Below are 71135 nucleotides of genomic sequence, written 5' to 3'. Positions count from 1 at the left end.
CTTGTGTCGCACCACTGTACCGTCACTCACTGCCATTGCTTAACAAGCTTCTCACTGGAGCTGGGCTGGGCGAGTTTTCACTGTGGCTCCAAGACGACATCACAGGCACGGCTTCTTTCAAACGGGCGCTTTATTGTGGCTTAGCAACGCCGTGAAAACTACAAAGCATAAAAAACAATAGTTTCAGGCACCTTAAACAATCACCAATGATTCAAAAGTGTTAGCAAGAATGCTACCTCGTGGCCGCCTGCCATCTTGGAGGTCCCAAACAGTTAAATCTGCGGCTTCGTGCAGTCTAAACAATCACAATATCACATCAGAACAACATATTTACAACATTGATCATGTCTTCTATTACAATCATAATAAATACCTTATGTCGCTGGCGACTTGGCCCAGCTGCTACAAACGCGGCTCAGTCAGATCTCCACGCATCTCTGAACACATGCAGCTCTCGCAGTCTCTCACTCTGAGCCAAGCCTCACGAGGACATCACAATGAAACATTAAAGAAAGAAACAAAAAATAACACACAATAACAAATAAACTCATCTTTACATAAGCAATAATAAACTTTAAAAGAATACTCCGAAGATTTTGGACCCACGCCCTACCCCTATCATTTACAAAGTGAGATAAGCTCATAAATACCATTTGTGTGTCTGTTCTTCTAGTGCCTGGCTAACAGCTGTTAGCATCGTAGTTAGCTTAGCTCAACTACAGCAGGTGAGGAGGAGACAAGAGCCAGACTGAGAAAGTGGACAAAATACTCCTTCCAGTGGTCCAGGGGATGGCGTATTAGCACGCTAAGTAAATCCGGTTATAAAACATTTTAAAAGACGTGTTTTCTTTTCAATCCCTTAAAATAGCGTTTTGATACAAGCAGACCTGCACAAGCATAGTGTGCTGCGTAACGATATACCGGCACACAGCGCCTGAGTCTATGCTTGTACTGCTGTGCTCTGGTATATCCTTCCGGAGCACTGTGCATGCACAGGTCTGTGTGGATCAAAACATTATTTTAACGGATTGAAAAGATAACACGTCTTTTAAAATGCTTTATAACCATTCGGATTTACTTTGCGTGCTAATACGCCGTCCCTTGGACCACTGGAAGGAGTATTTTGTCCACTTTCTCAGTCTGGCTCTGTCTCCTCTTCACCTGCAGTAGTTGAGTTAAGCTAACTACGATGCTAACAGCTGGGAGTCCGCGGCTGGACAAACGGACACGAGAAAGGTAATTATGAGCTTATCTAACTCTGTAAATGATCGGGTTAGGGCGTGGGTCCAAAATCTTCGGAGTATTCCTTTAAACAAAAGACATTTCTTCATTTGTAGAAAAATATGAATTTCATTTAACTTGCAAATTTTAACTTCTTCATGTTTAAATCATTTAGATGACACAGTGTGTGACATGATTCCTGTAGATAAAGTGCTGTGTGAGGTTTTGCCAACAGAAAGAGGTTGATGATCTTCCTGCTGTGAAGGATTCAGGTTCTTCAGGTATCTTCACTCAGAGAGAGCAGGCAGACAGAAACAGACTGAAATGGATCATATTTATAAGTTCACCTCCTCTGATGGAGGATTTTCTTCTCTCTTTCTCATGAAGAAAGTTCTTTGCTCCACTTTGACCTGCAGAAGTTTCCAGGCTGATGGAGCTTTTCTGGATCTGATTCAGTTCTGGTTAGGCTGCAGCTAATGTTCCTTCTGATGGGTGAATGTGTTTTTATTCCACAGTGATAATCTCTGCTGCTGCTGATCCACTGAAGACCCTGAGAGCCTCTGTAGGAGGAAACATCACTCTGCCCGACACTGTGGAGGAGGAAGGATTTCTGTTATATGGAGGAAAGAATTTAGCTCAGGTGGACGAGAAGAAACTGTTTAAGATTTATGGAGAAAATTACAAGGAGAGACTTCACTGGAACCAGAACACAGGACGTTTTACTCTCACCAGGCTGCAGGAAAGTGACTCAGGGATCTATACAGTTGACTCGAAGGAAGGAAGAGGTGCTTCAGTAAAATATAAACTGATCGTATACGGTATGTTTGATTTATTCTTCTTAACTTTGATCAGTGTGTTCAGTTTTTGCACATGTCTGTATTATAGTGTTAGAATTATCATTCACTGAGCTGTCAGCACTGTGGGTCAGTCTGAGAACTGATTCACTCAGTAAGTTTGGAAAAAAACACATTTATGAACTAATGACAAGAAGAAGCAAGAAAACTGCTGAGAGAAACATGTGGATGTAACCATTTAATACAATATAATAACAAGGCACAGGTGGTTATCTATGAATGATATTAAATGGACAAATATCAGAAGGCACTAGATTAAGATCCGGTATTCTTGAATATCAATATTGACATGGAACACAAGCGCTTTGACACACAGGTCTGAATCACTCAAATCAGTTTGGGGCCTTTTATTAATCAGTCCCAGTGTGCCAGTGTTCATTTGTGCCGCCACACAGCTGGTGAGGCAGAAGAATCAGTGAAACCTGCTCCTCCAGTGGATCACTCTGGGAATCTCTGGATGTGAAGCTCCAGTCAGGCTCAGCAGAGAATCCTCCAGCTCCTGGCAGAATGTGGCTCCAGTCTTCATCTGTGGCTTCATCAGTCAAACGAGCAGAACGGTTTGATCAGAGTTCAGTCTGGTGATGTGAGTCTCTCTGGGTTTTTCCTGTGAGCAGCGATCAACTTTCTCACCAGGAGACCCTCAGCTGGGTGAACTGGTGTCGATGATTGATCAGTGTAATAATCATTCTGTCACCATATCAGCTCAATAGTTTTCTGCTTGAATAGAAAACAGTGCATCAATAAAGCATGTTGACCATATATCAATCTGACTGGGAAAAAAACTTCCACATGTAAAACACCATGTACATTCAGCGAGTTTTGTTGTCGTCTTCTCATTAACCTCTGTCATTATTCTCACTGTATCATTGTTCTCATTGTTTCCTGACTGCGATGTGATTCTGTGTCGTTGCTCTACAGACTCTGTAGCGACTCCTACAGTCAGCGTGTTGAGCAGAAGCTCTGAGAGCTGCTCTCTGAGCTGCTCTGTGGACTCAGCTCAGGAGGACACCACACTCCTGTGGTCCAAAGACCAGGAGATCCTGAAGAAGAACCGCTCTGCTGCTTCTCTGTCTCTGACTTTATTCTACTGGCAGGACCTGAACTCTCCTCTTCAATGTGTGGCTGAAAACCCTGCAGAGACTAAAGCAGTGTCAGTTGATATGAGGAGGTTCTGTCCACTGAACCATAGAGGGGACCCCAGCAGCTCCACAGACTCCAGGCATCGTGAGTGACCTCTGACCCTGACCTGGAACACTGGCAGCTCGATTCCTCGTGAATTAGTAGTTTGTCAACATCCAGGCAATAATTCACAGTAAAGTCCAGGTCCTGCAGGGGGCGCCATTAATCTGCTACAGACTTGTTGATCAAACGTGACAGGTCGCAGTGACCAATGTATTGATTACATCTCCACACACTGTCTGAAATATTCCCTGTTTGCCTTTGAGAGACTATGTTGGTAGACATGCACACATCTCTCTGAACCAGAAAGAAACATCTGGTTTCCCTGTTCTCTCCAAGGCTACAGCAGTTGTCCTCTTTGCTCTGTGCTTATAGATAAAAGCTAATATTGATGAGTATTTAATCAGTATTATTTACAATATGACCTTCCAGTTTGAGGCCAGTCAAAATAAACTTAAGGTCCAGTCTAATTAAAAGAATCTCTTGTCAAGTTGTTTTAACCTCTTCCCAGAATCCCTCTGTTCTTGGACACAGTTGAACTGAACCTCTATCCTCTCCACATGTATTGCACGTGTTTGGTGTGTAAGAACTGAATTTCTTCAGTTTTTCAGGTGTCACGTTTGCCCTTATTTTACAGGCACTCTTTGATTGTTCCTGTCATTTCCTCCTTCAGGGCCTTTTTCCTGTGCTTTTCTTTAGACTCAGTCCAGTCAGAGGAGGAGGCTGTCTTCAAATTGTTGGGATCATCAGTGATGTTATTGTCTGTTCGGCAGTCAGGAACTTCAAATTGTTGTCAATATTTTCTGAAAGTATTTCAGTAGAGGGGAAATATGTGTCCATCCAGTGTGTTGCTATAACAGAAGTCCAAGATATTTTAACTGTTGAGGTTTATAATCTAATGTTTTATTGGAAGCAGTTTCTCCATTTGCTTTTTCACTTGTTTTTATTGTATTCAAACTTTGATCAAATGTGTGTGACATGATTCCTGTAGATAAAGTGCTGTGTGAGGTTTTGCCAACAGAAAGAGGTTGATGATCTTCCTGCTGTGAAGGATTCAGGTTCTTCAGGTATCTTCACTCAGAGAGAGCAGGCAGACAGAAACAGACTGAAATGGATCATATTTATAAGTTCACCTCCTCTGATGGAGGATTTTCTTCTCTCAGACATGAAGAAAGTTCTTTGCTTCACTTTGACCTGCAGAAGTTTCCAGGCTGATGGAGCTTTTCTGGATCTGATTCAGTTCTGGTTAGCTTGCAGCTAATGTTCCTTCTGATGGGTGAATGTGTTTTTATTCCACAGTGATAATCTCTGCTGCTGCTGATCCACTGAAGACCCTGAGAGCCTCTGTAGGAGGAAACATCACTCTGCCCCATGCTGTGAAGGAGAAAGGATTTCTGTCATATGGAGGAAAGATTTTAGCTCTGGTGGATGAGAAGAAACTGTTTAAGATTTATGGAGAAAATTACAAGGAGAGACTTCACTGGAACCAGAACACAGGACGTTTTACTCTCACCAGGCTGCAGGAAAGTGACTCAGGGATCTATACAGTTGACTCGAAGGAAGGAAGAGGTGCTTCAGTAGAATATAAACTGATCGTATACGGTATGTTTGATTTATTCTTCTTAACTTTGATCTGTGTGTTCAGTTTTTGCACATGTCTGTATTATTGTAGTGTTAGAATTATCATTCACTGAGCTGTCAGCACTGTGGGTCAGTCTGAGAACTGATTCACTCAAGAAGTTTGGAAAAACACATTTATGAACAACACAAAGTAAGAAAACAACTGAAAGAAACATGTGGATGTAACCATTTAATACAGTATCATCACAAGGCACAGGTGGGTATCTATGAATGATATTAAATGGACAAATATCAGAAGACACTAGATTAAGATCCAGTGTTCTTGAATATCAATATTGACATGGAACACAAGCGCTTGGACACACAGGTCTGAATCACACAAATCAGTTTGGGGCCTTTTATTAATCAGTCCCAGTGCTCCAGTGTTCATTTGTGCCGCCACACAGCTGGTGAGGCAGAAGAATCAGTGAAACCTGCTCCTCCAGTGGATCACTCTGGGAATCTCTGGATGTGAAGCTCCAGTCAGGCTCAGCAGAGAATCCTCCAGCTCCTGGCAGAATGTGGCTCCAGTCTTCATCTGTGACTTCATCAGTCAAACGAGCAGAACAGATCAGAGTTCAGTCTGGTGATGTGAGTCTCTCTGGGTTTTTCCTGTGAGCAGCGATCAACTTTCTCACCAGGAGACCCTCAGCTGGGTGAACTGGTGTCGATGATTGATCAGTGTAATAATTATTCTGCCACCATATCAGCTCGATAGTTTTCTGCTTGAATAGAAAACAGTGTATCAATAAAGCATGTTGACCATATATCAATCTGACTGGGAAAAAACCATCCACATATAAAACACCATGTACATTCAGCGAGTTTTGTTGTTGTCTTCTCATTAAACTCTGTCATTATTCTCACTGTATCATTGTTCTCATTGTTTCCTGACTGTGATGTGATTCTGTGTCGTTGCTCTACAGACTCTGTAGCGACTCCTACAGTCAGCGTGTTGAACAGCAGCTCTGAGAGCTGCTCTCTGAGCTGCTCTGTGGACTCAGCTCAGGAGGACACCACGCTGCTGTGGTCCTACAACCAGGAGATCCTGAAGAAGAAGCGCTCTGCTGCTTCTCTGTCTCTGACTTTATTCTACTGGCAGGACCTGGACTCTCCTCTTCAATGTGTGGCTGAAAACCCTGCAGAGAATAAAACAGTGTCAGTTGATGTGAGGACAGTCTGTCCACTGAACCATAGAGGGAACCCCAGCAGCTCCACAATCTCCAGGCATCGTGAGTGACCTCTGACCCTGACCTGGAACAATGACTCATATCATCATGGTTGTTTATAAAATGTGGTCTTTGTGTCGTTTTAACAGATCTGATCCTCATCATCATCATCCCCATGGTGTGTAGTATCATCTTCATCCTCTGTGTTTCTGCCGTCTGGAGGTTTAGTCGTCAGCAGGATTCATCAGCAGGACAGACAGGCAGGCTCCTCTTCTGTTACTTTCTCCATCATAAAGCTCACTGCTCACATTCAGTCCACCTCTGAACAGGACTGTTAAATTCTGCTCCTGGTGGATTTCTGATCGCAGTGAGAAAGTTTGTCATCTAAAACTGAAGATCTTTGATTTGTGACAGTTTCACAGTGATACTGAGTCCAGCGGTAAATAAACTGAGTAAATGAATGAATCCCACTTGTTCAGCAGCTCGATGAGCAACAGTGACAGTCATGTGTTCTGAGTTGATTTTCTCAATAGTGAATGATTCAAACCTGCTTTCTGTCCTGAAGTCTAGTTGTGTGATGTGACATTAGATTCTGAGAACTCTCCCACATTCCCAGTTGGAAGTTCCTGTTTGAACATGAACGTGACAAAGTGAGCAATAAAAACAGAGACTAACAGTTTTTTATGAGCTTGTTTCCTTCTTCTGCTCCAGTCACAGCCCAGCAGCCTTTAAAGTTTGTCTCCTTCTGTCTCTGCAGGTAGAATACACCAAAATCAACATCTTCTCTCAGGTGAGCACTTCCTGTAACTCCTCCAGGTGAACTGAGGTGATTCACCTGAGTCACCATGAAGCTGAACCACCATCATTAACTGCTGTGTTTGACTGCTCCTCCTCCTCCTCCTCTTCCTCCAGAGAACATCTCACATCAGGAACCATCAGAATCTGGAAACCCCATCCTGACCTCCGTCTGCTACAAGCCGACGTTCAACACTCTGCAGAACTTCAACATGAACCTGCAGCTGAAGACAGAGAAGCACAGACAGAGCTGAGTTTTCTGATCAGCAGCAGGAAATCAGTCATGTTTAACGACGGTGGATCACAGCGGTCCAGTGGTTTCAGTCGTTCTGACTGCTGCCATTAATGTTTGTCAGAGCTGCAGTCAGTAAAACAACATTGAACTTGTGTTGTTAATCTTTGTGAGTCCAGTTTGATGTGGTTTCATTCAACTTTCTTCGGTTTACCAACAGCTTGAAAACACCTTTACTTCCTGTAGCCTCGGTGTCAGCATCCGGCCTCTCAAGAGGATCAACACTGACTGCTGTTGACATTATTGCTGCACCCTGCACAGACTTCCAGTCCACCATGAAACCCCACCTGTCATCATCTCTCCAATTCATTGTTCAAAATGTTTCATGTTTTCCATCCTTTGCTGTTATTGATCTTGTTGGTGATGGGAATAAGCCTCCCCTATTCATCTTAAGATGTAAATAATTCTTTGAAATTACATAAATAATAAAAAGTAAAGAAGAAAAAACCGTGTGTGTAAAGTTTGTGTTCAATGGCTCAAGCTGTGGGAAGCAGGAGAGGCTGAAGGTGCTGCAGCGCCTCCTGGTGGGTGTCAGAGGCACATCTACAACTTCAAACAAGAATAAAACTGAACATCAGAAGCAGCCCATGATTCTAGTAACGAAAAACAAGAATAATTATCAGTATCTATTGTGTAGATATGTTGGGAATATTTGGGACACGTGTGCTTCTTGTTTGACAGCTTTTCACATTAACTATGTGAATCTGATCTTGATAGACAGAGACACTGTATCAATTGATTATTTTTTTTTAACAAAAATTCCGACAAAAATCAGAAATAAACAGAAAATGACTGTAAACATATAAGTGAAATGTATAATCAAACCTATTTTTTATTGAAAAATTTCTTCTCTTAACATAATGTCATTTGCACAGATTATTCCAGATGTTTACAGTCAACATACAACTATTGTGTGACCACTCATCTACTGATACTGACTATACACAAAGCACATCAGCATTTACAAACTCTGTGTGTGTGTGTGTGTGTGTGTGTGTGTGTGTGTGTGTGTGTGTGTGTGTGTGTGTGTGTGTGTTTTAACACCCACGTTTTTTCTAGATGTTTTCCATTTGTCCATGTCCAAAAACCAGCTGTTAAATTCAAACCAACCCAGAACCTCAAATTGAGTTTATTCAGAGACACCTGAAACAGGAAGAACAAGACATTGTCACAATGATGCCATCTCTCTCTCTCTCACACACACACACACACACACACACACACACACACACACACACACACACACACAGTCTCGTATTTCTATCCTTGTGGGGACCGTCCATTGACTCCCATTCATGTCTGGCCCCTAACCCTGACCCTTACCCTAACCCTAACCCACACCACAACAAAGCCTAACCCTAAAGAAATGTTTTTGCACTTTTACTTTTTTCAGTAACAACAACATGGTCAAGAAAACACTGTTTCTCCTACTTAGGACCGGAAAAAGGTCCCCACAAGGCACGTCGTTCCACGTTTTGCTATCCTTGTGGGGACATTTGGCCCCAACAAGGATAGAAATACGAGAACACACACACACACACACACACACACACACACACACACACACACACGGATGACAAACATTGTGAACACAGAAAGGTTCTGTTGTTCAAGGTTGTTTTTATCCTGTTCATACGAACGCTCCCTCAGCTTGATGAGGAATAAATATTTGAGCAGATTAACGACAAATAATTTACCTTTCCTGACGGCTGCATCGGTTCAAGTCAAACTGAAAGAGGAAGCTTTTTAAACTGTAACCCTTCTTTTCATCCCAGTGGTCACTAAACGTGAACGCTCTCAAACTTTGAGAGCATGGTGAAACAATCTGCTGCAACCTTTGAGACTCAAAGGTTGTTTCTACATTTTCACTTCTGCTTCCATTTTCTGCCTCCCAAATAAAAAGGTATTTAACAGAAGCCCTGGTTTACCGAGTGTCATGTCTGCTGCTGCATTTCGTTTCCTGAATGAGTCCAGCAGGCCTGTGGCCTCTGGAGCTTTGAATAGGAAAAGTTTAACAAAACAGTTACGGAGTCAATAACACCACTGAAATTAGCTCAGCTGAAAATGAGTGAAACATTTGTACGTAACCCTCCAGTGTTGTTGATGGACACCGATGAGATTGAGGTGATGTGGAGGCTTGGACCAGCCCTGTACTACACTCTTGAATCCAGTGAATGAATGAATGAATGAACGAAGGTTTAATTTTAAAGAAATGTTTTTAAACGATAACAATTCATACAATCAAAGAAAGCTCAAAGTGCTCAGAAAGGAATAAATAAATCCCAAATATTAACAAACTAATTACTCCAAAATAATATTGGAAATATAATATAAAAGAAATAAAAACCTTAGAAGGAACAAAAACCAGCATTTATTTTACAGGCTGCACCAAACGCAGCAGGTTTGACTCCATGAATGAAGTCTGAGAGCTTTCAGTGTTCAGTTTACTCTTCTGTGTCTCGTGACTGCAGCTGAAATGAAAGATTGGTCATTCTAAATAAAAGACTTCCCCAGCCGAAGAGACAAAGCATCTGCCTCTACTCTTCCCTGTCCTTTAATACGCTGTTTATCTAAATAAGGATGCAGATATAAGGTTGTTGAATGCATCAGTCACTGATTAGGATTTTGGAGTGAATGCAAAAAAGTTAACAGGTTATGATCAGTGTGGTCAACCAAGAACCTGAGGCAACAGAAACATCAAGGTTTTGAACGGCTAAAATAAGCACAAGTGCGTCTGTCCCAATGATAGAAATCAAGAGAACAGGAAGAAACAAATCGCTGGTGGCAGAAAATGCAGTGGACAGCATGAAGCCACAGGTGCTGCAGCTTTGTTGCTCTGAAATTTATATTAGGGCTGTCAAAAATAACGTGTAACATATATATATATATATATATATATATATATATATATATATATATATATATATGTGTGTGTGTGTGTGTGTGTGTGTGTGTGTGTGTGTGTGTGTGTGTGTATATATATACATAGACAATATTTGGCAAATGAAAGACAAATGACATTTACTCAGAAAAAAATTCACTCCAAAACCAAACCACACAGAACCCAGAAAGATTGGAAAATGCAGGTGTCAGCCAAACTGGTCTCAGTTTGTCTGTCTGTCTGTCTGTCTGTCTGTCTGTCTGTCTGTCTGTCTGTCTGTCTGTCTGTCTGTCTGTCTGTCTGTCTGTCTGTCTGTCTGTCTGTCTGTCTGTCTGTCTGTCTGTCTGTCTCTCTCTCTCTCTCTCTCTCTCTCTCTCTCTCTCTCTCTCTCTCTCTCTCTCTCTCTCTCTCTCTCTCTCTCTCCAGTATTTAATAGTTTTTCTGACTGAGCTGTTTTCAAACTGCTCATTTTAATTTCTCCTCCTCTTAGCCTCCTTTCCTGCTCACAGCTCCTCCTCCACTGAGTTTTCACAAACAAGAAATAATCCTCATTCTAACAAATAAAATAAAACCCAGCCAGTCCTGGATTGTCTGGAGTTTCTAGTCAGAGATTTAAATGTTCACTGGAGAGGAGAATGGAGCACAATCCATCAATTGATTTTCTGTCTCTTAATGTGTTCTACTTCCTGTTTCCTCGCTCCTCCCTTCATGCTCCACGAGGCTCATATTTCCTCTGCATACAGTCAGCACGCTGCTCTCTGGGTAGTTTCGTTTTGTTTTGGGGAACTTGGGATTTACAGCCTTTCTGCGACCCTCAGTTCTTGCTGTGAACTCGTCATGTTGTTGAATCTTTAACTCGATGATGGATCGTCAGGAATCGATCTTCTTCCTCTCTTTAGGTGAGTTTTTGGTTCAAATGTTTTTAATCTGATAACAAAACAAAGAGCCTCCCGTTTTCCTCTTCTGAAAGACAGTGTGGAACACATGACTGTTTTTATAGAATAATCGAGTCAATAGAAGCTTCAGAAACTGAACAAAGTCAAACAAATATCAGTTAAAACAGGATTTTTTTTAACAACTATTTATTCTGCTCATTGAACTCATTTATTATATTAAAGGCATCAGACAGAATCAGGATCTCCTAATTAAGAGATAAGATGTGTAATTTAGTGAATCTTCCATATTTTACTTATCTTTTGGCAAGGAAGTAAATGTTTCTATTTTTTAACAGATTATTTTGCACTATTAAAACAATAACAATGGAATTAAAATACAATAAAACAACAGAAAATTAAATAGAATAAAGGTGAAATAACATTAATGAATTGATTTACAAAAAAAACTTATTGCAGATGAAGAAGTGGTCATGTAGTGATGCTCTGATGTTCACTATGGAGGCTAAAATAAAGCCATGCATCAAAGGAATGCCCTAAAAATATTTTGAACAGCTGTCCACTGCAGTGACCAGTATACATGAACAGTTTAGTGATCCTGTAGAATAATCATTTTAGTCCTCCTATGGAGGACTAAACATCCCAAAATGAAATAAATAATATCTCCTTTAATGTATTTCCAAAGGACATAAAACGTCGAAATTGTTAAAGGTGCATTAAGGAGTTTTACAACCTTAAAAATACATATTTTCCACCATAAATATGTTACACATTTTTAATGATGTGTACAATGTGCCCTGACATATTCATTACAAGTACCTCGAACAGTGCTAAATTGTCACTTGAAAGTTGCAGTGCCGGTTTGGCACCAGCATTTTTTGGGGGAGAATTTGAAAGGAATGACGTAATGCGCGCTCCGGCTGGTCAGGTTTCATTTTGTCCGCCATTACTCCGCCAGATGCTTAGTGAGCAACAACTGAGCAGGAGCTTCCAGAAAGTAAGAAAAGACTGGCTTCTAGCACTGCCACAGCTCCAGCACAGACTCCATCAGGTAAAAGACACTTAAATCTTACTTGAGCGCTTCTAAACGAGCGAAGACGGAGTCCCCGTCTTCAGTGTACGGGAGCCACAGGGACGAGTTTTTCACTAAGCTGCGTTACGCCCAAGGCCTGCAGGGGGCGCTGTTTTACATAAAACGTGCAAACTCCTTAAAGGGGCTGTATCATGCTTTTTTAGCTAGTCCAAACCCTAGAAATGACATTAACATGGTAATAGTTTATTTTTGGCGCTAAGGAAAAGTAATTTTGTTTGAAATAAAAGCTTTTCTGGGGCTGATTCTGAATCCCGGAAGAAAAAACACTCCGTTTCACTGAAAATCCCGCCTCTCCCCCTGTGGACTTTGACTGACAGCATACTTCAACCAATCAGTGCTTCAAAACAAATACGCTAGCTAGCTTTAGCTCTTTAGCTCTAGCTTCTCCACACGCAAAAACATCTTTTCCTGTTAGAAACTCACCAAGCGCAGACCCTTCAGACTCTTCAGACTCTTGCTCTTGCTTGACTGTTGCTTTCAGACGATGGTCAAAGTTTATCCTCGAAATCGCAGTTACAAAAAGCAGCAAAGCTGATTGCCGAGGGCCTGCGGGAGGGGGGCTCAGGGGAGCCATCTTCACCGTGTGACGTCAACGTGGGAAACAGAGTGTTTTCACGGGTACGGGAGGGGCTGCCTCTCTGAGCAGCACAAACACTGGGAAAGCTTAAACACGCAGGCACAAAGGAAAAAAACGCTTTGGGGGTGTTTTAGGTGAGTACATAACTATATAACAAGGTCAAAACATACAAAAAGTGAATTTTGCATGATACAGCCCCTTTAAGGCACCTTTAAAGCACTGTGAAACCAAAATCCTATGAGAGGCAAGTCTGTTTATGTTCGGTGTGGGAAACATTTCTTTGAGGGTAAATCATAAAATTGTTGAAAAAAAAACTTTTAAGTTGTCATTTCAACAGCTTATATAAACAGTGGTATTGCAGCCTAATATGCATTCACCAGATTGTCCACAGCAAACATCAGCATGTTTCTATTGCAAAAAAGTGTTTTGTAAGTTGTTTCATAATGTTGGTTAAAGAAGTCATAAGACGTCTAATTAGTAACCACACTTCAAGCCTCTTGTATTTTACTCAGATGAACAAGTAGAGATGACATCTGAAACAGAAGAAACGCCAATGATTCACTTCACAGCCTCCAATGTACAGCAGCCACCACGGGGCTCGTTTTCACTGAGTGCCTGAATAAAGTGAAGACACCACACTATCATGCTGCTGGCCTCTCTGTTGGTTTGGATACTTTATTGAGCAAAACTTTGTTTGAAGCTGCTTCAAACCAAGGGGGGGACTGGGTCCTGCTGGTTGAAGCTCATTGTTGGTACTCGTCTGAGCTGCAGGACAAATCTGAAAATCTTGCAGCGAATTTGATTGAGGAAGCTCTGAGCAGAGCTGGGGCTCCACAAACTAATGGATTGAATGAGACTGATGATGATAGTCCCACCTGCTGACCTTGATGGATGAGTTTGACAGATAAAATAAACAACACCAGAACATTAAATCATCAATTCAATAGTGAAATAATTTATGTATATTAGGTATTTTAATGAATAAATTAAACATTTATGTATCTAATTCTAATTTTATTTAATTCATGACACTTTTAAGCAATTATTTAATGGTGTGTTATTTATTTAATTTTGATGCGTTTTACCCTCCATATCTCTCTGGTGCTGTCTCTGTCTCGATGGCTTGTGCAGTTTAATTATGTGATGCTGCCTGAACTTATGAAAGGTGGAGATCACTAAGGTAATCAAACAGTGGTGATGGTTGTCGATACCATCTTGTGTCTCAGTGAAGTGATGATAAGGAACATCAGAGTCAGGTTGACAGGTTGAGGCGTGACGTTGAGCAGCGCCGAGAGGCAGAGCTGGTGTTGGAGGCATGTCTGGCACAGTTGTGAAATGTTGTTTCTTGGCATTTGGTCAATTGATTTCATAAGATGGAAAAACTGAACGCAGCAGAAAAGTCCAGCATCTTTCATGACTGACTGCAGTGAACTACTTTAGTGATACTCCTCTGCACCAAGACGACAGCGCTGTTGATGCAGGTCTATAAAGTGATGAGTACAAATCACAGTGAAAACTTTGTGAAAACTAAAAGTGCTGAGAGTGTGTAGATTACTTGTTTGTCACACAAACCATAAAGTCAAATGTTTTCAGTTTCAGAGTTGAAGAAGAACTCTGATGTTAGATTTTTTTTTTTTTTTTTTTACATTTGTGAAGTAAAAAGAAACCTGAAGAATAAACCAAAGCATTTAGTGAATTATTTCAGACTTCATGAATTCACCCATATGCTAAGAAAGACAGATCTATTTCTCTTTTAGATGCCTCTGGAGCTGCTGAGTTGATGCTGTTCATTTTCAGTGATGCTGTTGTCTTCAGGGAATCAGACCGGATGTCCAGATGAATCACATAGCAGACAGACCACTGGAGTCTGACCAGAGACATTAAACCACTCGGACTCTGACTCAACAGGAAGGAACATTCTCTCAGTAGCAGGAAGAGACTCAGGACACAAACATGCTGCAGTGGAGTCATGATGCACAGCTGGTGAACATCAGGTTTCCATCACTGAGAGGAAACACAGGGAGCACAACACCACACAGGACACTGATATGAAGGAAAACATCCAACACAACTCAGACATGAAGCCTGGACCCCATCTGGAAGAAGAAGCAAGGTTACGTTGACACCCCGCTGTTCCCTGTCCGTCTGTAACTTGGTTGGACCTGACACTGGCTCAGTTGTGTTGACCCATCTACCACTGATGTCGAGTGCACCGTGTTCGTTCAGCAAAGTGTCTTCTGAAGAGTTTTATGTTTTAGAGTTTCAAACAGGGAGACCCCCTTTAGTTACGATCAGAAAAACAGCAACCTATTCTTATTGGTTTTTCCAAAAATAGTGAAAATAAATATTAGTGAAAAAGCTAGAAATTTGGAAAAGGGCAAAAAATTAGCAAAAAAGTTTTTACACTTAAAGGTATAATGGATGATTTTCTCAAAAAAGTCGAACCCAAGCGTCTGTTACTCGCTTTTTGAAAACGCGCATGCACCAGACCATCCTACCTGCTCTGTTGCTCCTACGAGCGCGCTTGATGGCGTGACGCAAGCATTTCTCCAGCGTGATTGACATGTCAGAGGACCAATAGTTGACGCTCGCATCACGCCATTCATTTGCTAAAACATCATCCATTATACCTTTAAAGGAGGTGGACTTTTCTGTGTATAGATAAAAAGAAAGTTTGACTTTTTGCTATAGAAACAGATAAAATGACTGGACCGGATATCTCGTCACACATACACATTGCAGCCCCCCTCGCAAATAATCCTAAATATTGAATAATAATGAAGCGCCCCACCAGCCTGTCCAGTGGACACAAAAAAATGGCAGTGGATGGTAAAGTGAGACATTTTTGGGAGGACAAAGATCCAGAAATATATCTGGAATTAATAAATGAAGCAAACATTCATGTGTGTTGTTTGTTTTGTGGCAGAGAGACGCTCTCTGATGACATCATCTCTTGGCGCACTCTCCTCTCAGTAACCGCAAAATAATAACAAATGGAAACATGTGTAAAGTTGCATTTTCACTAAATTCACTAAACTATTTCGTAATAAGCCTGACTCATGTGACAGAACATTGACAGTATGAACCATGTCAGCTGGATCCATGTGTGACCAGTTCAGACTATCATGGACTCGAACAGAGGACCCAACCTCCGGACACAGCAGACTGACTGGGTGTTCAAGTGGCTCACTGCAACACTTTTGCTCTTTATAAAACAGCAGAGACAGTCTGAGCTGTGGAACTTCAAATGAAAGCTTGATAGTAACAAAAGTCAAGACAGAAGAAGCAAAAAGCTCACATACAGTAATCACAGCTGCAGGCTGCTGATATTGTGTGAGGTTTTGATGTAAACAGCAGTTTCTCTGTTGTGACTGTAAATCCATCTGTTTACTGTAAACACAACCTGCTTTTCACTTGTTTATCATGAACTCAAACAGAACAAAGATAAAACTAATTAAAAAAAATCTTTCATGCAAATTAACTCCCAGCTTCAGGTATCTTCACTCAGAGAGAGCAGGCAGACAGAAACAGACTGAAATGGATCATATTTATAAGTTCACCTCCTCTGATGGAGGATTTTCTTCTCACAGACATGAAGAAAGTTCTTTGCTCCACTTTGACCTGCAGCAGTTTCCAGGCTGATGGAGCTTTTCTGACAGAAGGAAATCAGCTGCAAGCTAAGGAGAACTGAATCAGACTGATGGGTGAATGTGTTTTTATTCCACAGTGATAATCTCTGCTGCTGCTGATCCACTGAAGACCCTGAGAGCCTCTGTAGGAGGAAACATCACTCTGCCCCATGCTGTGAAGGAGGAAGGATTTCTGTTATATGGAAGAAAGAGTTTAGCTCTGGTGTATGAGAAGAAACTGTATCAGATATATGGAGAAAATTACAAGGACAGACTTCACTGGAACCAGAACACAGGACGTTTTACTCTCACCAGGCTGCAGAAGAATGACTCTGGGATCTATACAGTTGACTCGAAGGAAGGAAGACGTGCTTCAGTAGAATATGAACTGATGGTGTACGGTATGTTTGATTTATTCTTCTTAACTTTGATCTGTGTGTTCAGTGTGTGCACGTCTGTATTATTATAGTGTTAGAATTATCATTCACTGAGCTGTCAGCACTGTGGGTCAGTCTGAGAACTGATTCACTCAGGAAGTTCAACTAAAGTTACAACTGATGCATAAACAGACAATATAGTGAGAGGAAGATGCTCTATAATCTGGATGTCAGAGTTTCTTAGTGGACCAGTGACGAGAAGGAGTAGCAACTAAACAGATGAGATAAACTTCCGAAATGTCGACACCTCTCAAGAAGGAAATCTATGCTAATGCGGTTTCCAATGGGACGTGGTTCATGTTGTTGTCAGGAGGACTGAATGAGTTCAGAATGGATGAAACTCCTCCTCCTCCAATAAGAGGAAATGCAGAGTTGCTGCATCAGCACAAGTCCAATTCTACCACAGATTTCTGCTTCATCTCATTCAGCCTCCAGTGTCCAGAAGTGGTATTCCAGTCCATCCAAGAAGAGTTTTATCATTCTCTGAAGCACTAAAAACAAATTCTCTCCCAACATCATCTCATACCATCTTTCTCATAACATTTCCACAATTTCTATTTACTGCTAGAGGTCAGATGTCGGCAGCCTTTACTGCTAAACTTTCCACTGTAGCAACCACAAGTGTAATAATATTTTTAACATAACTTTCTCCATTTTAAATGTAATGAATCCAATGGTGTAGTGAAATTTAAAGACAGTGCTGCAAATTTGTTTTTTAAAGGGGCTGTATCATGCAAAATTCACTTTTTGTATGTTTTAACCTTGTTATATAGTTATGTACTCACCAAAAACACCCCCAAAGTGTTTTTTTTTCCTTCGTGCCTGCGTGGTTGAGCATTCTTCCTTGTTGTGCTGCTCAGAGAGGCAGCCCCTCCCGCACCGTGAAAACGCTCCGTTTCCCACGTTCACGTCACACGGTGAAGATGGCTCCCCTGAGCCCCCCTCCTGCAGGCCCTTGGCAATCAGCGTTGCTGTTTTTTGTAACTCCAAATTGCGGAGATAAACTTTAAGCATCATCTGAAAGCAACAGTCAAGCAAGAGCAAGAGTCTGAAGAGTCTGAAGAGTCTGAAGGGTCTGCGCTTGGTGAGTTTCTAACAGGAAAAGATGTTTTCGCGTGTCTTTGCCTGTAGAGAAGCTAGAGCTAACCAGCGTATTTGTTTTGAAGCTCCGATTAGTTGAAGTAGCTGTCAGTCAAAGTCCACAAGGGCAGAGGCGGGATTTTCAGTGAAACAGAGAGTTTTCTCTTCCAGGTTTCGGAATTAGCCCCAGAAAATCTTATTTTTTTTCACACAAAATTACTTTTCCTTAGCGCCAAAAATAAACTATTACCATGTTAATGCCCCTTTAAAGGGGCTGTATCATGCTTTTTTAGCTAGTCCAAACCCTATTATTGGCATTAAAGGAGCTATCCGTGATTCTGCACAATTCTGAGCCCTGACTTCAGTTTGAAATGTTGGCACCGCCCCCGAGCTCTCTGACTGGTTCCTCACATTGAGAAAACCCTCCCACTCCCCCTCCGCTCTGCTCCCACTCAGCGTGCACGACGCTACAGGCACATCCCATACGCCTGCACAATCCTCCGGAGGAAACACAGCAGAAGCCACTTCGACTCTTTTTTGTTCAAAATAAATGGCCCCTTCATCTCAGGTAAACCATATGTTACCTTGACGCTACATGTTCAATGCAGAAAGTAGCTTGTTGCTCCTTTGGCTTCCATGCTGGTCTGTTTACCGGTGTTGTGCACGCGCTGAAGACGGCCTCGCTCCCCCCCGCCCCCACTGCTGCTGCGCTGTGACTGGAGGAGAGAGGTCGTCACGTTAAATCCTCAGGCAGCGCTTTGCGGGGCCAGATATCCCAAACACGCTGATCAATGTGTGATTTTTTTTTTCACAGAAATGTAGCATGGGCTTGCTAGTACATGATGTCAAAAGCATTTTTCTCGTCGTGGTTAAATTAAAATCGCGGATAGTGCCTTTAACATGGTAATAGTTTATTTTTGGCGCTAAGGAAAAGTCATTTTGTGTTAAAGGATTTTCGGAGGTGAATTCTGAAACCCGGAAGAGAAAACGCTCTGTTTCACTGAAAATCCCGCCTCTCCCCCTGTGGACTTTGACTGACAGCAACTTCAACCAATCGGAGCTGCGTTAGCGTCTCTAAGAGTTAGCTTTAGCTCTTTAGCTCTAGCTTCTCTACACACAAAGACACGCAAAAACTTCTTTTCCTGTTACAAACTCACCAAGCGCAGACCCTTCAGACTCTTGCTTTTGCTTGACTGTTGCTTTCAGACGATGGTTAAAGTTTATATCCGTAATCGGAGATACAAGAAACGGCAACGCTGATTGCCGGGGGTCTGCGTGGGGGGGGGGGCTGTTTCCTCAGTGGAAAATGTGAATCAGCTGCGCTGGTCAGAGGAGAGTGCGCGTGTTGTCTGCACGGGGTGGGGTGGGAGAAGAGTGGTGGGGAGGAGTTCAACTTTGTGACGTACTTAGGTTTGGAGAGTTTCAAACGAGCTGTTTTCTACCCAAAGGGAGGGGCTGCTGTAGAGAGCAGCAGACTGAAAGAGATTACTCAGACATGCATGAATGAAGGCAAATAACATTTTGGGGGTGGTTTTTAAGGGAATTCAACTTTGGGGCATGCTAAAAACCTTAAAAAAGTGGATTTTGCATGATATAGGTCCTTTAAAAAATGAATATGCACTACGATACACTCTGCACAATTTTTATAAGCAAACTGCACAAAGTACAAATCCTACTTATATATTGATGCTACTGGCTACAAGTAATCAGTGATGGGAATAACGGTGTTAAAATAAAGTGTTTTCAGGGTAATCCAACTTATTCTAGCATTGCAATGCCATTACCGCACATAGCTTTAGAGAATTTTGTTATAATTTGCTGTCCACATTTCACACACATTCGCATCTTAAAGGGGCTGTATCATGCTTTTTTAGCTAGTCTAAACCCTAGCTTTGGCATTAACATGGTAATAGTTTATTTTTGGCGCTAAGGAAAAGTCATTTTGTGTGAAATAAAAGATTTTCTGGGGCTAATTCTGAAACATGTAAGAGAAAACGCTCTGTTTCACTGAAAATCCCGCCTCTCCCCCTGTGGACTTTGACTGACAGCGTACTTCAACCAATCGGAGCTACATTAGCGTCTCTAAGGGTTAGCTTTAGCTCTTTAGCTCTAGCTTCTCTACACGCAAAAACACGCTTTTTTTTTTTTTTTCATTGCAAGCTGAAGTTGGTTTCTGAGTGGGCCCTATTTGATTTAATTAATTTGAATTATTTATTTATTTATTACAGCACTTGGGTTGTTGGTATGTTGGTAGTATAAAGCTGACATCTTTAAGAAGAATGTTATCAAAGTCATTACATCTGTCCTTTCCAAAAAAATCTGCTTTTCATTCTCTTGGCCAGTAAACAAAATCCAGAATTAATTTGCAATGTATAAATAACCAAAAGAGGCCATTCTTTATTGAACACCAGCAAAATTCAATTGAACAGTAAGATTTGCAAGTTATTAATGAAAATCAAATTGTGACAAATGAGAACTCAAACAGATTCAATGTTATAATGATTTGCAAATATCTACATGCTGCTGAAGTTATGATCGGTTCTTTGCAAATTTGTCAGTTTTCTGCTCCATTTCGTAGAGAATTAGTAGTTACTGGATGTAACTCCAGTTCTACGAGTAAGTGCGTGCCCGCCTACGGGCTTCGCTAGTGGCACACCTCCAATCTCTGTCCTATCCACTGAGACTATACAAAGCTCGACGCACCAATCCCCCGCACGCGATGGCGCAGCGCCACGCCCCACACCGAGGGTACATAACCTCGGAAGGCGCTAAGCAAACCCTTCTTCTGACGTAGCAAAAACAAGGGAAGCAGACAGCTGGGCCAGCAGGTAGGCGGGCACGCACTTACTCGGAGAACTGGAGTTACATCCAGTAACTACTAATTCTACTTCGTAAGTGCTTAGCCCGCCTACGGGCTTTGCTAGTGGTACTCACCAAGGCGAAGGCCGTAGGTCGATGAATGTACTCCCAGCTGGCCTGCTGACGGGATTGGTGCGTAAGACGGAAGTAAACAAACCGTACGTCCAGAACGGCCGTAGAACTCCCGAAGGACGAGGCGGGCACCTAGCGACGAAGTGCGGCCCACGACGTACAAAGCATCGCCACAGCGACACACACACACACGCCGGCCGGGAAACCACAGCGGCAGGCGGTGAAGTGGGGGACCCCTGGCCCGCGTTCCACACACGGGGAGCAGCAGCGAACCCAAAAACGGCAAGCGGCAGAACTCCTGCCCCTGCAACACCGTAAACAACATCCGCAGACCGCAGCAGAGCCGAGTGGCAGGCGGGGAATCCCTGGTCCACGAGCCCACCCGGGACGTGGCAGCCAGGCCAGAAGGACCGAAACGGTTAGACGACCGAACTCCTGTTCTCGCCGAAAAGTCAGAGTCAGTGCACATATCCAACAGATACGAACGCACGAAGGTGGACGCAGAGGCCCAGGAGGCAGCCTGGCAGATGTCACTCACCGTGACCCCTCTGCACAGGGCCGCAGAGGCAGCCACACGTCGTGTGGAATGGGCACGAATCACTGCTGGTGGCGAGAGATTCTGTGCCTCGTAGGCAGCTGCAATAGCGCCCCCCACCCAGTGGGCGAGACGCTGAGAGGTCAGCGGGGAACCACGCCCCCGGGCTCCAAACCTCACAAACAGCTGGTCCGTGGTGCGAAAGCCAGCTGTGCGCTGGACATAAAGACGCAGAGCCCTGACCGGGCACAGTGACCGCAGGCGTGGGTCGTCCCCAGACGAACCAGGCATGGAGTCAAGCGTCCTGATCCGGATCACTCGCGACCGGAAGTCCGAAGTGATCACCTTGGGATGAAAGGCCGGGTTAGGCCAGAGGTGCACGAGTCCCCCATCCTGGCTGAACACCATGCAGGATGGGTGGACTGACAAAGCGCAGAGATCCCCAACTCTCTTGGCGGATGCTAGCGCCAACAAGATGGCGGCCTTAAAGGAGAGAAAGCGGTCCTCCGCCTGCTCCAAAGGCTCGAAAGGAGGTCCCTTAAGGCCCTCCAACACCACATGGAGGTCCCATGGAGAGACCACATGCCTGGGGGGCGGTCGCAACCGACACGCCCCGCGCAGAAACCGCTTCACAAGCGGGTGGCTGCGTGCAGAAAAGCGGCCGAAACCGCCGTGGCCCGCTGCGATGGCCGATGCAAACACCGCCAGGGTGGATGCAGCGCGACCACTGTCCAGCAGGGCCTGGAGGAACTCCAAAACTCCACCAATGGTGCAGGAGACCGGGTCCAAGCCCCTCTCCGAGCACCACGACGTGAAGAGCTTCCACCGAGACCTGTAGGCCTTGACAGTAGAGGGGGCCCTGGCACTCTGGATGGTGGACACCACCGCTGGGGGGAGGTCTAGTTCCACCAGCCTCACCCGCTCAGCCTCCAAGCCAGGAGCCTCCCGCCCAGGAAGGGGCGGGACCGAAGGGCACCCCCTGCCTGCTGCAGTGCGTCGGGCCCGTCGGTAATCGGCCACGGGTCCCCGACTGCCAACTGAACCAGGTCCGGGAACCACCACGCACTCGGGGTGTCTGGAGCCACCACGATCACGTGAAGATTGTGCAACCTCACCCTGCGCAGCAGCGGGGTCAAGAGGTGGACTGGAGGGAACGCGTACAGGATGCCCGACGGCCAGCTCCTGTGTGCGAAGGCGTCTACCCCTAGAGGGGGGGCGTCTGACGACCTGAGCGAGAACCAGAGTGGGCACTGTGCGTTCTCTGCACTGGCGAAAAGGTCTGCCACTGGGCATCCGAACCTGCGCCAGAGTCGGGCTGCGACCCATGGGGACAGGCCCCACTCGTCCACGGGACATTCTGTCTGCACCGACGTTGAGGACTCCGGGCACGTGACGCGCTCTGAGAGACGCGAGGTGCCGGTCCGCCCACCGGAGGATCTCCGCCGCTATGCGATGAAGAGGGGGAGACCGGGTCCCCCCCTGCCTGTTCAGGTACGCGACCACCGTAGTGTTGTCCGTCCTGATGAGCACATGGCTGTCCTTCAGCCTGGCTTGGAAATGGAGCAGGACCCTCTGCACCACCGTCATTTCCAGCACATTGATGTGAGTGGGAGTCAAATCCCAAGCACCGCCCACAGCGTGGTGGTCTAGGGTGCCTCCCCATCCCGCGAGAGACGCATCGGTGAACACTTCGACGTGATGCGACACGCAGCCCAGGGGAACTCCTTGCATTAGGAGAGCAGGATCCATCCAATAAAGGAGATCCTGGCGTGCTTGGGGCGGGATCGGGAACCGTTTGCATCCGTCCCACTTCCCCACGCAGCGGAGGCGTGCAAACCACCGTTGCAGCCTGCGCATGTGTAGAAGGCCCAGCCGGACCACTGGGTGGGCCGCGGCCATTAAACCCAGGACGGTCCTGATCAGACGAACCCCGACCAGGGGTGTGGTCACTGCAGACCTCAGGGTCGAGAGAAGGGAGGTCCGTCTCTCCTCGGAGAGGTGGGCAGTCATAGAGAGCGAGTCCAGCTCCAACCCCAGATAAGCCATGCTCTGAGCTGGGGTGAGCGCGCTCTTTTGTCGGTTCACCATGAACCCCAGGAGCTCGATGTGGTGCAGGACCTGGGTCGTGTGCAGCACAGCCTCCTGATGAGAGGACGCCAGTATGAACCAGTCGTCGATGTAAGTGAGGATCCTCAGACCACGACGACGGAGGGGCTCCAACGCTGCTTCGACACACTTGGTAAAGGTGCGAGGGGCGAGAGAGTAGCCGAAGGGGAGCCGGTTGAATTGAAAATACCTGGTCCCCACGGCAAAGCGGAGGAAGGCTCTGTGCCTTCTGAGAATGGGGATGTGAAAGTAGGCATCCGTCAGGTCGATCGAAGTCATCCAGTCCCCAGGTCGAATGCTCTCCAGGAGGTGTTTGACCGTCAGTGTGCGGAACCTCCTGGTGGCTATGTGAGTGTTGAGGACCCTCAGGTCCAGAATGGGTCTTACACCCCCGCTTTTCTTGGGGACCAAGAAGTTGGGGGAATAAAAACCCGAGTGCGCCTCTGTCGCGCTCAGCTCCGTAACCGCACTCCGGCAGAGGAGTGAGGCTACTTCTGCCTCGAGAGCGGCCGTCCCCGCAGGGCATGCGAGCCGCGTACGAAGGATGCTGTTGAAGAGAGGCGGACGACAGGCGAACTGCAGGGCATAACCGTTTCTCAGTGTCCTGGACAGCCAGGGAGAAAGCGGTCCCAACATAACACACCACGTGTGAAACCGGAGCGTGAGTGGCTGTACCACGGCCAGCGGGGACGGCCCACCCGTCCTCCCGGCCTCGGGAGACGGGGGGCCCCCGGCGAAAGCGCTGTGGAGCAGGCGTCCCCTGAATGAGAGCGGGCGGCCGCCAGGGGGCCGCGGACACCGGCGCTTTGCTGGGGACAACCCGAGCAGAGGCAGCGCGATCCCGGAGTTTTCCGGGTCGCTGTCCTCGGTGCTGATGCCGGAGCCTTCCGGATCGCTCGACGTGATGCTGAAGCCGGAGCCGGGACGCCCAATAGCGGGAGCCCGGGACGGCAGAGCTCCGCTGCTCCGAGGCTCCGCCGTGACAACACACGGGGAAGCCGAGGGAGCGCTGCCGGGAGCAACACGAATAAGGCCGGGATCGGGGCGCTTTACGGCGCACACCCGGGCCGGCGTGAGTCCGCCGCTCGGCGGAAAAACTCCGCTGGGAGTGGCATGAGTGGCGCCGGGGCTGGGGCGCTGCATGTCAGCAGCCCGGGGCGTAACGGCACCGCCGCTCTGACGCCTCGTCATGCTAACACGAGCGGAGGTCGGCGGACAAACGCTGCTGAGAGCGCTATGGGTGCGGCCGGGGCCGGGATACCCCTCGGTGGGGAGCCGGGCCGGGCCGGAGCCGTCGCTCTGACGCTTCGAAATGCTCACTCGAGCCAAAGCCGGTGGAGAGTGCAGCCTGAAGCGTTTACGGGGTGCTGAAAGGACATCAGCAGCGCACCGCTTGCGTGACGCACACAGCGGGAGAACTAGCGGCTCCAGCGCGCTGCTATGCCCAGCATCCGCAGCTGCATTGCGGCAAGAGCGCGAAGAAAGCGCCGGTGAAGAGGCGGTTCCGTGCGCATTCCACTCACCATCCTCAGCCGCCTTATCGCGGAGCGGGAGGAGGGAGGGAGAAGGGCCCAGCCGGGTTTTGCACTTTTCGATCATGCTAACACGGGGGAGAGGAGGGACTGCTGCTCTTTGGAAGATGTAACGGGCCTGACGGCCTTTATTTGCATGTTTGCTGGCAGGTGCGGGTCGAGCGGACGGGGCGCTCCGTGTCTCGGGAGCGCGGGACCGTCTGGGCTGATCGGCGCCCCGGGAGGATCGGCGGGAAGACGGTCCGGTCTGTCCAGGTGCCGAGGTGCTCCAAGGAGCGGGACGCCGCTGGTCCGCGGAGCGACGGCGCTGCGGCGGCGGCTCATGGCGGGGCTGGAGGTGCGGGGCGAGCTGCTGCGAGCCTCGTGCTGCTGCCTCCAGGCGCTCGATGATCACCTGTATATCGGGCCCAAAAAGAGAAGAGGTGGACAGGGGGAGTCCCAGGACGCCCCGCTGGTCCCGCTCAGATAAAGAAGACAGACCAAGCCACAGGTGCCTCATGGCGAGCTGTGCGTTGGCCATGACGCGGCCTCCACTGACGGCGATGGCTCTGCACATGCGCATCAGGACTTCGGCTGTATTTTGGACTTCCACGATGTCTTCGGGGGAAAGCTGGGACTTCTTGTGGCAGATCTTGTCCACAGAGCCCAGAAGGAAGGTCATGTTATTGGCTAGGGCGAACGTCAGGTTGCCGCTAGCGTAGCCACGATCCAGGAAGCTCGCCATGCGCCTGTCCCTTTCCGACGGCAGCACGGGCTTTCCGCCGGGCCAGGCGGAGGATCGGGGGAGGAGGCACAGCCGAACGGAGTCCTCAATGGCAGGCACTCCGGAGACCGGCGGCCAGCCCTCCACACAAGAATACTCCCGGTAGCCCTTCACCGTACCCTTGGCGGCAAGTGGCGTACCCCAGTCCCGCTGCACATGAGCTTGAAACGATGGCACGGCGGGACATAACACCGCAGTCCGGGACCGAGCCCGTGACTGGGTTGCCAGCCCGAGTGCAAAATCACGCTGCACCGGCTCCGGAGGCTGCGGCGGCAGCGTGAGGCCGGTGCGCTCGGCGGCTGAAGTAAAGAGCCCCGCGAGGTGCTCCACAGGCTCGCGGGGGAGACGGGATGCGGTGGAGGCGGAGTCGAACCGAGTCGAACTCCGTGACACAGACACGCTGCTGTGGCTGCTGCTGCTGCTGACGCTGCCGCGAATCTCGGCCCAGTCGTAGGCGGCGGCGGGGGCAGTGGTCTCCTCGGCGTCGTCCTCACCGGCAGGAGCCGGGGAGGTTGCGCCCATGAAGGCTGCTCGCCGCTGGCTCTCTTCGAGCGGCAGCGCGAGGCAGGCCGGGCAGGAGGTCCGCTGGCGGTGATGCTGTTCTGAAACAAAAACATGAAATGCAATTTTCAGTTGATCATTGTTGTGTTAACTGTCAAGGTCAGAGGAAGGATTGAAATGCAGGCGGAGATCGCAGGAACAGGGAAGGCACCGGTTAGGCCTGGGCGATTATATGATCGTGATTGTTGATCGCGATTAATTTCCAGTCGATCACGGTGATCAGCTGTGAGCACAATTACTAGATCAGACAAGGCAGAAATGTGCGTGACCACAGCCAATCAAAGTCGGCTTTTTCCTGCTCAACTTCCGCCTGAAAGTTGTCTGAGGAGTAACCAGAGATGGAGCTGAACGTGGAGCCGAGGGCAGCGAAGCAGATGAAGTCAGCCATGCCTCGGCGTTATGCTCTGAAGATGAGGCTGCTGCTGACAGGACAGGCTGCTCCACCCGCACCGCTGCTAGCGCTCCGCTGCTAGCACGCCGCTGCTAGCACACCGTTCCGCAAAGAATCTGGTCTTTTTAGTAGGAGCTACTTGTGATACAGTTTAACTAACGATCGTTCAGTTCTTCTCTTTTACTGAAAAAACGCTGCATCGCATCATTGAACATATCTCCACGTCTTGCCGCTAACACTCTTCTTCTAACAACATGCAGAGAGAGCCTGCAGCGCTGCAGCCCTTCTTCCTCTGTGGTGTCTGTGTAAAATAAGGTTGAACATGCAAACAGCACCCCTAGTGGCATGAAGTGTAAATGCAGTCATGGCGTCGTCTGTGGCCGTGGTCTGAATGAGGATCTCTCTGGGGTTATTATGTTTCAGAAACCAGAATATTTATCTTAACACGAATATTGACTGCATGTAAACGTAGCCAGTGTCGTCTTTTCAGGCCACTGCACCATACGAGCAACATTCTAAGAGGATAAAAACAATTACTTTTGTCTATTTTTTTTGTGTGTTATTGTAGTTTTGTACTGCTACATTTTAAGTCTAATCTGTCCAATCTCGATTATTTAAATTTTGTACATTTGATGCAAGCATTAATGATGGCAGCAGCATATTTAGCATCAGAACTTGAAAATAATGTTTATATTCTAAAGCACCTTCATTATCTCCAGGCGGTTTCTTTAGTTTTTTAATCTTTTATAGCAACAAAAATCCTCAGGGCTGTAAACTGTAACACTGTAACTAACGATCGTTCAGTTCTTCTCCTTTACTGAAAAAAAAAACGGTGCATCGCAAGATTTTATTATCTTGGTGCTAGATTTTTTTTTTTCCATTTACTGCACTGTTAAGTGAAATTGTTCTTATTTTTCTATGTTTATATTATTTAATTTGCATTGCTATTTACTTAGTTTGTTAATAAAATGTTTAACTATTCTATACTTCGAGTTTTCAGTGCAGATGCTTTAAAACTGGTTTAAAAACAATATAACATATCGTGATTATAATCGAGATCGAATGATATGAAAAAAAAAATCGTGATCTTTTTTTTTGCCATATCGCCCAGCCCTAGCGCCGGTACTGAAAAACTGACGCTAACGTCCACAATGAACCAGCGACCACACAAGAGGAGATAGGGAAGACACAGGTGTAGTACATAATGGTAATGACTGATAGAAACATAAGACAGACACAGACACCAGGCTAATGACACACACAGGGAAAGAAGCGAACACAGAAGAGGATGGGAGACCCAGCCAGGGGCGTTGGACCCACCGGATCCTGGCAGTAAATAGGAGGTCTTCCAATAGATGTGCTGGGAAGTACTTCATAGTACTTTAAAATATTGTAATATTTATACTAAGTTTGAAAAAAATGTGATTTTACTGGATTACAGAGAGTCAAACTGAGGTTGAAATTAGCACATTGCTGCCATATTTACAGGACAGAGAAGACTGCAAGTGGAAAAACAAATCTTTAAGAAAAAACAAAAAAGTTCTGAGAATCTAAAAAAACAAAAATATGAAGTTTTTTTTAAAAATTAGAATTAGATTGAAGTTATCTAATGACAACTGATAAGGTTTCCACTTCCGCCATACGAGCTTTATCCATTTTAGCTTCATATCAGCACTTCAAAAGTGCCAAATTACTGAATTAGACAATTCTATTAGAACAAAAAGGTTTTTACGGGATGAATGACAACAAATAATAAAAAGTCAACCTTGTCATACTAGACTAAGTATTGGCAGTACAAATAAAACAGTTAAAACAAGTTAAAAGAATAACACAGGTAATACAAAGGCATTAAAAAGATAAGCAAATCTGTATAGAATAAAAAAAAATCAACAGCTCACATGTCAACGACCAAAGAGAAAACTACTGAACCACTACAGTCATGTTGTCCGTAGACTTGAAGTCTTTGGAGCTGGTTGAAGGTGCAGAGCGTGCCGCCGCAGAGCGTGCCGCCGCTGCAGAGCGTGCCTACACGGGGAGTTGGAGCAGCGCAGCACAATGCAGAGCAGTGCTCACACAGCACACGGAGCGTCGGGGCGCCTATACCCACAGCCGGCCCTGATTGCACTAATAATAATAAAAAATACAAATAATTGAAAAAAAAAAAACAAAAAAAAAAACAGCGCAGGCAGGTAAAACAACACTTATTTTTTTCCCTACACACTGAAACACAGACTGGAACAAAGTGTCGGTAACTCTAAACATCAAACAAATGAAGTATAGTTCAAATGACCAGAATCAAACCCACTTCTAACAAACGGGCTAAAGCATGTTATTTATTTGTATCTATAATCTCTGCAGTTAAGCTCACATTTTTTGGCTAAACAGTTTCTCACATTATCTGCTCAAATTAAATGAAAGGCTTAATTGCACTGTGTCGGTCCGTTTCGCAGCGCAACATCCATGCAAAAACAAACACTAAATTAAATAGAATTAGCCTTTTAGATAAATAAAAATAATAATATAATAATAACCTAAAATATTACAATTAAACGAAATAAAAGTCAGCATTAAAAATGAGAATTGAGTAACAGAACCGTCTTTTAATAGCCCAATTATCTGGCTACCTACCCGTTTAATGTGGAAAGCCATGTTGTTGTGAAGTGATATGAAAGGACACAATTTGCATTTGACTTTTTTTGGATCATCTTTGACTTGGTCTGAAGTTCTGTTTTTTTCCGACATTGTAAGACTTTTAAAGTTCAGCCAAATCACCACCAAGATGCTGCTCTGTGACGGAGCTCTGCGCAAAATGGGATTGTGCCACTCACCATGGTGGTTGATTCACAGACACTAAATAGATAGAATATTGAATAAAACTACAAGTTAAGTAAATTTTTCCAAAGTATATTTGATAGGCTAACATGTATATCAAATAGGCTTTATATCATGTTTATTTGGGGGGAAAAACCAAGCAATTCTATGTAAAATCAGTCATTCAGCACCCCCATACAGCTGTAATGGAATGGTCCTCGTTTAATAATCACATTTTTTCGATGCTTCGACTGCGTGATTGGCAGTCGAATCAGGCCCCTTCGAACGAATCGTCGAATCGTCGATTATCTGAGGACACCCCTATATAAAATGCTGTATTTTGTACGATTATGTTGTTATATCGATGTATTTTGTGGAGAGCTCTCTCTCGGCGGGTGAAATCTCCGCAGATGATGAAGTCCCTCAACCGCAGCTGACACATCTGGTGAGGAATGGCAAAGCTCTGCTGCAGAGGACGCAATGCGACGCGACGCGATGCAGACTCACCGCGACACAGACTCACCGCGTCTGGTGTAAAATGGGGTTAGATGATCGGTTCCAGCTGTTCCAGTTTGTAAATAAACTGTTGAGGAGGGATGATACTGTATTCTCAGCTGAAGTTGATAAGTAGCATTCAGACACAGGAGTCTCTTGTTTCCAGAGATGTGTGAGTTTTGTGAAGTGTAGTGAAGATAGTATTACAGATTACTTATGTAGGACTAGATGTTATTATCCCTCAGTAGATACCTATGGCACCGATGAGGCACTGTGGCAGGCAAATGAGTGACAGCATCCTTTGGGTTGTCAAGTGGGCGCCCTCCTTCTTGGGTGTTTCGCTGACAAGCCCATGACACCTCCAGAGGGTTCAGCAGTGAATCCCAGCGTCCCAGGTTCACCCCCATCAGCCATCAGACATTTGGATGCCCAGGTCAAGTCCTTCCTCTTGCTTCATAGCCACTGACTCCCCCTCTCAGCAGCCCTGGAGAGGTCCCTGACAGCCTGCCTGTGAGCCTTACCCCGCACTCCCATCTCCCTAAGTAGCCTAGATGTTGAGGTGGCTACGAAGCCTCTGCAGCCTACTTCCACTGGGCGTACTTTCACACACCAGCCTTGTTCTTTGGCGTCTGCTGCGAGATGGGAATACCTCAGCATCTTCCGCTCATAGGCCTCCTCCACTGCATTCTCCAAGGGTATTGTAAGCTCAATGATTTAAGCGAGCTTATGCGAGGATGACCACAGAACGAGGTCTGGACGCAGATTGGTGGACGCAATCTCCGGTGGAAAGCAAAGTTTTTTTGTCCAGGTCTGCCAGCAACATCCAGTCCCGTGCCTTACCCAGCTGCCCACTGTCAGCTGAACTGGTATTGCAGCTTGTTTGACCCTCCCGGACAAAGAATGTTGGCTGCCGGTGTGATGGTGGCTGAGGAAGGGCGTTCGTTCTTGTGCGTTCGTTTTCCAGCACTGCTACAAGACACCTTAGCACCTGATTGTGTCACCAGGTGTATCGGCCTTGGCTTAGGCTGATCTTGCATCCCACTAAGATGTGTTTTAGTGTTGCCGGACATTGGCATAGAGAGCAATATTAGTTAATTCAGTGCCTTACTCTTGATGCTCTTGTTGAGATTTGGAAGGATATAAACAGTGAAGACCATAACAGCAGTAAATCGCTACAGCAGACAGAATGGTCAACACTAAATCATAAGCCCAACAGACGATGAGCAGTGTCACAACACCAGGAATATAGACATGTGTCTAAACTCCAACGAGGACTCTGTTCTCCTGATGACATGTTACTCACTCAGTCTGGGTCATTGGCATTGAGCCATGTTTCTGTGAGTAGTCTCTCACAGTCTTATTGGCTGTTCTTGGTCAGCGAATGATTTCCAACTTGTTGTCCAGTGAACACATGTTGGGTAGTATATATCATGAGTGAAGGATGGATTCAAAACACAGCAGGTTACAAGAAAAACGCTTCTTATCTTTAAAAACAGGGAACACAGGAACCACTGGTGGAGTTAACAGCTGTGCTGGTTGTCGGTGGATCAGCGACATCGACAGCTCTACTAGGACAGTGAGAGCTAACTGGCTAGGGTCTAAAGAGCAGGGGCTAACAGACAGGGGACAGACTGGCGGCTAATCAGCAACTGTCTGGAGGTTAAGAGGTGTGAAAGCCAGTGGAGACCAGCCCCCCAGAGAGGAGAGAGTCTGTACCTGCCTTATTAAATCTGAGATCTGAGCTCTGTGGATGCTGAGGAAGTGGTCATGGAAGTGATCTTGCATCACCATCTGAGGGTGCTGAGGCACATGAGGAGACCATTTTTTGTAGCTTAGAAAAACTTCAGAGGGATTGGACCTCAAGCAATAGAAGGAAGTATCATTAAAAGCATAGACAAGCATGTATTAAAGATTTAAGAAGAAATAAGATAAACAAGCATTTGTGTGACACGGTCCTGTAACTCAAGCTGTCCTCCAGCTGAGAGGTAATGTGTGTCACCGTGGCTCGATTAGAGGAAAGAGTATCATCAGTACACACTGTCATTATTCTCACTGTATCGTTATTTGCATTGTTTCCTGACTGTGATGTGATTCTGTGTCGTTGCTCTACAGACCCTGTACAGACCCCTAATGTCAGTGTGTTGAACAGAAGCTCTGAGAGCTGCTCTCTGAGCTGCTCTGTGGACTCAGCTCAGGAGGACACCACGCTGCTGTGGTCCAAAGACCAGGAGATCCTGAAGAAGAAGCGCTCTGCTGCTTCTCTGTCTCTGACTTGTTTCGACTGGCAGGACCTGAACTCTTCTCTTCATTGTGTGGCTGAAAACCCTGCAGAGAATAAAACAGTTTCAGTTGATGTGAGGAGGTTCTGTCCACTGAAACAGAGACGGAACACCAGCAGCTCCACAGACCCCAGGCATCGTGAGTGACCTCTGACCCCGACCTGGAACACAATAACTCATATTTTCAAAGCTTGTTCACTGAATGTGGTGTTTATGTGTCATTTTAACAGATTTGATCCTCATCATCATCTCCACAGTGTGTGGTCTCATCGTATTACTCTGTGTTTATTTCATCTGGAGGTCGAGGTCGAGACAAACAGAAGGCAGGTACTCTTCACTTTTTTCTTCATCACAAAACTCACTGACAGATCTGTATTAACTTTAGATGTTTTCCATTATTGACACATTGATACAACTGTCTTCAATAGATGGGCGTTTTGTTCATCAGGAACTCAATCATTTAAGTTTGCAGCTGTTCTCTCTGTTTGCCTCTTCATGAACAAAAGTCGAGCTCAACATAATAATTTGATCTTCTGATCTGCCGCTGGTTCTTTTGCGACTGGAGTCGTGTTCAGTCTTAAAGGGGCTGTATCATGCTTTTTTAGCTAGTCCAAACCCTAGAAATGGCATTAACATGGAAATAGTTTATTTTTGGCGCTAAGGAAAAGTAATTTTGTGTGAAATAAAAGATTTTCTGGGGCTAATTCTGAAACCCGGAAGAGAAAACGCTCCGTTTCACTGAAAATCCCGCCTCTCCCCCTGTGGACTTTGACTGACAGCTACTTCACCCAATCAGCACTTCAAAACAAATACGCCAGCTAGCTTTAGCTCTTTAGCTCTAGCTTCTCCACACGCAAAAACATCTTTTCCTGTGAGAAACTCACCAAGCGCAGACCCTTCAGACCCTTCAGACCCTTCAGACTCTTGCTCTTGCTTGACTGTTGCTTTCAGACGATGGTCAAAGTTTATCCTCGAAATCGGAGTTACAAAAAGCAGCAACGCTGATTGCCAAGGGCCTGCGGGAGGGGGGCTCAGGGGAGCCATCTTCACAGTGTGACGTGAACGTGGGAAAACAGAGCGTTGTCACGGGTGCGTGAGGGGCTGCCTCTCTGAGCAGCACAAACACGAGGAAAGCTTAAACACGCAGGCACAAAGGAAAAAAACGCTTTGGGGGTGTTTTAGGTGAGTACATAACTATATAACAAGGTTAAAACATACAAAAAGTGAATTTTGCATGATACAGCCCCTTTAACAAAAAACAGGACGGACTGGTGACATGATACAGCTCATAGCGTTTGGTTTCTTTTGTGCTTTCCAGAGTTGAATAATGTGAAATATAAAACCAGTCACATGCTAAAAGGCTAAACTGAGAGTGCTGACCTGCACAGACACAAAAAAACTCTCCGATGAACAAACTTGTGGCAAACATGATACTTCTTACCATTAATATCTACCACCTCCTCTCTGTACAACTCTCATTTCTGTACACTGGTTTCTACTTTAGCATTATTTATATATAAAATACAGGAAGCCACTCTGAGGTGGTGGAGATGATTTACAAGCAGATGAAATGTTCAGAGCGTGTAGCTGCTGCAAGAAAACGACATGAATCAGACAGGAAGTGAAACAGATTGTTGAAGTTTTATTCCCTGAGAGTCATCATCTGGTTTCAGATTAGCTGCTAATTCACCAGCTTCGCCTGCTCCAGACTTCAACTCCAGCAGTCACATTTCATACTGAGAACCTTTATTTACAGACTGCAGTGAACACTGAACTCCTTTCATCTTTCACTGTCGTCCTGTTTCTACAGAAGTAGAGTACGCTGACGTCCAGATCCGTGACAACAGATACACTGAGGTGGGGATTTCTCTAACGCCTTCAGATCAATGTGTAACTGTAGTCATTACCTTGTAAATATGTAACTAAGAGCCTGATACCTCCGTCGATAGCTGCTCTGTTTATTTTCACTCCATCTAGAAAGTCATTGCTGAGCACATTGTCTCATTGACACACACACACACACACACACACACACACACACACACACACATACATTGCTGCCGTTTTACCAAAGCAAACTCAAGTTGTCTGTTTTAATTTAATTCCTCCTCCTCCTCCTCAGCTCCCACGACGACCATCAGAATCTGAGCGTCCAACTCTGACGACCGTTTATGATGAGCTGATGTTCAGTCGCACAGACTCTGCTGAACATGTATGGCGTTAAACTGACAAAGGCTGAATCCCATTTCATCCCTTAGCCCTCCCCCTTGGCCCTCCCCCTCCATTTTGCGTGTTCACGTGGGGGGGGAGGGTGTCCCAATTGTCATTATGACGGAGGAGCGGGGGGGAAGTGGTAGGGCTATGCACCCCTCCAAACGGAGATTCTCCCGAGGCACACTCCAGACGGAGGGGTATGACAGATTTCCCAGAAAGCCTTGCAAGATCGGTAAGATGGCGGCGTCTGTAACGAAAGAAGTTCATAAATGTGAGTATTTTCTCGATGAGTAAAGTTTCAACATGTAAGAAAAACATTCTTCTTCGGCAAACAATTGTCGCATCTGCCTACGTCATCGGCAGCGCAGCGGCAACTACTGATGACGTACGCGATTGTGGAAGGGGTTTCCCAATTCGGAGGGGTTTACTTTCGGCCCTACCCCTGAGCACTCCATTTCAAAGGGGTAGGGGCAAGGGGTAGGGCTAAGGTGGAGGGCTAGAAAGAGAAATAGGATTGGGCCAAAGGATCCAAACACTGGACAGTGGCCACGGTTACGTGGTGTTTTTAATTAAAAATTACTTTATTCCGAATGAAATAATTCTGAGTTGCAATTATTGGCTTCATGTTTACATGGGAAAATCAAAGCATTAAATCCACTTTCATACTGGGGGTTGCGAAGCATTCTGATTGGACAGGGGGCGGACATGACATACTGACCTCTACTGGAAGTAAACAGACGACCGAAATGAAGTCATGTCTAATTTACTTATAATTCCACTCCTGAATGGGTCTGTTGACATGGGACTTTTAATTCCTCTTTAAGTCTGAATAAAAGTCAGTTTTGCTCTTAGATGACCATGTAAACACCTGAAATCTTTATTTGGAATTAGGTTTAATTGTTAACTTCATTCCGGTTGTTCTGCACATGCTCATTCCTTCGTGATGATGCAATTTAATATTCGTTAAGAACCCAACCCCAACGTCTGACAACAAAAAGCTTTTCTTTGTACTTGTGCTCACTGGTCTGTTTGAACTGTTCACCACCTGCTGACTGATAATCTACTGGGCAGGTGGAGGAGATAAGCTGAGTTCAGTTTTCCTCACAGGAAAGAGGAAGCGAATCATTGATATGAGGTCACACGCAAATGCAGACTCACATTCACCTGTGTTCATGTGATGCTCGTGTTACACCTGATTATGTTTTAAAGAAATCTGTATAATTCATGGATATCAAACATATGGGCTGCGGGCCAGAACTGATCAGCAGACAGCAACGCTCAGACTGAGGGATCAGTCATGCTTTGGACCTTTTGATGGTCGTTTTATTTTTTCATCCAGTTATCATTTTTATACATATTTACTATTATTGTGTTTCTATTTGAGCATTTTTCCTTCCAAGCCTCACTGAGGTGAAACACCTGAGATGATTCTGACGGAATTAACTGCTGTGTGTAAAGTTTTGTTGGATGGAGCTGAAGGAAACAGCAGAGGCTGAAGGTGCTGCAGCGCCTCCTGGTGGATGTCAGAGGACCTGCACATGTACCGCTCAAAACAGGCATAAAACTGCAAATCAAGAACGAAAAAAAAATCGCTCTTTTACAAAACAAAATCAAAAAGATTAGAATAAAAATATCAGATAGATGGATGATGATTTCAGTTCTGTTTCATAATGGCTCATGTTATATTTAACACACATCATCAGCATGATGTTTATTGATGAGACTTAATGGTATCCTTGTAAAAGTGGGAACAGATTGGTGTGAATCTGATGTACAGGGTTACAGAGGAGAAAAATACACTTGTTTGTGTGTCTCCCATTTGAAGCAGAGCATTCATCCATCTGTCCAAAAAAATGTCTTTTTGGTTTAATTTGTGTGAAAACATAAAAATGTAAGCTTATGTCTGTTGTGGCTTTTTTATTTGTTTGTACTTGTGTAGGTTCAGTAAACACTGTTCATGTTAACCTGGTTATTGAACTGTTCTTGGTTCAGGATGTGGTTTAGCTCTCTGTGGTAACTTCAGCTGGAACAATGTTGATTTGATTTGATTCAGTGTTTCTCTGTCAAAGATAACACTGGAAGAAGTTGAACCCAGAGAGTTTCATGCAGAGGCACAACAATAATAAAAGAACACACCACTCTTTCTCATGTTCTGTGTGTTTTCTTCTGTCAGTATAAAAAACATCGGGAAATGTTGATGTTACTTTAAGATAAGCTACTTTATATTTGGGGTTCTATAAATTGCATTTTATCAATCAGGAAGAAACCAAGAGTTCAAATAAAATAAATCCAGGTATCCAAAGCTTCTTTTCCATGAACTGAAACAAGTCAGATCCAACCACAGCGTCCATCAGCAGAGACAAAGAAGATGAGGAACATCAGCTCCACCTGCAGAACATCGAGTTCTGCTGTTCCCACTGCACCTCCTCCACCATGCACTCCCACATCTCACATTTCAAAGCTTACATAGCTCACCTCTGATCACATGTTGTAAACATGAGAGCAGAATACTGACAAGTTAATAGAGCGAAGAATCCAGTTTCTCAGTGTTTGTTTTTTTTCAGTTTTAGTTTGTGTTTCCAGACTTTGCCCTTCAGCAAGACACTGAACCCTTAACTGCTTCCAGTAGACACAGATGCCTCCACTGGAGAGTGACTGGGTGAATGTGAAGTGCACTCTAGTCCTTTTAACATTCTGGACCACTGATCCTGTTCAGGGCTGCAGAGCACTGGAGTCAGTTCCAGCTCATTTATGGGGAACGGCAGGATTTAACTGGACAGGCTGACAGTCCATTGCAGGGCAAACACACACAGACACAGACTTACTGATATTCACACTGAGGAGTAGTTCAGGGTCACTAGTTAACATCACATGCATGTTTTTGGACCGTGGGAGGAAGCTGGAGTACCCAGAGGAGAGCCGTGCTCACATGGGGAGAACATGAACCCAGTACCTTCTCGCTGTGAGGAGAGAGTGCTCGTCACTGTTCCACCGTACGGCCCTGTATTGTGTCATAAAAACATTCATTCATATAAAAACTCTCTTTTCAATGATCTCACCTCAGAAGAGGTTTGATATGAAGCAGAAAGTGTGAATTAAAGATGCATCCAGACTGAAAAAGGTTTAATTCCTGCTGTCTTTGGAGCTTTTTGAGCCAGTGCTGACATGTGGTGAGGATGCTGAGGTGAAGCTTCATGGTTGAGTCTCTCCTCTCTGAAGGTGTCGGATGTATAAAGTGTGAGGAAACCTGCTGATTTCTCCTGTGGGGACCAGGACCGATCAGCAGGTTTCCTCACACGGGCTTCCTGTGTCTGTACGGTTTGGTGGTGATATCAGGGAGGAGGAGCAGCTTGTTCTTCAGGAGGTTTGAGGAGTTTAGATCACACTGAATTTATATCCAGGTGGTTTTATATTAAAAAGAAGAAAAAAAAACCCACATATTTTACAGGCTGTGCCACAAACAGCAGGTTTGAACTGTGAGTAGTTTCTTCAGCCTGAGAGTTTTAAGAGTCAAAGTGAGACGCTGCAGACTGCATGAACGCTGATGACTCATTCCTCTCAGCACTGTGGTGAAGTGTGAGGCCAAAGAGCTGCTTCTTTTAAATAGGACAGGAAAAGCTGTTTTCTACCTGACTGTGGTAAAAACCAGGCTGTGGTTTACACAGAGGACACTGCGTCTGTCACCAGCAGGAACATCACTGAAGTTTCTTCTGACAGTTTTCAGTGTTTCTCTACAGACACAGCAGCAGCTGATCTGATCTGGACTGAAACACTGTTGGAAGTCAAGATTTCACAGTTTAATCATTTAATGGAGTCCACGACTGAAATACAGCTGCACACTAAAATAATGTCTATTATACTTCTTTTGTTTGTTTGTTAATGAAAGGCTCCTCTTGATAATCTGATTTCTTCCCTTATTTTATTGACTTTGAATACTTGTACATAATCTTGCTGGACCTGACAGGGGGACAGGAAGACAGCGAGAGAAGAGAGAGAGGACAAAGATCCAACAACGGCTCCAGATCCCAGCCACCACACCAGGAAGCCCCGGTCCAGAGGGGGGCAGAGGAAGACCCCAGCCAGACCCCCAGCAGTCAGGAGGACCAGGATCAGCAGCTGAGGACCCTGCTGGATACAGAGCACAGAGCTCCACTGTGGAACTTTCTGCTCTGTTAATGCCGATGTGGTGCTGATACATCATATTTCCTGGAGAGTACTCTCTCTCTCTCTCTCTCTCTCTCTCTCTCTCTCTCTCTCTCTCTCTCTCTCTCTCTCTCTCTCTCTCTCTCTCTCCCTCTCTCTCTCTCTCTCTCTCTCTCTCTCATGTTGAGTCTCTGACTCGATGATGGATCTTCAGGAATCGATCTTCTTCCTCTGTTTCGGTGAGTTTTTACAATAAATGAGAAGCTTCACAAGTTGCATCAAGTCAAATTAATACCAAGAACGTTTGTGTTCATTCTGCTTGAGGCTCATTGATCTTTTTTATTTTATTAAAGGCAGCAGACAAGATATTTTTGTTCACATTTTCTTTACAAAAAGACTTCTGTCATGTTTATTGATATTTTTTTTTCAAGCTGAAGGATGGATTATTTCATCACTCATTCAGTCATATAATTGTATAAATACATATTTATGTTTTTGTTCTAAAAAGTATGTTTGTTTTTATTTAGTAATCATTTCCTATTCTTGCAGACCTCTGTAACAATTTTTTTCTTAAATGCAAGAAAAAAAATGTAAATGTACAGATGTGGAAAAACAAACATCTTTTTAAAATGAACAATGCCAAAAAAAATTCTTTTTATTACTTTATATATTACTTTTCATTTTAATTAATTTTATTTTTGTGCTCAATGTGAATTGACACAAGCAAACTGTAAAATCAAACAAATGTTTTCAGTTTCAGGGTTCAAGAAGAGCTGATGTTAGTGTTAAATGACCTTTTTTCACATCTGTGAAGTAAAAACAAATCTAAAGAATAAACTCAAGCCAACGCAGTTGCAGAGCGTTCTCCTGGTTTCTACAAGAACTGAATATTTCCTGTTTTTCTCATCAGACTGAAAGATTTCAGGAGAGAAACAAAAACTTCACTTTGGAGAAAAAAACGGAAAATCACATGAGAAATCCTTTAGACTGAATTCTATTGACAGTCTGATGGAACAACAAATAAAATCTTTGAAAGATTTTTATCAACAATATTTTAATTGAATTTTCATTATGACACCAACAACAACAACAAAAAAACATGAAATATATTCAAAGTACTCATCACAGAAGAGTCAGTGTACTTAACTAATAGTTACATTTCTTATACGTTATATCAGCAAAATGTTATTGGGTTCTCCGATATAATAATATATAGTTATGTGATACAATGGTACTTCAATGACACAATCTTTCTCTTTAAAACAAAACACAGAACATGGCAGCTCGAGTCCGCGTGAATTAGTAGTTTAACAGCATCCGGAAATAATTCACAGTGAAGTCCAGGTCCTGCAGGGGGCGCCATTAATCTGCTATAGACTTGTTGATCAAACGTGACAGGTCGTTGTGATCAATGTGTTGATTAAATCTTCCACACAGTGTCTGAAATATTCCCTGTTTGCCTTTGAGAGAATATGTTGGTAGACATGCACACATCTGTCTGAACCATAAAGAAACATCTGGTTTCCCTGTTCTCTCCAAGGCTACAGCAGTTGTCCTCTTTGCTTATATAAAAGCTTACATTGATGAACATTTAATCAGTACTATTTACATTATGACCTTCCAGTTAGCGTTCAGTCAAAATAAACCTAAGGTCCAGTCTCATTAGACTACTCAGAGGAGAAGGCTGTCTTCAAATTGTTACGATCATCAGTGATGTTATTATCTGTTTTGTCGTCAAGCACTTCAATTGTCAATATTTTCTGAAGGTATTTCAGTAGAGGTGAAACATGTGTCCATCTCGCCTGCTGCTATAACAGAAGTCCAAGATATTTTAACTGTTGAGGTTTATAATCTAATGTTTTATAGGAATCAGTTTCTTCTTTTAGTTTTTCACTTGTTTTCATTGTATTCAAACTTTGATCAAATGTGTGTGACATGATTCCTGTAGAAAAAGTGATGTATGAGGTTTTGCTGACAGAAAGAGGTTGATGATCTTCCTGCTGTGAAGGATTCAGGTTCTTCAGGTATCTTCACTCAGAGAGAGCAGGCAGACAGAAACAGACTGAAATGGATCATATTTATAAGTTCACCTCCTCTGATGGAGGATTTTCTTCTCTCAGACATGAAGAAAGTTCTTTGCTCCACTTTGACCTGCAGAAGTTTCCAGGCTGATGGAGCTTTTCTGACAGTCTGATTCAGTTCTTGTTAGCTTGCAGCTAATGTTCCTTCTGATGGGTGAATGTGTTTTTATTCCACAGTGATAATCTCTGCTGCTGCTGATCCACTGAAGACCCTGACAGCCTCTGCAGGAGGAAACATCACTCTGCCCCATGCTGTGAAGGAGAAAGGATTTCTGTTATCTGAAAGAAACAATTTAGCTCATGTGGACAAGAAGAACCTGTTGGATATATATGGGGAAAATTACAAGGACAGACTTCACTGGAACCAGAACACAGGATGTTTTACTCTCACCAGGCTGCAGAAAAATGACTCTGGGATCTATACAGTTGACTCGAAGGAAGGAAGAGGTGCTTCAGTAGAATATAAACTGATGGTGTACGGTACGTTGGATTTATTCTTCTTAACTTTGATCTGTGTGTTCAGTGTTCATGTCTGTATTATTATAGTGTTAGAATTATCATTCACAGAGCTGTCAGCACTGTGGGTCAGTCTGAGAACTGATTCACTCAGTAAGTTTGGAAAAACACATTTATGAACAACACAAAGTAAGAAAACAACTGAAAGAAACATGTGGATGTAACCATTTAATACAGTATCATCACAAGGCACAGGTGGGTATCTATGAATGATATTAAATGGACAAATATCAGAAGGCACTAGATTAAGATCCAGTATTCTTGAATATCAATATTGACATGGAACACAAGCGCTTGGACACACAGGTCTGAATCACACAAATCAGTTTGGGGCCTTTTATTCTTCAGTCCCAGTGTTCCAGTGTTCATTTGTGCCGCCACACAGCTGGTGAGGCAGAAGAATCAGTAAAACCTGCTCCTCCAGTGGATCACTCTGGGAATCTCTGGATGTGAAGCTCCAGTCAGGCTCAGCAGAGAATCCTCCAGCTCCTGGCAGAATGTGGCTCCAGTCTTCATCTGTGGCTTCATCAGTCAAACGAGCAGAACGGTTTGATCAGAGTTCAGTCTGGTGATGTGAGTCTCTCTGGGTTTTTCCTGTGAGCAGCGATCAACTTTCTCACCAGGAGACCCTCAGCTGGGTGAACTGGTGTCAATGATTGATCAGTGTAATAATCATTCTGCCACCATATCAGCTCAATAGTTTTCTGCTTGAATAGAAAACAGTGTATCAATAAAGCATGTTGACCATATATCAATCTGACTGGGGAAAAAAAGCATCCACATATAAAACACCATGTACATTCAGCAAGTTTTAATGTTGTCATCTCATTAACCTCTGTCATTGTTCTCACTGTATCATTGTTCTCATTGTTTCCTGACTGTGATGTGATTCTGTGTCGTTGCTCTACAGACTCTGTACAGACTCCTAATGTCAGCATATTGAACAGAAGCTCTGAGAGCTGCTCTCTGAGCTGCTCTGTGGACTCAGCTCAGGAGGACACCACACTCCTGTGGTCCAAAGACCAGGAGATCCTGAAGAAGAAGCGCTCTGCTGCTTCTCTGTCTCTGACTTTATTCTACTGGCAGGACCTGGACTCTCCTCTTCAATGTGTGGCTGAAAACTCTGCAGAGAATAAAACAGTGTCAGTTGAAGTGAGGACAGTCTGTCCACTGAAACAGAGAGGGAACCCCAACAGCTCCACAGACTCCAGGCATCGTGAGTGACCTCTGACCCTGACCTGGAACAATGACTCATATCATCATGGTTGTTTATAAAATGTGGTCTTTGTGTCGTTTTAACAGATCTGATCCTCATCATTCTCATCCCCATGGTGTGTAGTATCATCTTCATCCTCTGTGTTTCTGCCGTCTGGAGGTTTAGTCGTCAGCAGGATTCATCAGCAGGACAGACAGGCAGGCTCCTCTTCTGTTACTTTCTCCATCATAAAGCTCACTGCTCACATTCAGTCCACCTCTGAACAGGACTGTTAAATTCTGCTCCTGGTGGATTTCTGATCGCAGTGAGAAAGTTTGTCATCTAAAACTGAAGATCTTTGATTTGTGACAGTTTCACAGTGATACTGAGTCCAGCGGTGAATAAACTCAGTAAATGAATGAATCCCACTTGTTTAGCAGCTTGATCAGCAACAGTGACAGTCATGTGTTCTGAGTTGATTTTCTCAGTAGTGAATGATTCAAACCTGCTTTCTGTCCTGAAGTCAGTTGTGTGATGTGACATTAGATTCTGAGAACTCTCCCACATTCCCAGTTGGAAGTTCCTGTTTGAACATGAACGTGACAAAGTGAGCAATAAAACAGAGACTGACAGTTTTTTATGAGCTTGTTTCCTTCTCTGCTCCAGTCACAGCCCAGCAGCCTTTAAAGTTTGTCTCCTTCTGTCTCTGCAGGTAGAATACACCAAAATCAACATCTTCTCTCATCTGAGCACTTCCTGTAACTCCTCCAGGTGAACTGAGGTGAATCACCTGAGTCACCATGAAGCTGAACCACCATCATTAACTGCTGTGTTTGGCTGCTCCTCCTCCTCTTCCTCTTCCTCTTCCTCCTCCTCCTCCTCCTCCTCCTCTTCCTCCAGAGAACAACTTACAGGAACCATCAGAATATGGAAACCCCATCCTGACCTCTGTCTGCTACAAGCCGGCGTTCAACTCTCTGCAGAACATGAACCTGCAGCTGAAGACAGAGAAGCACAGACAGAGCTGAGTGTTCTGATCAGCAGCAGGAAATCAGTCATGTTTAACGACGGTGGATCACAGCGGTCCAGTGGTTTCAGTCGTTCTGACTGCTGCCATTAATGTTTGTCAGAGCTGCAGTCAGTAAAACAACATTGAACTTGTGTTGTTAATCCTTGTGAGACCAGTTTTATGTGGTTTCATTCAACTTTCCTCGGTTTACCAACAGCTTGAAAACACCTTTACTTCCTGTATGTCACCGGTCAGAGGAGCGACGGAGGAAATGGTGTCAGCATCTGGCCTCTGAAGAGGATCAACACTGACTGCTGTTGACATTGCTGCACCCTGTGAGACTTCCAGTCCTCCATGAAACCCACCTTTCATCATCTCTCCAATTCATTGTTCACTTTTTTCTTTTTTTCTTGCATTACTATGCTAATTACTTTCATATTCCATCCTTTAAAACTCCAAATCAAGAACAAAAAATTGCTTTTCATTAAAAAAATAAATCACATTAGAATAACAATATCAGATGGACGGGTGATGATTTCACTTCCGTTTCATAATAACTAATATTTTATTCAACACACATCATCACCATGATGTTTATTGATGAGACTTAATAGTATCCTTGTAAAGTGGGAACAGATTGTTGTGAATCTGATCTGCAGAGACAGAGAGGAGAAAAAATGAATTTGTTTGTGTGTGTCTTCCATTTGAAGCAGAGCATTCATCCATCTGTCAAAAAAAAGTTAAAAATGTAATCTTATGTCTGTTGTGGCTTTTTCATTTGTTTGTCCTTATGTAGGTTTAGCAAACACTGTTCATGTTAACCTGGTTATTGAACTGGTTACTGCACCTAATCAGTTTGGTTTTAAGCAGGGCCATGGCACTGACATGTGCATTTTTGCACTTAAAGAAATCATGGATAAGTATAATGCACAGAATTCAACTTGTTTTTTTTTTTTTGGTGTGTGCCTCTAAAGCATTTGATAGAATTAATCATAGTAAACTTTTTGATAAGCTGTCTGTTCGTGGTGTTCCCGGTTATCTGATCAGAATACTTGCTTACTGGTATTCCTCACAGTTAATGCAGGTGAAATGGGACGATTCCTTCTCTGACTCTTCGGAGTCACCAATGGAGTTCGTCAGGGGGGAATTCTGTCCCCATTGCTTTTAATATCTACATTGATGACCTGTCTGTACAGCTTAACATGTGTAACGCTGGATATATTGTGGGAAATTATCTGTGTAATCATTTAATGTATGCATATGATTTGGTGCTGTGTGTGCCCATATAGTGCTGACCTACAGAGGCTTCTGAATATGCTCGCAATGTGGAATAGAATATGATATTATGTACAACTCTAAGAAAAGTTATGTGATGATTGTAAGAACTAAAGAGGATCAGAGACTGGCATTTCCTGATTTCTTTTTAAGTGGTTGCATCCTTGAAGTCACTGCAGAACAAAATATCTTGGCCATTATATCACAAATGACCTCACAGATGACAGAGACATGTATAGACAGCAGTGTAAACTGTATGGACAGGCAAACATGGTGGCACGTAAATTCCACATGTGCTCAGCCAATGTTAAAGTTGCTCTCTTCAGGTCATTCTGCTCTCCTTTGTACACTGCACATCTCTGGCGCAGGTAGAAGAAGAGGAGTCTGCAAAACTGTCGCCTACAATGACTCTGTGAGAATAATAATGAGAGTCCCAAGACACTCTAGTGCAAGTGAAAATGTTTGTTAATTGTGGTGTGAGAGCCTGTGCAGCTGTAATTCGATGTTGCATTTACTCTTTCATGTGCAGAATCACAGAACTGTGAAACTGTATAATCCAAGCCCTGGTATCACTTATAGCTCTATGAGGTTCACGTCTGTAATGTGCAAACATTGGCGATCCTGTTTATATGTATATATGGTGTGAATACTTTTTTTTCTTGTATTCTTTTTAGCATAGTTTTCTCTTTTAACTAATCTCTATGGACTATTCTGTATGTCCTTAATAAAGTTTTTGAAAGTTTTTGAACTGTTCTTGGTTCAGGATGTGGTTTATCTCTCTGTGGTAACTTCAGCTGGAACAATGTTGATTTGATTTGATTCAGTGTTTTCTCTGTCAAAGATAACAGTGGAAGAAGTTGAACCCAGAGAGTTTCATGCAGAGACACAACAATAATAAAAGAACACACCACTTATTATCATGTTCTGTGTGTTTTCTTCTGTCAGTATAAAAACATCAGGAAATGCTCACGTACTTTAAGATAAGCTACTTTACATTTGGGGTTCTATAAATTACATTTTAACAACCAGGAAGAAACCAAGAGCCTCAATAAAATAAATCCAGGTATCCAAAGCTTCTTTTCCATGAACTGAAACAGTCAGATCCAACCACAGCTTCCATCAGCAGAGACAAAGAAGATGAGGAACATCAGCTCCACCTGCAGAACATCGAGTTCTGCTGTTCCCACTGCACCTCCTCCACCATGCACTCCCACATCTCACGTTTCAAAGCTTACCTAGCTCACCTCTGATCACATGTTGTAACGTGAAAGCAGAATACTGAGAAGTTAATAGAGTGAAGAATCCAGTTTCTCAGGGTTTTTTTTCAGTTTTAGTTTGTGGTAACACTTTACTTGAAGCCCCCCTGCATAACACATTATAAGTACATTCATAAAGCATTATAATGCCATTATAACATGTGTAGCTGTAGTTATAAACACTAATACATGATCACAATGCCAGGACAAACCCTAACCCTAACCCTAACCCTAACCCTAACCTTAATCCTATGCTGTATACTGCTGTATAGTGAGTTATAAGCATTGTGATCATGTATTAGTGTTTATAACTACTTATAATGTGTTATAAAGAGGGGCTTCAAGTAAAGTGTTACCTAGTTTGTTTCCAGACTTTGCCCTTCAGCAAGGACACTGGTGAATGTGAAGTGCACTCTAGTCCTTTTAACATTCTGGACCACTGATCCTGTTCAGGGCTGCAGAGCACTGGAGTCAGTTCCAGCTCATTTATGGGGAACGGCAGGATTTAATTGGACAGGCTGACAGTCCATTGCAGGGCAAACACACACAGACACAGACTTACTGATATTCACACTGAGGAGTAGTTCAGGGTCACTAGTTAACGTCACGTTCATGTTTGTGGACCGTGGGAGGAAGCTGGAGTACCCAGAGGAGAGCCGTGCTCACATGGGGAGAACATGGCCGGTATTTGAACCCAGTACCTTCTCGCTGTGAGGAGAGAGTGCTCGTCACTGTTCCACCATACGGCCCTGTATTGTGTCATAAAACATTCATTCTTATAAAACTCTCTTTTCAATGATCTCACCTCAGAAGAGGTTTGATATGAAGCAGTAAGTGTGAATTAAAGAAGTATCCAGACTGAAAAAGGTTTGATTCCTGCTGTCTTTGGAGCTTTTGAGCCAGTGCTGACATGTGGTGAGGATGCTGAGGTGAAGCTTCATGGTTGAGTCTCTCCTCTCTGAAGGTGTCAGATGTATAAAGTGTGAGGAAACCTGCTGATTTCTCCTGTGGGGACCAGGACCGATCAGCAGTTCATCACAGCAGCTTCCTGTGTCTGTACGGTTTGGTGGTGATATCAGGGAGGAGTAGCTTGTTCTTCAGGAGGTTTTGGAGGCGTTTAGATCGCACTGAATTTACATCCAGGTGGTTTTATATTAAAAACAGGAAGAAACACTTATTTTTACAGGCTGTGCCACAAACAGCAGGTTTGAACTGTGAGTAGTTTCTTCAGTCTGAGAGTTTTAAGAGTCAAAGTGAGACGCTGCAGACTGCATGATGCTGCTCTGAAGACGCTCCTGATGACTCATTCCTCTCAGCGCTGTGGTGAAGTGTGAGGCCCGAGAGCTGCTTCTTTTAAATAGGACAGGAAAAGCTGTTTTCTACCTGACTGTGGTAAAACCAGGCTGTGGTTTACACAGAGGACACTGCGTCTGTCACCAGCAGGAACATCACTGACGTTTCTTCTGACAGTGTTTCAGTGTTTCTCTACAGGACACAGCAGCAGCTGACCTGATCTGTACTGAAACACTGTTGGAAGTCAAGATTCACAGTTAGTCCTTTTCTGGTATCGAGTCCATGACTGAAATATAGCTGCACACTAAATAATGTCTATTATACTTCTTTTGTTGTTTTGTTTGCTTGTTAATGAACGGCTCCTCTTGATCATCTGATTTCTTACCTTATTTTATTGACTTTGATATTTGTACATAATCTTGCTGGACCTGACAGGGGGACAGGAAGACAGCGAGAGAAGAGAGAGAGAACAAAGATCCAACAACGGCTCCAGATCCCAGCCACCACCCAGGAAGCCCCGGTCCAGAGGGGGCAGAGGAAGACCTTGATCATATTTCCTGGTGACTACACTCTCTCTCTCTCTCCCTCAGTTCTTGTTGTGAACTCTTGTTGAGTCTCTGACTCGATGATGGATCTTCAGGAATCGATCTTCTTCCTCTGTTTCGGGTGAGTTTTTACAATAATGACGTCAGAAGAAGCTTCCACAAGTTGCATCAAGTCAAATTAATACCAAGAACGTTTGTGTTCATTCTGCTTGAGGCTCATTGATCTTTTTTATTTATTAAAGCAGCAGAACGAGATATTTCTGTCACATTTTCTTTGCAAAAAGGCTTCTTTCATGTTTTTTTTAATTTTTGGTAACACTTTACTTGAAGCCCCCCTGCATAACAACATTATAAGTACATTCATAAAGTATTATAATGCCATTATAACATGTGTAGCTATAGTTATAACATTCATAGATGATCACAATGCCAGGACCAAACCCTAACCCTAACCCCTAACCTGAATCCTATGCTGTATACTGCTGTATAGTGAGTTATAAAGCATTGTGATCATGTATTAGTGTTTATAACTACTTATAATGTGTTATAAAGAGGGGCTTCAAGTAAAGTGTTACCTAATTTTTTTTAACCTGAAGGATGGATTATTTAATCACTCCTTCAGGTCATATAATGTATAAATGCATATTTATATTTTTGTTCTAGAAAATATATTTGTTTTTTAGTAATCATTTCCATATTATTCTTGCAGACCTCAATAACAATTTTTTTCCTCAATGCAAGAAAAAATCATGTAAATGTACAAATGTGGAAAACATTTTGTCTAATGAACAATGCCAAACATTTTATTTTCATTAGTTTATGTATTATTTTTCATTTAATTCATTTTATTTTCTACTCACTGTGAATTTAAAACAAGCAAACTGTAAAATCAAACAAATGTTTTCAGTTTCAGGGTTCAAGAGAGCTGATGTTAGTGTTTAAATGACTTTTTCACATCTGTGAAGTAAAACAAACCTAAAGAATAAACTCAAGCCAACGCAGTTGCAGAGCGTTCTCCTGGTTTCTGCAAGAACTGAATATTCCTGTTTTTTCTCATCAGACTGAAAGATTTCAGGAGAGAAACAAAACTTCACTTGGAGAAAAAAACGGAAAATCACATGAGAAATCCTCTTAGACTGAATTCTATTGACAGTCTGATGGAACAACAAATAAAATCTTTGAAAGATTTTTATCAACAATATTTTAATTGAATTTCATGTAACATCAATTACAAAAAAACATGAAATATATTCAAAGCATCACAGAAGAGTCAGAGTACTCAAATAGTTACATTTCTTATACGTTGTATCAGCAAATATTATCTGGGTTCTCTGATATATAATATATAGTTATGTGATACAATGATACTTCAATGATACAATCTTTCATGTTAAAATAAAACACAGAAGTGTGATTGGTGTGATTGGGATTGTTTGGAAGTTACTCGCTGGTTTAATGTTGTGCAATGAACTTCGATTTTCAGAAATATTTTCAGCCTCATCATAAACCTTAGCTCGAGCTTTGGCAGCGTTCAACTTTTGACTTCTTTCCAAGCGTTCAATTTTTCTGCACTGCCTCTCTATTGCTTGCTGCTTTGTTAAGTTTTCTACCTGCATTTTTTGTAGTTCAACTGTTTCTTCTTCTTGCTCCTCCATTACTGCTAGAATTTCTTAAGATGCAGCAGCTTCAGCTTCTGCTTCCACTCTTTTGATGTTATGCAAGCATGACTGGTGTGAAGTACTGCTACCAGACCTACGTGATTAGACCTTGACTTGGAGCCTTCAGATCCTAACACAGACCCAACATCTGGCCATGGTTCTTCATCATCTTTGTCGCCCTTCAGCTGTTTTGCAGCTCTTCTGACAATAAATGCAGATAATGATGCGCATGCGTTCTGCTTTGCGCCTATGTCTGCTTCAGGACTTTGTATTTGACGAATCTGATCATAACTTTTTGCACATCTTTGCAGGTGTCATTTACATTGTTGATCAGTTCGTTTAGTTCACTTTCAGAAGCTTCTTTCTTAACATTACTTTGCTCAATCTTGCTTCATATCTCCATTTTTCAAAACGACAGCATATCTGTGTTGGAGTCCTTTGAGTTTCTCTTCTTGAAGTTCTTTAACTTTTTTCAGTCAACATCTTACTCTTTCACTTTAATGGACAGTTTGTGCTTCTACAGCTTGCTCAGGACCAACTTCTTCAACTCAGTAATGGCACAGCACCAAGCTTTTCATTGTCTTTGTCAGTCATCTTGTGAGTTTAGATAATGTCATCCAGTGAGCTGTGCTTAAACTTCAGTATACTCCTAAAAATTAGTGCATCATTATGTCTTGGAGTATTACTTTTTGTACTACTGTCATTGTATACTTTAGCTGTGGTAAGTATTACTCTTAAACAAAGTAAATTGACCTTTAAGTGTAAGTATGCACACTTAACATGCAGTTATGACCTTAAGCAAAATGCACAAAACCCTTTACAATGAAACAACAATGCATCACTTTAAGATTAAGCAGAAATCAAGTATCTTTGGACAAGTACTCTAGAAACTTAGAGTGGACCTTTTCAACTTGACTTTCACTCTTATTTTTCTTTTAGTACAGTCCTTTCTTAATTTCTGCCTTACTTCCACTTAATACTTTGCTGATGCGTCACTTTGATGCTTGTGAGCTATGCCCTGTGGTACTGGCGCCCTCTTGTGTCGCACCACTGTACCGTCACTCACTGCCATTGCTTAACAAGCTTCTCACTGGAGCTGGGCTGGGCGAGTTTTCACTGTGGCTCCAAGACGACATCACAGCACGGCTTCTTTCAAAACGGGCGCTTTATTGTGGCTTAGCAACGCCATGAAAACTACAAAGCATAAAAAACAATAGTTTCAGGCACCTTAAACAATCACCAATGATTCAAAAGTGTTAGCAAGAATGCTACCTCGTGGCCGCCTGCCATCTTGGAGGTCCCAAACAGTTAAATCTGCGGCTTCGTGCAGTTCTAACAATCACAATATCACATCAGAACAACATATTTACAACATTGATCATGTCTTCTATTACAATCATAACAAATACCTTATGTCGCTGGCTACTTGGCCCAGCTGCTACAAACGCGGCTCAGTCAGATCTCCATGCATCTCTGAACACATGCAGCTCTCGCAGTCTCTCACTCTGAGCCAAGCCTCGCGAGGACATCACAATGAAACATTAAAGAAAGAAACAAAAAAAAAAAAAACACACACACAATAACAAATAAACTCATCTTACATTAGCAATAATAAACTTAAAAGAATACTCCGAAGATTTTGGACCCACGCCCTACCCCTATCATTTACAAAGTGAGATAAGCTCATAAATACCATTTGTGTGTCTGTTCTTCTAGTGCCTGGCTAACAGCTGTTAGCATCGTAGTTAGCTTAGCTCAACTACAGCAGGTGAGGAGGAGACAAGAGCCAGACTGAGAAAGTGGACAAAATACTCCTTCCAGTGGTCCAGGGGATGGCGTATTAGCACGCTAAGTAAATCCGAATGGTTATAAAACATTTTAAAAGACGTGTTTTCTTTTCAATCCCTTAAAATAGCGTTTTGATACACGCAGACCTGCACAAGCATAGTGTGCTGCGTAACGATATACCGGCACACAGCGCCTGAGTCTATGCTTGTACTGCTGTGCTCTGGTATATCTTTCCGGAGCACTGTGCATGCACAGGTCTGTGTGGATCAAAACATTATTTTAACGGATTGAAAAGATAACACGTCTTTTAAAATGTTTTATAACCATTCGGATTTACTTTGCGTGCTAATACGCCATCCCCTGGACCACAGGAAAGAGTATTTTGTCCACTTTCTCAGTCTGGCTCTGTCTCCTCTTCACCTGCAGTAGTTGAGTAAGCTAACTACGATGCTAACAGCTGGGAGTCCGCGGCTGGACAAACGGACACGAGAAAGGTAATTATGAGCTTATCTAACTCTGTAAATGATCGGGTTAGGGCGTGGGTCCAAAATCTTCGGAGTATTCCTTTAAACAAAAGACATTTCTTCATTTGTAGAAAAATATGAATTTCATTTAACTTGCAAATTTTAACTTCTTCATGTTTAAATCATTTAGATGACACAGTGTGTGACATGATTCCGGTAGATAAAGTGCTGTGTGAGGTTTTGCCAACAGAAAGACGTTGATGATCTTCCTGCTGTGAAGGATTCAGGTTCTTCAGGTATCTTCACTCAGAGAGAGCAGGCAGACAGAAACAGACTGAAATGGATCATATTTATAAGTTCACCTCCTCTGATGGAGGATTTTCTTCTCTCAGACATGAAGAAAGTTCTTTGCTCCACTTTGACCTGCAGAAGTTTCCAGGCTGATGGAGCTTTTCTGACAGTCTGATTCAGTTCTGGTTAGACTGCAGCTAATGTTCCTTCTGATGGGTGAATGTGTTTTTATTCCACAGTGATAATCTCTGCTGCTGCTGATCCACTGAAGACCCTGAGAGCCTCTGTAGGAGGAAGCATCACTCTGCCCGACGCTGTGAAGGAGGAAGGATTTCTGTTATATGGAGGAAAGATTTTAGCTCAGGTGGAAGAGAAGAAACTGTTTAAGATTTATGGAGAAAATTACAAGGAGAGACTTCACTGGAACCAGAACACAGGATGTTTTACTCTCACCAGGCTGCAGGAAAGTGACTCTGGGATCTATACAGTTGGCTCGAAGGAAGGAAGACGTGCTTCAGTAGAATATAAACTGATCGTATACGGTATGTTTGATTTATTCTTCTTAACTTTGATCTGTGTGTTCAGTTTTTGCACATGTCTGTATTATAGTGTTAGAATTATCATTCACTGAGCTGTCAGCACTGTGGGTCAGTCTGAGAACTGATTCACTCAGTAAGTTTGGAAAAAAACACATTTATGAACTAATGACGAGAAGAAGCAAGAAAACTGCTGAGAGAAACATGTGGATGTAACCATTTAATACAGTATAATAACAAGGCACAGGTGGGTATCTATGAATGATATTAAATGGACAAATATCAGAAGGCACAAGATTAAGATCCAGTATTCTTGAATATCAATATTGACATGGAACACAAGCTCTTGGACACACAGGTCTGAATCACTCAAATCAGTTTGGGGCCTTTTATTAATCAGTCCCAGTGTGCCAGTGTTCATTTGTGCCGCCACACAGCTGGTGAGGCAGAAGAATCAGTGAAGCCTGCTCCTCCAGTGATCACTCTGGGAATCTCTGGATGTGAAGCTCCAGTCAGGCTCAGCAGAGAATCCTCCAGCTCCTGGCAGAATGTGGCTCCAGTCTTCATCTGTGGCTTCATCAGTCAAACGAGCAGAACGGTTTGATCAGAGTTCAGTCTGGTGATGTGAGTCTCTCTGGGTTTTCCTGTGAGCAGCGATCACTTTCTCACCAGGAGACCCTCAGCTGGGTGAACTGGTGTCGATGATTGATCAGTGTAATAATCATTCTGCCACCATATCAGCTCAATAGTTTTCTGCTTGAATAGAAAACAGTGTATCAATAAAGCATGTTGACCATATATCAATCTGACTGGGAAAAAAAACTTACCCATGTAAAACACCATGTACATTCAGCGAGTTTTGTTGTCGTCATCTCATTAAACTCTATCATTATTCTCACTGAATCATTGACTTACGTTTACATGCAGTCAATATTCGGGTTAAGGTCAATATTCCGGTTTCTGAAACATTTGGAATAACCCGTTTACATGCTTATAAACAGACAAAGTCACTCCTGTTTTACATGATCAGGATATCCCCATTCAAACCACGGCGCACAGACGACGCCATAACTGCATTTGCACTTCATGCCACTAGGTGTGCTGTTTGCATGTTCAACCTTATTTTACACGGACACCACAGAAGAAGGGCTCCGCAGGCTCTCTCTGCATGTTGTTAGAAAAAGAGTAAGCCAGCATGATGTGGTGATATGTTTAATGATGCGATGCAACCGTTTTTTTCAGTAAAAGAGAAGAACTGAACGATCGTTTCGGCACATTTTATTTACTTAGTAGCAGCTAAACTGTATCACAAGTAGTTCCTGGACTCAAATGACTGAGATTCCTTACGGGTAGAACATGCACAGAGCAGTATTTAAAGGTGCTGTAGGCAGGATTCGGCATCTCCGCCATCTTGCTTAGGTTTACCGAAGCAAGATGGCGATTTGGACCCATCTAAGATGGCGATTTGAAACCCAGCACAGCCAATCCTGTCCTGTTTTCTCTGACATCACGCCCTTACGGAAGTTAAGCCCCTCCCACAAGAACGTGCGACAAAACGCCCCTCGACCAATCATGGTTAGAGCCTCAGGGGCTCTTCTGATTGGTCAAAGATACCTGGAGCGGTCGAAATTCCTTTCAGCTCAGAACAGAGACAGATGGAAACACTGCACCCTCGCGGTAGTGCAGTTATGCTACACTCCTAAAGGATTATCAATGGATACTCTAACATTTAATCCAAAGAAAACACAGAAAAAATTAGCATTGACGAGCAAAATCCTGCCTACAGCACCTTTAATGTCCCTTTCGACCGGGGATTCCGATGCGCGTTTATATGACCAGAAATTCAGGTTAGAAAGGAGTAACCCAGGGGTAATATTCAGGTTTTTAAAAACCGGAATATGAGCATATTCAGGTTTTTGCACGTGTTTACATGGCTGTGCTCAACCGGGTTATTGCGAATATTCTGGTTAAGAAAGGGTTATTGACTGCATGTAAATGCACCCATTGTTCTCATTCTTTTCTGACTGTGATGTGATTCTGTGTCGTTGCTCTACAGACTCTGTAGCAACTCCTACAGTCAGCGTGTTGAACAAAAGCTCTGAGAGCTGCTCTCTGAGCTGCTCTGTGGACTCAGCTCAGGAGGACACCATGCTCCTGTGGTCCAAAGACCAGGAGATCCTGAAGAAGAACCGCTCTGCTGCTTCTCTGTCTCTGACTTTATTCTACTGGCAGGACCTGGACTCTCCTCTTCAATGTGTGGCTGAAAACCCTGCAGAGAATAAAATAGTGTCAGTTGATGTGAGGAGGTTCTGTCAACTGAACCATAGAGGGGACCCCAGCAGCTCCACAGACTCCAGGCATCGTGAGTGACCTCTGACCCTGACCTGGAAACACTGGCAGCTCGATTCCTCGTGAATTAGTAGTTTGTCAACATCCAGGCAATAATTCACAGTAAAGTCCAGGTCCTGCAGGGGGCGCCATTAATCTGCTACAGACTTGTTGATCAAACGTGACAGGTCGCAGTGATCAATGTATTGATTACATCTTCCACACACTGTCGGAAATATTCCCTGTTTGCCTTTGAGAGAATATGTTGGTAGACATGCACACATCTGTCTGAACCATAAAGAAACATCTGGTTTCCCTGTTCTCTCCAAGGCTACAGCAGTTGTCCTCTTTTCTCTGTGCTTATAGATAAAAGCTAATATTGATGAGTATTTAATCAGTATTATTTACAATATGACCTTCCAGTTTGAGGCCAGTCAAAATAAACTTAAGGTCCAGTCTAATTAAAAGAATCTCTTGTCAAGTTGTTTTAACCTCTTCCCAGAATCCCTCTGTTCTTGGACACAGTTGAACTGAACCTCTATCCTCTCCACATGTATTGCACGTGTTTGGTGTGTAAGAACTGAATTTCTTCAGTTTTTCAGGTGTCACGTTTGCCCTTATTTTACAGGCACTCTTTGATTGTTCCTGTCATTTCCTCCTTCAGGGCCTTTTTCCTGTGCTTTTCTTTAGACTCAGTCCAGTCAGAGGAGGAGGCTGTCTTCAAATTGTTGGGATCATCAGTGATGTTATTGTCTGTTTGGCAGTCAGGAACTTCAAATTGTTGTCAATATTTTCTGAAAGTATTTCAGTAGAGGGGAAATATGCGTCCATCCAGTGTGCTGCTATAACAGAAGTCCAAGATATTTTAACTGTTGAGGTTTATAATCTAATGTTTATTGGAAGCAGTTTCTCCATTTGCTTTTTCACTTGTTTTTATTGTATTCAAACTTTGATCAAATGTGTGTGACATGATTCCTGTAGATAAAGTGCTGTGTGAGGTTTTGCCAACAGAAAGAGGTTGATGATCTTCCTGCTGTGAAGGATTCAGGTTCTTCAGGTATCTTCACTCAGAGAGAGCAGGCAGACAGAAACAGACTGAAATGGATCATATTTATAAGTTCACCTCCTCTGATGGAGGATTTTCTTCTCTCAGACATGAAGAAAGTTCTTTGCTCCACTTTGACCTGCAGAAGTTTCCAGGCTGATGGAGCTTTTCTGACAGTCTGATTCAGTTCTGGTTAGACTGCAGCTAATGTTCCTTCTGATGGGTGAATGTGTTTTTATTCCACAGTGATAATCTCTGCTGCTGCTGATCCACTGAAGACCCTGAGAGCCTCTGTAGGAGGAAACATCACTCTGCCCGACGCTGTGAAGGAGGAAGGATTTCTGTTATATGAAAGAAACAATTTAGCTACTGGTGGACGAGAAGAAACAGTTTAAGATACATGAAGAAAATTACAAGGAGAGACTACACTGGAACCAGAACACAGGACGTTTTACTCTCACCAGGCTGCAGAAAAGTGACTCTGGGATCTATACAGTTGACTCGAAGGAAGGAAGACGTGCTTCAGTAGAATATAAACTGATCGTATACGGTATGTTTGATTTATTCTTCTATAACTTTGATCTGTGTGTTCAGTTTTTGCACATGTCTGTATTATTGTAGTGTTAGAATTATCATTCACTATGAGCTGTCAGCACTGTGGGTCAGTCTGAGAACTGATTCACTCAGTAAGTTTGGAAAAAAACACATTTATGAACTAATGACAAGAAGAAGCAAGAAACTGCTGAGAGAAACATGTGGATGTAACCATTTAATACAGTATAATAACAAGGCACAGGTGGGTATCTATGAATGATATTAAATGGACAAATATCAGAAGGCACTAGATTAAGATCCAGTGTTCTTGAATATCAATATTGACACAGAACACAAGCTCTTGGACACACAGGTCTGAATCACACAAAATCAGTTTGGGGCCTTTTATTAATCAGTCCCAGTGTGCCAGTGTTCATTTGTGCCGCACACAGCTGGTGAGGCAGAAGAATCGGTGAAGCCTGCTCCTCCAGTGGATCACTCTGGGAATCTCTGGGTGTGAAGCTCCAGTCAGGCTCAGCAGAGAATCCTCCAGCTCCTGGCAGAATGTGGCTCCAGTCTTCATCTGTGGCTTCATCAGTCAAACGAGCAGAACGGTTTTGATCAGAGTTCAGTCTGGTGATGTGAGTCTCTCTGGGTTTTTCCTGTGAGCAGCGGTCAACTTTCTCACCAGGAGGACCCTCAGCTGGGTGAACTGGTGTCGATGATTGATCAGTGTAATAATCATTCTGCCACCATATCAGCTCAATAGTTTTCTGCTTGAATAGAAAACAGTGCATCAATAAAGCATGTTGACCATATATCAATCTGACTGGGGAAAAAAAAAAATCCACATAATACAATAACATGTACATTCAGCAAGTTTTAATGTCGTCTTCTCATTAAACTCTGTCATTATTCTCACTGTATCATTGTTCTCATTGTTTCCTGACTGTGATGTGATCTGTGTCGTTGCTCTACAGACTCTGTAGCGACTCCTACAGTCAGCGTGTTGAACAGAAGCTCTGAGAGCTGCTCTCTGAGCTGCTCTGTGGAATCAGCTCAGGAGGACACCAACGCTGCTGTGGTCCTACAACCAGGAGATCCTGAAGAAGAAAGCGCTCTGCTGCTTCTCTGTCTCTGACTTTATTCTACTGGCAGGACCTGGACTCTCCTCTTCAATGTGTGGCTGAAAACCCTGCAGAGAATAAAACAGTGTCAGTTGATGTGTTGACAGTCTGTCCACTGAACCATAGAGTGAACCCAGCAGCTCCACAGACTCCAGGCATCGTGAGTGACCTCTGACCCTGACCTGGAACAATGACTCAATCATCATGGTTGTTTATAAAATGTGGTCTTTGTGTCGTTTTAACAGATCTGATCCTCATCATCATCATCCCCATGGTGTGTAGTATCATCTTCATCCTCTGTGTTTCTGCCGTCTGGAGGTTTCGTCGTCAGCAGATTCATCAGCAGGACAGACAGGCAGGCTCCTCTTCTGTTACTTTCTCCATCATAAAGCTCACTGCTCACATTCAGTCCACCTCTGAAACAGGACTGTTAAATTCTGCTCCTGGTGGATTTCTGATCGCAGTGAGAAAGTTTGTCATCTAAAACTGAAGATCTTTGATTTTGTGGGTCATACAGTCGGTCGGCACCACTCCAAGTCGGCCTGCCGGCGCCAACTTGGCGGGCCACCCTGGGGCAAACCTCTGACGCCCCGTGGTAGTGTCGAGGAGAGTCGCGCCCGCGAGAGTGTTGGATGGCGGGGGGGGGGGGGGGGGGGGGGGGGGGGGGGGGGGGGGGGTTTCGTCATCTAGCTTACCGGTATTTACAGCGATATAAGGCAACTGGACGTACAGGAGGCTATCAAACACAAACACAACTAAACATCATTGGATGATCAGAAACAAACTTGTTTGAGCCCAATTAAGACTGCTGCAGAGCCACAGAAGCTGCGCTTTTCAGCTGCCCACAGACCGGAAATCACTTTATGGCAGAGAATCACTTTTTGGCACGACACCGGCACGAAAAAAAAAAAAACTGCAAATCGTCGCGGCGCAGCTGGCATTGCTGCACTACGATTCCCAGAATGCTTTGGGACCGGTCACATGACCAGAGAGCCGCTGCGCGCTCGTAGCTAAGCTACTCGGTTCAGACGTCAAACAGAAGCTCCCAGGTACATCCACCATCGTGATTTAAAAAAAAAAAAAAAAGAGGCTTTTGACGAGTTGGTAAGCAACTTACAGTCAAGTCGGCACCGACCAACTCGGCCACTCGAGAGCCCCCCACCCCGCGAGGCCGACTTGGCGAGATGCCGATTTGACTGTATCCCGGGGCGGTGCCGAGTGGCTGGGGCCGACTTGGAGTGGTGCCGACCTGACTGTAAACCAGCAATAAAAACAGAGACTGACAGTTTTCATGAGCTTGTTTCCTTCTTCTGCTCCAGTCACAGTCCAGCAGCCTTTAAAGTTTGTCTCCTTCTGTCTCTGCAGGTAGAATACACCAAAATCAACATCTTCTCTCAGGTGAGCACTTCCTGTGACTCCTCCAGGTGAACTGAGGTGAATCACCTGAGTCACCATGAAGCTGAACACCATCATCAACTGCTGTGTTTGGCTGCTCTTCCTCCTCCTCTTCCTCCTCCTCCTTCCTCTTCCTCCAGAGAACATCTCACATCAGGAACCATCAGAATCTGGAAACCCCATCCTGACCTCCGTCTACTACAAGCCGGCGTTCAAACTCTCTGCAGAACTTCAACATGAACCTGCAGCTGAAGACAGAGAAGCACAGACAGAGCTGAGTGTTCTGATCAGCAGCAGGAAATCAGTCATGTTAACGACGGTGGATCACAGCGGTCCAGTGGTTTCAGTCGTTCTGACTGCTGCCATTAATGTTTGTCAGAGCTGCAGTCAGTAAAACAACATTGAACTTGTGTTGTTAATTCTTGTGAGTCCAGTCTGATGTGGTTTCATTCAACTTTCTTCGGTTTACCAACGGCTTGAAAACACCTTTACTTCCTATATGTCACCGGTCAGAGGAGCGACGGAGGAAATGGTGTCAGCATCTGGCCTCTGAAGAAGATCAACCCTGACTGCTGTTGGCATTATTGCTTCACCCTGCACAGACTTCCAGTCCTCCATGAAACCCACCTGTCATCATCTTTCCAATTCATTCAAATTTTTACCTTTTTTCCTGTGTTCCTCTGCTAATTATTTAATATTCCATCTTTTGCCATTATTGATCTGTTGGTGATGGGAATATGCTTCCCCTGATCTTGTTAGGATGCAAATAATTATTTGAATTTATATAAATATTAAAAAATAAAGAAGGAAAAAAACTTGTTAGTGTGTAAAGATTGTGCCTCATGGATCAAAGGAATCAAGAGAGGCTGAAGGTGCTGCAGCGCCTCCTGGTGGGTGTCAGAGGCACAGCTACAACTTCAAACATGCTTACAACTGAATACCAAAAACAACCCAAAAGAATATTTGGATTTTCGTCAAGAATTACATCAGAATTATTAACATCTGTATCTATTGTCAGATATGTTGGGAATATTTGGGACATCTGTGCACTTCTGGTTTGATAGCTTTTCACATTAACTGTGTGAATCTGATCTTTATAGACAGAGATCTCACTGTATGATTGATTATTTTTTAAGCATTCTGACAAAGATTAGAGATAAACAGAAATTGTCTGAAAACATGAAAGTAAAACTTATGATCAAACCTATTTTTCTCATGTTTCCCTTTTAAATTACACAATTTGCACAGGTTATTCTAGATATTTACAGTCAACATAAAACAATCACATTATTTGATTCATTTTATTTTATGTGACATTTAAATCATTCACAATCTGATCACTCAACAATACTGACCATACAAATCACAACAGTACTTGCAAACTGTGTGTGTGTGTGTGTGTGTGTGAATTCGCTCAAATTGAACTTTTTGGGGATGAGAATTACATTTGCTTTATGCAATTATTATATTTCTATGATAAAACAAGTAACAAGAGAGTCAATTGAAAAAGCAACCACATTTACAGCAGTTCAATATTGCCTTAGCATTCAGGATTTCAGAGTTAGGTATCAATAGAAAGATGATGATAAATAAAACACAAACATTTCCTTCAGTTAACAGTTGTTAATTCCATATTCATGCAGTCATCCCTTCAAAGTCAGGCCCCAGGCCTCATATACTGGAGCTCACTCGCTCCTCTAATGTTGTAAAAAGGACTCCATCTTCAGGTTTACGGTGAAGATCATTTGCTGCAATGTCTTTCTCTACTGTCAAGCATAATTTTGTTCATGCCTTTTTCCTTGCAGCGAGTAATACATTAAGTATCTATTTATATGATTGAACTCTGGAGAAATATGGAGTCTAACTAATGAAGCAGGTTTTGGTGTTTCTCGTGTGGTTTGCAGGTTGTCTGTGAGATCAGATGAGTTCACAGTGCTGTCGGAGTGGCCTCCTTCTCACAGACCCTCTGCAGGGCTGTAGGGCAGTACTCGGGGGTCCAGGACTTCACACTGTGCACAGGCCTGAGAGGACTTGGATGTGGAAAGCTGTTGAACGCTGCACAGGTCTGAAAGCTGTAATAGCGCCTTGATATCCAGTAACTGTGAAATAAAACAGAAATCACACAATTAAACAATGAAAACCTCCAACTCTGAAGAAGAATGAAGCTGTGTGTGTGTGTGTGTGTGTGTGTGTGTGTGTGTGTGTGTGTGTGTGTGTGTGTGTGTGTGTTAACACCCACGATTTTTCTAGATGTTTTCCATTTGTCCATGTCCACAATCCAGCTGTTGAATTCAAACCAATCCAGAACCTCAGATTAACTCCGAGCTTATTCAGAAACACCTGAAACAGCAAGAACAAGACATCATCTCAATGATGTCATCTCTCTCTCTCTCTCTCACACACACACACACACACACACACACACACACACACACACACACACACACATCACTGTACCATTTCTTCCATGCTGGTCACGATCACCAGATCTCCTCCTTTTGTTTGACACAGCATCTGCTCCTCTCCCATGAGTCTCTGGAGTTTTCCAGAAGGTAGCAGCTGCAGCCAAACTTTGTCCATCCATCAGGACACTTTACTGAGAGAGAGAAACAGCAGATTAGTGAACTGAGGACATCAGGACGGCTTTTCTTTCCACATCAACCACCCGATTTACACTCTACTGTCTGCATAGACTGCGTTTTAGCTTCTGATTGGTCACTGTGACTCAGACCGAACCCTCACCCGCCTCCTTCATCATCCTCCTGTAGGTGGCGTTCAGCTGGTCTCTCCTGCCTCAGGATGTGGTACCTGAGCAGCAGCAGGTGTCTCTCTACCGTCTGATTGGCCAGATCTGTGGCGAGCTGGTGAACGTCTCTGTGGTCTGAAACCAGGGAGAGAAAGCAGCCCGTTTTAGTCACATTCACCTCACGCAGCTGCTCGTCTCCCCCCCCCCCCCCCCCTTTCGGTTTCCCTTCACCTTCCGTCCCTCCTGAGCACTCACATCTCACGCCGAGCGCGGTGACGGCGGCGAGCAGGAGGAGGCACAGCAGGCTCACCAGCAGGACGCACGGCTTCCGACAGCGGCCATGTTCGGGTTCGACGCTGATGCTCGCAGGCCCTCCGACAGCCGTGCGCGTGCGTGTGTGAACTTAAAATCAACACGCAAACAACAAACACTTTAAGAAAACGAAGTGCTGTAAGATGAACTCTAAAATCAACCTCTGACCCAATGAGAAACTACATTAAACAATCAGAGAAACAGAACACAGACTCACACACACACATACCTTTGACCTTTGAACCTTGATCAACTTCGAGTTTCCCTCTTCTGCCGTGCTCAGACCGTGGACAGTCGGATGTTCTGGGTTTCCTCTGGCTTGACGTCCCTGCGGTGCAGTGTGATGCCGGACCGTGTTGTGAGGAGCAGCCGGTCGCAGCTCCCTGCAGCTCCTCCAGGTTCACATAAATGTCCTCCTCCATCACAGCCGATCGTCCTCCTCTCTGCTCACACAGCGGCCTGTCCTCTTCCTCTTGTATCTGCGGGCTGAATCACATGACGCGCGTGTGGGACGGAACAGGAGGCGAAACTGCAGCGAACACGGCTTCCTGGTTGGTAAATCTCAGAGTTGTCATCCTGATGTTCGTCAAAGTTAACGAAGCGTTTATTAGGCTTGGTTTTGTGAAACCATGACATTATACAAACAGCCTCATCATGAGTTCCTGTTGACTCGGCGTTAAAGACTCCAAGCTGAAATTATAAATATGTTGAGTCGGTGTGACGTGGCAAGGTTCATTTGAACTCCAGACACACAAGAGAACAGATATGTGAATTTCTACTCCTGTTAGCGTGCAGGAGAAAAACCAGAATACTCGACCAGCTTTAAAAAAAAGCTATGTTTATTTACAACAAAGAAAAACTTGTTCTTAGAAGGTCGATGAAGGCTGGATTATAAAGCAGGGAAACTCATCAGACAAGAAGAGAAGTGCATGGAAGAACAGACCAACAAGACACAGGGACAGACGGGAGAGGAAAACTATTCCATCTGGCCACGGTGTGCAGTGTCTGAAAAAGTTTACTTTCCCCCGTTTCCATGAACAAGTCGGAGTGTTCTCAAAACGTTGCGTCTTGGGAGATGTTTTCAGAAGGTTGGATTTTCAATGGTTCTGGGCATTATTGTCGTGTAAATAGACACAAAAACCACAATGAAAAGTTCTCGTTTTTGCTTAAAAATGTGTAAACACAGCAGTCCCCCCACCACGCCCGTCACAGTGGAGACCAACACTGAGGAGCACGGGGAGGTTTCCAGATCTACTTTAGAGTAAAGGGTCTGATCTGGTTTTTACAATATAAAAAACAATTTGCAATGTATTTTGCTTCTGAACTCATCAGCCCAAAAAACACGGTAAAGTTAATGAAAGTGCATAAAGTACATTTCTCAAATTTTTAAGAGGATTATACCACAAACCTGGAACCTTTAATGTGGTCATACATTACATTCTGTCAGCTTCATACTGAATTGAATATTTTCAGTTGTGGGGAAGCTGTAAAGTGCAGTTTTAGTCAAGTCTTTGATCTGATTGAGGTGTTTTCATTATTATCATGACAATAATCATGATACAAATATTCAGAAAAATAAAAATGAAGTCTGTATGAGATTAATACATCAAGGTTTCTTCGTGAGTTTTTCACACTGTGCAAAATTGGATTAAAATAGTCAGCAGGATCAGCTGACGTGTTTCTCTTGGTCACAAACGTCCTGCTGGCGCTCTCAGTACACGTAGTCCAGCATGACGTTGAGCGTGGGAAGCTGGGCGTCCTCCACGGCGCCGTCTTCAGCAGGGCGTCGCTGGCGTCGTCCTCCCACCAGCTCTCCACACACAGCTCAAACACTTGGCCGCCAGGTAAAGCGCTCCGACCCGAGCAGGAGCCGGATCAGGCCCAGGCCTCCGCCTCCGTCCCCGCCGCGCGCCGCGCCCGACCGAGAAGCTGCAGACGCACGTCACACAAACCATCACATCCCCATCCGATGAAAATTCATCGATGAATTAGTATTTTCGTCAGAATTAAAAGAACCATTGAGCTTTCAACCCTTTAACGAAACCTCACACTCAGAGTGAGACACGCCTCGTCCAGGACAGTTACTCGACCTACCTGGGTAGTGATGTGGAGTCCAGCTGGGCAGGCTGTGAATCCTCCTGATGGCTTGGGCTTCCGGGGTTTAGTGTTCGTGTGGAGGGAGAGATTCCCCCGCCGGTTGCAGCTGGAGGGCTCCACGTTCATGTTGAATGTCCTGCTGAAGGTTTCTGAGAAGACTACAAAGGCCTGGTTTTGCTGAGTCATTGGTGTGAAGCCGCCGGTCATCATGTTGAAGACCAGCTCGGGGTCCGGGTACTGCCCCCGTCCTGCGCGGACGACCTCGTAGTACCCCACCTGGGTGAGGAAGGAGCTGAGGTCCAGGTCCGGGCTCTGCAGGACTCGGATCAGGTCCCAGGAGATCCGATAAGTCCTGTCAGGTCTGAACCTCCCGACGGCGGCAGCGTCGTGCTCCGTCACGAACAGCACCTCCACCGCTCCGGTTCTCACGCGGTACCCGATGATGAGCCGGTCCACGTTGTCGTCTCTGCAGCTTCCCTCCAGCTCATAATTCTCCCTCACGTACGCCGGCAGGTCCGCAGAGCCCGGGTGTGTTTCAGCGTTCAGGTTCCCCACCTCAAAGTAGGCGTACTGAGGAGAGACAGGGAGGAGATGAACTCAGGAGCATCACTCAGTGGTTTCCAGCCGGACGGCCGGGGCCCCGTTAGTGGAAGGCCCAAGGCCTGGAAAGCTAAAGGAGTGACAGCTGACATACCTTCCTCCTGCCGTTCCTGGACCTGCTCAGCACCGGCAGAATCTCCTCGACATTCCCAAACAGGTGGAAACCATAGAATCCTTTCTCCGGTTGACAGTCTGGCACCAGCTGGAGAAACACAAGCAGTCACTCCTCCAGGTAGTCCTCATTCATGAGATCCACACTGACTGACGCTGGCACTTCTGATCAGATACAAGTCTTAACTTTGTGTTTCTGACTAAAAACCACTGTTCAAACTTGTCAGCTCTCATCTTGACTCAGTCACTAAAGACAATGAATAAATCCTGATGGTGTGAGTATAATTATGAACTCATAAATTCATAAAAACTACATTAACACGTAACCTTTACAAAGTAACTCGTTTTTATCTACAATGTAGGAAATACATTAGTTTAAAAGAAGCTATCAACAACCGTCATCACAAATGTCTAATTGAATATAATTGAACTTTTTCTAAAAGCAGCAGAAGTGCAGTTGTTTCCGTTTGTGTTTTTCTTTTTAATTTTCTTTGTCTAATGTTCTGTTTTCTATCGATGTGATCTCCTGTTGGTTTCATCAGTGTACACTATACTGACATCAGAAACACGTTTCTGTTTAAAGCTTATAATACCTTCATGACAGACACAAGGTGGACGACCTCGCAGGTCAAACAGTCGTTGGCGAACCAGAACAGCAGCTGGAGTCCGTGCCGGGGGAAAGGACGGCCAAAGCCCGAGTCCATCAGCTGCTGCAGTGTGGAGAGCTGCAGCTGGACCATGGTGATGGGCCTGGGGGATCACATGACACCAGACAGAAAAACACCTGTTTCACCACAACTATTCATCTCCTGTAGGATGCTGGACATCTTGATGAGTCCAGCTTGAAAGATTTGCTTAGTTTTCATATATACTCTCTAATTTTAGCTTTTTAAACCAGAGATGGCAAAATAAGAGGAATTTTAGTCATTTTTAACCACTTCACTTAAGATCAGATAATGCCATTAAAATGTAATGATGAATATTTATACTGACTTTTACATTTAGACAACAACTGAAATGTTCGATTCACGCATATTTCAAGGATTAAAGGATGGCTGGAGATCAACAGATCAAACCCCTCCTCTGACCCCTGATCACCAAAACCTTACAGTGAAGACCGTACAGTCTGGCCTCAGGCCAAACTGTGTTACTGCGTTTATTAACACGTAATAAATATCAACATGCGATAAGCAGAAGTGAAACAACAATCTGCACACTGCAGAAAGGCAAAACACACACAAAAAAGCACGCACACAAGGTGTTTTTAAAATGTCGTTACCCTTCGTGTTGCAGTCTGCGTTGTTTTATTCCTCTTTCCTCTGAAAACAAACCCGGAATCAGTCTGCGGCTCTGCCCACAGCAGACACATAGAAATATAACAGTAGATACATAGATATATAATAGTAGACACATACACTATCATATTCCATTTTTAAAATATTTTGACTATATTTTTCAGCTGTTAATTTACTTTATGTTGTAATATATAAGTTGAATTCGTCCCACTCTCTTTTGGGCAAAATGATAAAATAATGGGACAAAAAAATGTTCTGTTTTGTTTGTCTTTCTATTGAAAACACTTGTGCTATTGATTTTGTTCAATGCAAGCCTGTTGGATTCGGAATGTATTATTAGGAATGAAAAATACATATACAGAAAGAATGAATGAATGTATGTGTCTTACTGTAAATTGATATATTATTGTAGCAATTCATTGCATTCGATTCTGGGCTATTCATTAAAATTTCACATATATTTGTGCAATGTGGATCTGCTGTGAAAATTGACAATTTCAACATGTGGGATCAATCGTGTCTTCATTAAATATCTGAAATAGATTCCGAGAGAGAGAGAGAGAGGAGAGGAGAGAGATGAGAGAGAGAGAGAGGAGAGAGAGAGAGAGAAGAGAGAGAGAGAGAGAGAGAGAGGAGAGAGAGAGAGAGAATGAGTGTGTGGACAATTTAGCTGTCTGTGCCCCCCGTCCCCTATAATTTTATTTATACCAGACTGCCAACCACATCACAGCACATAAAGAAAAGGGGGGAATTGATCTCGTACAACAAGCGGGTTTGATTCTACATAATCATATACTTAGTTTTTCTTTTATCTTTTTTATGGCCTTTAGTTATTAACACCCATTAAATCATGGGTGCCTTTTTTTTCTGTTTTGTTTTCAGAGCTGCTGTGAATGTATTACTTTGAATCGGGAGTAAAAGATTTATTAGAAAAGTTTTTTTTAGCATACAGTTATCAACCAGTCCAAACAACAAATTATTCCTAAAAAATAAAAGGTGGAAAATCATTTCCAAATTCCAATACAGCTTTAACATGAGTGAATCCACAGTCCATGGTGAAATCACACAATCCGCCCCTGTCCATGCACGTCCCCGCTCATCGTTCCCGCCCCTGTGCGTGCTCGTCCACGTCGCTCTGTGACGCACGTTGAGATGTACGTGCCGCTGCTGCGTCATTTGCGCGCCGCTCCGCTCCCGATGCGTTTCTTCTGCCGACAGTCTGAAGATAGATGTTCGATTTCAGGTGAGCTATGTCCGCGGAGCTGAAGGAGGAGTGGGCCGTGCCTCCCGGAGGAGCTCCCGGACGCTTCGCCGGTAAGCTGCGACTCCTCCGAACCGCTCGGGGATGTTTAAACGCTGCTGGTTGTCTGTTGTTTATGCCGCGGCCGCGCTCGGTGCGGTTGGCGGCCTGCGGACCGGAGCAGCACCGGGTGATTGGCGGCGTGAGCCGGCGGAGGGACACGGCGCTCTGCGTCCATCAAATAAGCCGTGATTCGAATAATTAGTGTCTGTTGTATCTCGCAGATTTACCGCAGTTGCTCTGACGCCCCCGTTATTTCAGCTTCAGCGCGGTAGATCACTTCCGACGTGAGGTCTCCAGTGAGAAATCGTCGGCCATTTAGCATTGTGGCTAACAGCCAGTGTCGCTGTCGGAGGGTCACACAGGGTCGAGAGCTGCACTGCTCGTCACTAAACATCATACCGACGTCTTTAATGGATATTATTCACCCTGGAGTATAAATACATCCTCTAACGATCAGGTTTCGTGTTACCTCAGTGAGTCTCTGTGCTCCGTGTGGAGCCATGCTGGTTGTTAGCCAGTTGAGTTTTCCAGGAGTGTGTGACTCGTTCCAGTTCAGGGGCCACACCAGGAGCCCTGGGCAGGAACATTATGCCGTTATAACCAATAAAACAGCAATCACTTTATCGTTCAAGCTGAGGCACAAGTGCATTATGTAAGACTTTATCTCGTTGAATATTCAAGAGAATAGCCCGTCCAGAGGAATAGACCTGTCACACATCTATACGAGTAAACCCTCATGTGTTTTTTAATGATCCCTCTTAGTGGGAAATACAATGGAATTAACACAAATATGCTTCATTTGCAGCCCTTACTTTATCAACACTAATACATCACTTCTTAAGTTGAACTTAAGCATTGAGCCATAGCAGATTTATCATCGTAATATTATTGGCATAACATCTAGTAAAAGATGTCTCCACGTTCTGTGAATGTATTCTTGTATTGTGAGCATTGTAAGCAACACCTGTATATTCACTATGTGGGTTTGTGTCAAAGATTTAGTATTTATCACAAATAATGTCATAGTCACAATATCATAGATTGCATGTTTATCTGATTTTATGCATCTTACTTCAGATTATTGATGTAGTGGTGTTAAAATATATATTTATAATCCAGTCAAATATGAGCTGTATTTGACATAAAAGCAATGTTTTTCAGTTCAGATTAATTTTGAAGCTGATTTTAAAGGAATAAACTGATTTATGTGTTCAGTTCAGTCATTTTAAGGTACTTCTGACAAAAAAACAAAAAAACTTCAAGTGAACCAACTGTGGAAAGAAAACATGACTGTTTAACAGGAAGAAGAAAGCTTTGCCAAACCAGACTCAGAGGTGGAGACTTTCCGCTGTTCTGGTTGGCATTACAGGATCAAAAGGGAGAAAAGGAGATGACAGAGAGCAACAGGCAAAAGACATAAATTCACTCACTGCAGACAAATCCATTCGTGAATTTATTACATTCACACAAATGGGAGTTTTCTTTGACTTTTCAAAGTCATCCCGTTCCAGGTTTTGCTGTTTGGCAGGACAGCTTTGTCTCAAAACCCCAGCTTTGACCTCTCCTTGTTCGTAGTTTCCCAGAATACAATACAGGAACAAACAGATTACTAAAGGGGCAACATAATTTACAGAAAATGTGGAAATCAACACATGATCATGTCCACTGGAATAATGCACAGCTGGGTCAACGCTGTTTGAAGTCACTGTCATTTGTCTGTCTACAGTCCCTGGATGAAGACTGTACGCTGGAGGAGGAAGATGAGGGGCTGATCGAGGAGGAGGATGAGATCGATCAGTTCAACGATGACACATTCGGGGCCGGTGCCATCGGTGAGTCTTGCTTCATGAAAATGTATTTTATTTGTGTTTCTGCTGTATAAGATTAAAAGCCTTAATTAGTCAGAAAGGCATTAAAGAAGTTTTCCTGCTGATTCTGTTTGTGTTTTCAGTCTTCAGGAAGATGAGTCAGATGTTTCTCAGTATGAGGAAAGCTTTAGAAATATGGATTGATCCAATATGAATCATTGAGCCTCAGCTTTGAGATATACATGTTATCACTTCGGCGTCTTCTTGACTCTATGATCCTCACCTCCTCTGGCTCCTCCTACAGACGATGACTGGCAGGAGGAGCACAAGCGGCTGGCCGAGCTGGACGAGCGGGACGGGCTGGCCGCGGGGCTGGGGGTGGGGGAGGGGGACCTGAGGGGCTCCCAGCGCTCCCCCCTGACCGGCCGCCTCCCCCTTCCAGCCTCCATCCCCTCAGTCGGCTTCTCCTCGTCTTCCTCCGGACTCCCTCCGACAGGTCAGTGGTTCAAATCCCCGAGGAGGCTTGTTGTGAATCTCTCCGTACACACGACATTAGACTGACTCTCTCGTCTCAGATGTGGACGATCGGCCGGGGGACGGCGACCTGGCCGAGTCTCTGGCTCGCCTCATCCTGGATGCCGACCCGGCCATCGCCGGCGTCGGGGCAGCCGAGAGACCTGGGCTCCCCCGCGGCGTCTCCCCGGGGTCTGCCCTGTCCAGCCTGCACGGGTTGGACCAGCCCAGAGTCCTGCCGCAGCCCCCCTCCATCCCACACCCCCACCAGCTGCCCCCCGGACCCCCGCCTGCAGGTCAGAGCCAACACCGCCGTCAAACTCTTTACGTAATGTACACGCCACCAAGGAATTCAAGTCTTTGGATGAGCTAAATGCCAACATCCTACATACTACAGTTACTACTGTTAGATGATTTATTGGTGTGAGCAGATGTTTGATTTGATATTAGTTTGTGCTGGAAAATGTAGCTTCTTATATCAAAAACTGAATTTAAAATGATTAATCTCAATTAGTTACGAAACTTCTGTGTCGTGCAGGCCTTCCTCCCTCCTCCATGCTCAGCTACCAGCAGCAGCAGCACCTGCTGCGCCGAGGCTCCGCCCCCATGGGACAGGTCAGCTGTTTATTCCAGCAGTGTGTCATGTTGTTGTTGTTGTTGTTGTTGTTGTTGGTGTCATCATCTCACCTCTGAGAGGAGACGTGACGCGGAGCGTCCATCTGGAGCGTTTTGTAGGCGTCGGCAGAGTTATACGCTCTGAAAAGTTCAGTCTGCCTCCCACCATGAGGAGCTGCAGCTCAGATCCACTCGTACATTCCTGTCCTTTTACCACTCGACTCAGCAAGCAGACTTCTCATCACTACTTCTGTCAAAGACCAGTGTAACTGCCTGGTGAAGATTTATATGTAAAGATGTGTGTTCTGAGTGTAATGACGCCATGTGTGTGTTTGTGTGTGTGTCTCAGATGAACTCTCACAGTATTTGGGAGAACAGTATGGGCTTCGGGCCGGTCAGCGTCACTCCTGGGCTGGTGACACACATGGAGGTGAGCGCATGCAAACAAATAATGAGGAATCACATTTGAGGTCTTAAACCTCTAATGCACCATCACAGGTTTACACACACACCAAAAAAAAAAATAAATGAATAAAAAAAAGATGAATGAACCAGTTTCCACATCAGATCATCTACTGAATCGTGTGTATGAATCAGACTTGTTTGTTTGTTTGTGTGTGTTGTTCAGGACAGTCCTCTGATGTCCATCATCAAAGAGGTCGGTCTTCCTAAACGACCTCCTCAGGGCCGCTCAGACGAGGGGCGGGACCTGTCGGAGCGAGTCCCGCCCCCGCGCTCGTCCTCGCCCGTCATCGGCTCTCCCCCGGTCCGGGCGGTGCCCATCGGGACTCCGCCCAAGCAGCCGATGAGCCACGCCCTGAATCACCAGGTGAGGAGCACAGCGTGCCTTTTTATGACTTTTTTTTATTATTTTTTTTTTGAAGGCCACGCCACAAATGAAAGCTTTTTGATTGTGTG

General features: G+C 44.2%; 4 protein-coding genes and 1 long non-coding RNA gene across 6 annotated transcripts in view; 3 read left to right on the top strand and 2 right to left on the bottom strand.

Moving 5' to 3' along the window:
- Positions 1-10766: 10766 nt before the first annotated feature.
- LOC115389689 (SLAM family member 7-like) lies at positions 10767-36481 on the top strand. Of its 2 annotated transcripts, none has more exons than XR_003931616.1 (6): positions 10767-10910; positions 16302-16604; positions 31958-32263; positions 32355-32451; positions 33935-33981; positions 34247-36481. XR_003931616.1 is itself a non-coding variant. In XM_030093222.1 (6 exons), the coding sequence occupies exons 1-6, from the start codon at positions 10871-10873 to the stop codon at positions 34346-34348; spliced, it is 891 nt and encodes a 296-aa protein (XP_029949082.1). In that variant the 5' UTR covers positions 10767-10870; the 3' UTR covers positions 34349-36481. The 2 variants fall into 2 exon arrangements, 1 of the variants encoding a protein (XP_029949082.1); XM_030093222.1 differs by having other exon boundaries at positions 32355-32447.
- Positions 36482-38659: 2178 nt separating this feature from the next.
- LOC115389690 (uncharacterized) lies at positions 38660-43888 on the top strand. Its single transcript, XM_030093223.1, has 5 exons — positions 38660-38720; positions 40740-41042; positions 41989-42294; positions 42381-42491; positions 43174-43888. Exons 1-5 carry the CDS (start codon positions 38681-38683, stop codon positions 43299-43301), a joined length of 888 nt encoding a protein of 295 aa, XP_029949083.1. The 5' UTR covers positions 38660-38680; the 3' UTR covers positions 43302-43888.
- Positions 43889-60430: 16542 nt separating this feature from the next.
- LOC115389701 (uncharacterized) lies at positions 60431-61325 on the bottom strand. The gene is made up of 3 exons (XR_003931622.1): positions 61275-61325; positions 61057-61157; positions 60431-60916 (listed from the first exon to the last, which is right to left on the bottom strand). It is a non-coding gene; the product is annotated as an uncharacterized LOC115389701 (long non-coding RNA).
- A 2261-nt stretch (positions 61326-63586) lies between these two features.
- LOC115389822 (uncharacterized) lies at positions 63587-66011 on the bottom strand. The gene is made up of 5 exons (XM_030093391.1): positions 65963-66011; positions 65277-65433; positions 64667-64774; positions 63970-64542; positions 63587-63685 (listed from the first exon to the last, which is right to left on the bottom strand). The coding sequence occupies exons 2-5, from the start codon at positions 65421-65423 to the stop codon at positions 63587-63589; spliced, it is 927 nt and encodes a 308-aa protein (XP_029949251.1). The 5' UTR covers positions 65424-65433; positions 65963-66011.
- Positions 66012-68917: 2906 nt separating this feature from the next.
- The window catches only part of LOC115389821 (protein PAT1 homolog 1-like), a 7098-nt gene continuing 4880 nt past the window's right edge, over positions 68918-71135 (top strand). Inside the window, exons 1-6 of the mRNA XM_030093390.1 lie at positions 68918-69113; positions 69394-69585; positions 69665-69898; positions 70141-70217; positions 70567-70647; positions 70846-71046. Of these exons, the coding sequence (XP_029949250.1) occupies positions 68918-69113; positions 69394-69585; positions 69665-69898; positions 70141-70217; positions 70567-70647; positions 70846-71046 (981 nt within the window). The remainder of the gene's footprint in view (positions 69114-69393; positions 69586-69664; positions 69899-70140; positions 70218-70566; positions 70648-70845; positions 71047-71135) is intronic.

This window comes from Salarias fasciatus, chromosome 6, assembly GCF_902148845.1.
Source record: "Salarias fasciatus chromosome 6, fSalaFa1.1, whole genome shotgun sequence".
In the NCBI taxonomy this organism is placed as follows: Eukaryota; Metazoa; Chordata; class Actinopteri; order Blenniiformes; family Blenniidae; genus Salarias; species Salarias fasciatus.
This window is presented reverse-complemented; position numbering and strand designations above follow the sequence as displayed.

Coding starts and splice junctions, on each gene's coding strand:
- LOC115389690 (XM_030093223.1), top strand. CDS start 38,681: ATGATGGATCTTCAGGAATCGATCTTCTTCCTCTGTTTCG. Junction 42,295..42,380: donor CTCCACAGACTCCAGGCATC/GTGAGTGACCTC, acceptor TCGTTTTAACAG/ATCTGATCCTCATCATTCTC. Junction 42,492..43,173: donor TTCATCAGCAGGACAGACAG/GCAGGCTCCTCT, acceptor CTCTTCCTCCAG/AGAACAACTTACAGGAACCA.
- LOC115389689 (XM_030093222.1), top strand. CDS start 10,871: ATGATGGATCGTCAGGAATCGATCTTCTTCCTCTCTTTAG. Junction 32,448..33,934: donor GAGGTCGAGACAAACAGAAG/GCAGGTACTCTT, acceptor CTGTTTCTACAG/AAGTAGAGTACGCTGACGTC. Junction 33,982..34,246: donor GTGACAACAGATACACTGAG/GTGGGGATTTCT, acceptor CCTCCTCCTCAG/CTCCCACGACGACCATCAGA.
- LOC115389822 (XM_030093391.1), bottom strand. CDS start 65,423: ATGGTCCAGCTGCAGCTCTCCACACTGCAGCAGCTGATGGACTCGGGC. Junction 64,775..65,276: donor ACCTTGTGTCTGTCATGAAG/GTATTATAAGCT, acceptor GTGTTTCTCCAG/CTGGTGCCAGACTGTCAACC. Junction 63,686..63,969: donor GACTCCACATCACTACCCAG/GTAGGTCGAGTA, acceptor GTGTGTGGAGAG/CTGGTGGGAGGACGACGCCA.